A 71,296-nucleotide genomic window follows, 5' to 3' on the forward strand; every position below is an offset into this window, starting at 1 on the left:
ACCCCCAGAACTCTCCTGACTCCTTCGACAAACTTGGTCACTCTGGTCAAAGGTAACAAACCAGGAAGATGTGGCATTTCTGACCACCTGCGTCCCCTGCATCTTCCTCTCTTCTCCCAGAATTCACTGGAAACAGGACAGTGGGCTTTGGGCCTCCTGCCTATCTTCCTTCTCCCCAGGCATAAAGTAGAACTCAGATCTAGTGGCAAAGCCTGCCTCTCAACATGTTATACAGGGACACTAAAGAATTTGGAAAACCATTTTCTCTCCGGCCATGCTTCTTGACATCCCTGCCACTGTTTTGCTAAAGAGAAAAGAAGAGAAGTCAGCTTTGAGACTCTGAGCTCATCAGTGGCTTCCTTGCTCTCTAAACTTGTGCTGTCCCAATATAGTAGCCACAAGACACATGTGGTTATTGAGCACTTGAAATATGGCTAGTGCCACTGAATTTTACATTTATTTAATCTTAACTAATTAAAATTTGAAAATGGATACTCAATTCAGTAATTGGGAAATTTTTAAACATGTTTGGAACAACTAGTGTATGTGAATCTACTTTTTCAGGTGGAAATTTTATAAAACCTAATACAGATCAAGTATTTTTGGTGAAAATTTAATGACCAAAGTGAAATGTACTGAAATGTAAACACATAGATTTCATCCTTAGTACAAACATAGGATATAAAACACCTCATGAATAATTTCTTTATATTGTTTATATATTGACATAGTAATATTTTATATATACCAGGTTGTTAATTTCACTTATTTTTTTCTGCTATTTTAAAGTGGCTAAACATTTTTATTGAGGTACATACCTTAGAATACCCAAATCTTGTTGTACAGCTTGATGAATTTTGACATGTGTATACAGCTATGTAACCATCATTAAGATCAAGATATCAAACCTTCTCACTAATTTTTTCCCCCTTCACCTATTTCCCCCATCCCTCCGCCCCACTCTCCTGTGGCAACCACAGCCTGTTCTCTGTGTTTATGAATCTATTTCTGTTTTGTTTTTGCTTGTTCTGTTGGTGTCTAGACCTAGAGGTATTGTGACTACCAAGTTTCAAATTGCACTTTAGGTTCACATTGTATTTCTACTGGAGAACTAGTTCTAGAGAATGCTTATCTGCTGTTTCCCTGGGGCCATGTGCCTCCTGGCCCAGACCCCAGGGGCAGGAGGCTGCAAGAAAACATGTTTTAAGTGTGGGCTTTAATCTATCAGTTTAATATTTGCAAAATATTATACCTATTACAGATATATTGTCCCTATGCTCCCTTGAAGAATAAGGACCTGTTCCTTTCTGTCTTGTGGCTTTTGTAAGGGGAAACTGATGAAAAGAAAGATGTTTTCGAGTGTCTTGAATAAATCAAATCAATTTATTCACCAAGATAGAAATATAAGTAAAGGGGATGGGTTTTCTTTAAAGCAGGGCCTAGGGTTAGGTTTTGTGACAGCCTGTAAGACAATGTGACTCCCCCCCCAGATGATTGGTCATGAGATGGTCAGCTGACCTACAGTGGGCCAATGAGCTGCTCTCCTGGGAGACTGGTGTAGAGACTAAAGGGTCTAGTTGGCCCTGGCTGCTTACTTCAACAGGGGAGTTCCAAACCCCAGTGATGGGAGTGCTGGCCATCTTTTGTCATGTGTCTGGGTAGCAGGGAAGACCAGTCTGTGAAGAGCTGGCCCCTCAGAGACTTCCCGGGTAACTGGAAGCCTTTCAGGCTCTGGATTTTTCTCTTACTGAGCTCTCACTGCAGTTCTGACCTGAGGTTGCAGGGGAACCTCCATGTTTTCTGTGTACATTCGAAGGAAGCTTAACTAATACACGGTAGTGGCTGGGGTGGAGTGGGTTTTTTGGTGGATTAATGGGAGAGATTTGAGTTAGAAGCTCAAAGGGAGAGAACCAAAAGATAAATTTCTTTTCTATAGAAAAAGCCGACCAGTGGACTCCATGTGCTGGGGTAGCTGACACAGTTTTTTCAGCACCACCCTACAGCTGCATTTTTGGGTTCAAAGGCTTCTGTGGCTTGCCTCGGGAAGCAGATCACCATTTATAACATTGTTTCTAAGGGAGACACATTCCTAGATCCAAACAATGAGTTTAGTAAAGAATGTTTGGCTTCCAGGAGGGATGAGCTGATTCGGCTCTACCCTGGGGGTTGGCTACCCATTAAGCTTTAGGCCCTTTTCCCTTTTGGCTTGGGGACCGACTCTGCAGGGTTGGGGTATGTACGTGGGGGGCGAATTTTCACAAAAGGGAGGGTACAGATGAGGGGAGCTGCGTTCCTGTGCTCTAGGCTTCCTGTGCGCTGAGAACCCCCGGAGGTCCAGCGATGGATAAGAGGAGGAGAGGTGAGAGGTGGACAAAGAAACTTGGCCTCCTTCACATGGCGGTCACGTCTGCCCACCCGAGAAGTCCTAAGGGGCCTGGTTCAGCCCCTGCTCAGCTCAAACCCTTTTTGGAATAAGCTAGGGTGTTAGGAAGAAAACCCCACAACCTCTGCCTGGGAAATTCAGGGCGCTCTCAGTGGGCTCCATGGGGCAGCGTGACTGTTCCCTGGGAGTGGTTGTCACAGCGCGGGGCGAGCCGGGGGATTTGGGCCAAGACTCCATCCAGCTGGTAGAGGGCAGGGGCAAAGGGGGTGAGGGAACCGGCCTTTCCTCCTCACCCCGCACTCCTCCCTCTTCCAGCCCGGAAGAGGCGCTGGCAGCCGGAGCCCCGACTCGCAGGCCGGGAAAGGGGGGACGCGCAGCCACAGCTTTGTCTGGGAGGGAGGGGAGGAGCTCCGTCCCCCGCGGGAGGGGAGGAGGGGAGACAGCGAGAAGCGAGGGACGGCGGCAGAGGGGAGGAAGAAAGGCGAGGGGAGCGGGGTGGGGGGAGAGGGAGAGCTAGAGAAAGGCGGGAGCGGGGACCCTCAAACCCGGTAGGGACGGAGAAAGGCGGAGGGGCGGGAGACCGGGCAGGAGGGGCGGCGGGGGAGCGAGGAGGGCGGGGCGCCCGAACCCCAATCGCGCGGCCGCCGCCAGCGCGGCGGTGTTGGATTTGAGCTGGGCCCGCCGAGCGCGGACCCAGGCGCGGGGTGGAGCCGCGCCCCCGGCAGGGGCACCCCCACTTTCCAACTCCACCGTCCCCGCGGCGCACGCGAGTTGCCGCCGGCCCCGGACGCAGGCAAGGCTCGGGACGCGGGGCTGCGGGCGCGGGATGCTGGGCGCAAGGTGGCGGGCACCGCGCGGTGCTCTCTCCCCTGCCTCCCGCCTCGCCGAAAGTTTTCCCGCGGTGTCCCCTGCAGCGTCCAGGTCAGCCCCACGGCGCTCGCCTGCCCCTGGTCTCCGCCCCCCTCCTCCGGCCGCCAGCGTGTGGAACCCGCCAATCCACCTTCCCGCCGGAGAAAGTTGTCGCTCCAGGCTGGTCTTTGCCCTCCTACCCATGGGGATCCTTCCTTCTCTCCCCGCCGAGGGCTGCGGCAGGAAGGCGCCCCCGTCCCATCCCCGGGGTTCCCCGGACTCCCTGGCGGGGAGGGCCGGGCGGCAGGTGCAGGGATGGCAGGCTCCGACGGCCCAGGGAAGTGCCCGACCCCAGTCCGGTCCCGTTCTTCCCTGCCCTTCTGACGGTTCCCCAGAGGCGAGTTCTAGCACCAGCGTGGGTCGGCGGCGCGCCCGAGGCTCCCTCTGCCTACAGAAGGGCGCGGGGCGTGCAGGGGCCCTGGGTCTCGTAGCACTTCCCCTTTGCGGTCAGCCCGTCCGCCTGCGGAAATGGTGTCTGAGGCCTTTGGGGACCTTGGCTTTGCATTCTCTCCCGCCGGAGAGAGGCAGGTGCAGTGGGCGGACCCAAGCCACTTCTGCATTTTGAGCGCCGGCTTTGCCCTCAGTTCTTAGCCCAAGAGCCCTGGGGACAGCACAGGGCCGTGGTGGCCTGGCAGGGAGGCGGAGGGCTCCATCTTACCCTGGGGCTCTCTGTGGGTTCTGGGTCCATAGCACCTCTGCGCCTCAGCGACAGGAGGTGCCGAGTGCCAGGCTTATCAATGCTGCCATGCACTTTATTTCCAGGTGACCGGAATCCCTAGGACGGGTTCTTCCAGAGGACGGAGGCTGTGCCTAGAGCCGGCTGGAATTACAGTAAGTTTCTTGCATGTGGTGAATGAATGTTTGAACCAATGAGCAGACAAATAATAATTTGGCCTGGAGCAGGACTAAGTTCCTGCCACAGTTGATCTTGGTACAATGGCAGGAAAGAATTAGAAACAATGATTTTTTTAAACAGCTGTGAGACGGAGCCAGGGGCCTTCTTTCCAGAGCATCTGGATGAAGAATCTGGGATTGGATTTATTTTACTCATCAATCTGCATTTACTTACTGGGAAGTTTTTCTGCTGCTTGTCTGAAGAATTAAATAAACTTCTCAGGGCTAAGATACATTGGGTTGTTTGAGAAGAGTCCCCCCACCATTTTTTTTTTAAGCTTGTGCCCAAATGCAGTGTCCCACGAACTAGATGTGGAGTCAGCCTTGGAGGTACCTCTTTGGACTTTGAGACCTTGATGTGGGACCATGAGTGTGGGCACCAGCTGTACTGTCCCTCTGGATGGGTCCTCCTGATACTGGGAGCTGTGGCAAGGCAGTCCAGTGGGCCCTGGGGGCCTCAGATGATGGCTGAGCTCAGGGAGGTTGGGTAGTTATGGAAAGAAGATAGTTTTGCTCTGGACAAAGGAGATGGAGGCCCAGCACACAGCCTGCTCGGGTATCTGGGAGTGAGGGGGGGGAAAGTTAGGGATTCCCTGTGCAAGGAGGCTGGAGGTGGGTCTGCTTCTCCTTCAGAAGATAGGGAAGCAGAGGTGGACTTTTGGGGAAACAGGATAACCTTTGGGGTGTAGCCTTGACCTATCCATGTTCCTTTGCACTCATTTTTATGTGGTGAAATCTGGTTGGAATAATTGAGGGGCCTGTTTGGGGAGCCTGGCTGAGTGGAGGCCAGGAGATCTGAGGCCCCAGTTATGCCCTCCTCCAAGGAATGGTTGGGGGTATGCCCACTGCATGTGGCTTGGGGACCAGGGTGGGTGCTGTCCCTGCACCTCAGTCCCTGCAGCCTGTAGCCTCCCCACCTTCCTAAGGTGGTCGTACTTCTTCCGTGGGGCTCCAGAGTCTACCTCTGTATTTCTGTATGTTTCTGTTTGAAGGTTCAGGCCCTCTCTCCAGTTTGTATTGTAAGAGTTGGTCCGAGGTGGTAGATGACCCTACACCTTATTGTCGGTCCCTCTTAGACCTCTGGCGTGCCTGAGACCTCTCAGTCACCCACCGGTTTTGCTTTGATTTCTTGGTCTATTTCCCGGTGCCCTGGAGATACATTTCATGTCTGCCTTCTGTGCGTGAGCTGCTTAGCAATGGCTGAGTGAGTTGGCTGGAGAGGTGCCCAGGACCGCACATCCTGGCCCCTCTGCTGGAGTGCCAAGAGCTTGACTGCCGGACTTGCCAGAAAGGGGTCCTGTCACCAAAGCACAGAAGAACCTTGGCCTGATTATTGCCTTCAGCCCTCCCTAGGATACTTTGACAGGAAGTGTCCTCTCTGGGAAGGGGGTGTGGAGGTGGAACCAGATTGCCAGAGAATCCCAAGGAGTGGCTGAGAGACATACAAAATGATCCAAGAGCTGTCCCTGGACTTGCCTGTGCCTCCCCTCCTCTCCTCCTCTCCCCCAGAGAGAGAAACTGGGCAGATCTCAGCAGTGTACTTGGAATGGAGCAAGGCATCCAGTCTCTGTCTTCAAGGCATAGTTGCTGGGAGCGGCCGCAGCTGGGTTTGTAAAACTAAGGCAGCGGTCCCCATCTGCCCCCTGCCCACCCTTCCCACCACTCTGCACAGCATGGTCCAGTGATTTATTCCAGTGACACACTGTCCTATTTAAACACCTCCCTGTCTGTCCAGAGGAGTTTTAAATATGTTCTGAAGGTGGGGGAAGCCCCCACAGGCCTGCAGTAGCTGTGTCATGTGTTTGGCCTGCTGTGGATTCCCATGGAGGATGTGTCTGTGTTGAGGGGGTGCTGGGGACAGAGTAGGAGGCACAGTAAACAGGGGCAACCTCCAGGCTCGAGTCATTTTTGATCATCCCTGGGATGGCCAACTCTGGAGCCTGTAACACAGGCTGACACGGCCGCTTGGGGTGGCAGCCTGGGGCTGCAGAACTCCTGCCCAAGGCAGCTGTGGCTGACGCAGAGAGGGAAACCTCTCACAGCCGAGGGGATCAGAGAGGGCATCTGGCTGATTCCCTAGGGCTGGGCAAAAGGACTTAAAAGGGCTTTGCCTATTCCTTCTATTGATAAAAACTGGCAAAGAGATACCTCATGTTTTCCTTGGACATGTCAACCCAAAGTGATTTGGCAAAGTAGGTTTAGTTTACCAGCATGGTGCTTTACCCATAGTTGGCACTCAGTTACGTGTTTGAATTCCGCTAATTTCCAAAAGAGTAATGAAGAAAGTATTCAGTTTGGAGTTTGAGTGGCATTCTGCTATTTTCTAGCTCAGTGGAATAGATGCCATCAGCATCCTTCCCATGTTCTACTGGCCTCAACCAGTGACTGATGGGAAGAGGTGGAGAAATACTCCAGCTCCCTCCCTTCTCTGTTGGGGTAACCGAGGGGCAGAGGTGCTGAGCAGGATCAAACCTTGCTTCCTTTCTTTCCCACCCCCTCCCACTTGCACTTGAATCCTTGTTTTAGGGTCAACTTCTGGGGAAACCAATCTAAGATGCTTTTTCTGTAGTTAAAAAGTCATTTACAGACTCTGAGTCTGCTTCCCCAACTGAGGATGGAAATGATAACTACCTGACAGTATGTTGTGAGATGTGCTCAGGCGAGGGTCTGACACTCAGCAAGCTTTCGGGCAAACATTTGCTGCTCACTGATTGCTACGGAAGAGGCAGGGTTATTGCCGGACCACAGAGTATTCAGTGCTTTGGAGAGAGAGGCTATCTTTAGACTAGGTAAGAAAACCCAGTTCCCCTGCTCACGGCTTTCACATCTAGGTTGTGACCAGTGATGGGATGATAAATATTTAACAACTGGCTCTCTAGGGGGTAAGAAAAGCCCCGCTTTGTGGTGGGTGTTCATTTCTCTAGTGTAAATACTCCCACTGTGGCTGGTTTCAAGCTACCAACATGGCATCACTACACCTAAGCTGGGAAGAGATGTGCACAGTCAGCCTTGAGAGGTGGCAGGAGCCGCTCCAGCGCACACCTGGCTGTCCAGTACTGACCTGGGAGGGGACCTCAGGGGCCTTAATTTCCAATTTTGTGTACAGGGTGAGGAGGATAAGAACTGTACTAGGTGTCCAAAATCTGGAGTATGTTTAAGCTCCACCCTTGAACCACCAGCTAAATCACTGTGTGAGACACATCTGGGGTTCATTTAAAGATTATTGAAATGTTTATCTATGAGTCTTTCTTGGCCTCAGTTTCCCCATCTCCCAGGCAAGGGATTTAGGAGAGCCCATTGCATTCTCCTGTCCACACAAGAATAAAACCTTTAACAAAAGAAAACCTTGGATGTGTCCACATTTGTGTTGCCCACCATGGGGTACCCAGCACTGGGCCCTCCTGGAGTTTTGTTACAGTCTTTCCCACTGGCACCAGAGAATTCAGTAGACATTAACCCAGGAAAATTCCACCTTCTTTGGGTACCAGTTTCACTTCATGACATAGGCACGTATGTCCTCACCTGTGGGGTGAGGAGGGAGGAGCTGGTTTCTTATGGGAAGGACATCTCCACTTTCCTGAACTCCTAGGCAATGTCACAGATACCCAAGTGGAATCCAAGAAAAGTCCACATGGAGAAAGAGACTTTCCTGTGGCAGAATTCAACGTCCTTGGTGTGTTTTACTCATTGTGCTCTGTTGACGGTCCCCCTGAGGGAGTCTGGATCAGCAATTCCACCTGTAGGAATTCTTATCCTAAGGATATAATTGGACAAGTGCAGAAAAAAATATACATGGGGATGTCCCTTGCCGCATTATTTGTAATAATAACAACAAAATGGAGACAAATACCCAACTTGATAATTACGATGTATCTATACATAGACATACCATGTGGCTACAACTATAGGATAATTGTTGTACCTCTATTAACATGGGAAAAGGTGCTGAAGAAGCAGGTTACCAGTGTGCTGTTTTTGTAAACTCTTATCATCCATGTATATTTGCCTCTGGAAGGATTGATGGCAAAATGTTAATAGTGATCATCTCTGAGCGGTGGAATTTGGGTAGATAGTGATCTTAATCTTTTTTTGATACTAAAACATTTTTAGATGTTTAATTATGGTGAAATAGACATAAAATTTACCCTTTCAATCATTTTTAAGTGTGTAATTCAGGGGCTGTCTAGTCTGTTCAGGCTGCTAGGACAAAATATCACAGACTGAGTGACTTACAAACAACAGAGATTTATTTCTTGCAGTCTGGTGGCTGGAAGCCCAAGGTCAGGGTGTCAGCAGGGTCAGGCGAGGGCCCTCTTCCGGAGGGCAGACTTCTTATGTCCTTATGTGGCAAAGGGGTGAGGGAACTCTCTGGGGAACTCTGCAGGGTTTCCTTTATGGAGGCACCCATCCCGTTCATGGAGCTCCACCCTAAAGGCTCTACTTCTTAATGCCATCGCACTGGGGTTAGGATTTCAACATGAATTTTTCCGGGACACAAACATTCAGACCAAAGCAGCAGCATTAAGTGCATTCACAGCATTGTACGACCATCACCATTATCTATTTCCAGAACTTTTCCTTCATCCCAAACAGAGGCTCTGTATCCATTATACATGAACTCCCCGTTCCCCCCTACCCACTCCCACACCCTCCCAATAAGCCCCTGGTAACCTCTACTCTTACTATCTTGTGAATTTGCTTATTTTAGGTACCTTGTGTAAGTGGAATCATTCAGTCATTGCCCTATTGTGGATTGTAACCTTTTTGCTTATCTGCACTTTTTAAATAAAACAAATAAAAATATTAAGTTTTGCTTGTGGAATAACAAGGTACTCCAGGGAGATGGGTGGTAGGCACAGAGAATTGTGTCCTCTTCCTGAGGCTCCTTGTGGGATCTCACAGTTGGTCACATGGACATTTGGGGCAAGAATTGCTCCCTTGTGTATGTGATGAGATAACTGGGGACAGGGTGCAGTCGGGCAGGGGCCAGGAGATGCAGTGTGAGAAGTCTGAGCTTCAGGTGAAGTCTGAGGTGACAGGAGGTCGGGAAGCTTCAGGAACCAGATCCGGGAAGTGAGGTTGTGTGGCTCTGTCCAAGGGTCACGGGAGTGGGTTAAGTGGCTTTTTTTCTGGGATTCCCTGTTCTGTGGAAACTGCTTTAAGTTCCTTGTTGAGTGAGTTCCCAGAAGGGCTTGTCTGGCTCTGCAGCGAGTTTGTGAGAGGATGTAGGTCATGGAGGTGGGTCCAAATGTGGCCCCTGGGCTCTCTGGAAGTTTCTTTACCCAGCTCTGCCTGTTTTCTGTCTGTCATCCCAGACGGTTGGAAAAGTGCAGGTTTTACAGAGACTGCCTCTGAAGGCCATTCTGAGGAGAAGTTCTGTTTTTCCTGGTGCTGATTTCTCTGTAGGGTTAGTTAGCCGGTTGCCGGGCAGAAACGGGAGGGTGTGAATGTGGTTTTGTGGAACACTTCCCCTCAGCCACCTGGAAATGTTCTGGAAACCCCCAGACGAGCACCAGGAAGTGCCGGTGCTCTGTTGTGTGAGGGTGAGTTTCCCCGCACACATTGTAGGGTGTCGAAGAGGTTGGAGGTGGATGTAGGATGCCCCTCAGTGGCTGCCCTAGGGGAGGGCTCAGCACACGCCAGACCCTCACTTCGCTCTCCTTTCCTGCTTCGCAAGTGCAAGGAACCTGCCACCTCAGGGTGGAGGACAGCAGCGATGCTCATTTTGGGGTTTTCCGTCTTGGCTCCAGGCAGCAAGGAGAGGAAAAAACCCCAAGATATCTGCACACAAAGCTCAGAGTCTCAGCCCACCAAAAAAGGAAGAACTGCTGGGGTTCCCTTTGGAAGAGGATGTGAGGTCAGAGATGAGTCTCAGAGCAACCGCTCAGTAAACAGGAAGTGTGGCCAGAAAGAAACCTGTGCTGGTAGGAAATGGTGAACTGCAGGCAGCCCCTGGTCACCTGCCCGGATAAGTCAGTGTGTCCCTGCGGAGATGAGATACTCCCCAACAGCGAGTGGATGCTTGGCCCCCAGGGCTTGATACAGAGCTTGGCTGGGCCCTCTCCAGGGGATGGGGGCTCCGTTTATAGCCCGTAATTATTGGGCTGGATGAAAGCTTAATTTACCCTTCCTGAGGTAGGACATTGAACTACACTCTAAAATAGCCCCTTTGTTTTGAGAAATGCAGGTCAAGGAAAGCTTAGTCTCATGTGCCTTATTAGGGCCATGTTGCCTCCACAAGTTCCCACCTTGCCTTGTTTGGGCAGGGCAGTCCCACGGAATGTCGCACTTTGTTGCATTTTGGCCCACAAGCGCATGCGTCTTGGCAGGGCCCCTCTGGTGGAAGGAGATGAAAGTGCTGCTCCAGGGAGGCCTGAGTGCCCAGGCCCTGCCCTGGGGGGTCTGCAGATATTAGAGGGTTAGCTTTCTAGGTCTGTGGTTTCTCTGAGCCAGAGTCTAAACTATACAGATGCACACATACACCCTCTCCTGCACACACCTGTACCTACACATTTACTCACACACACCCACACTTCCACGCCCCCACACACGCACACACAGCTTTTTCTGTCTGGAGTTTTTACTTCTTTTTTGCCACCTTTTATCCTGCTCCAACACTGGTTTTCTGATATGAGGCTGAGGGCCTTTGGGTTTCCTTCTAAATATCCATCCAGAAGGTCAAAAGCTTATGGGCTGATGGGACTTCCCTTTAAACAAGTAGTTGCTCATCCGGGCCTGTGAGACGATTGCTTGGGTGGGTCCCAGTGTGACCTTCCAGGTCACTCACCTGGCCACCCGCCTGCTGGTGTGAAGTGGGAGGCAGGCCCTCTGGCAGGAATCCCAGGACCATTTCCTCAGATCTTCCCCAGCTTCCATGGGGATTCGGCTGCATGTGCCAATGCCTGAGCAGGAAGGGCTGGGGTCCCAGCTGGTGGTGGGAAGAGCAGGGGCTCTGCAGACCAAGCTGCTGGGGGTACCCCAGCTTGGCCACCTGCCGAATCTCAGTTCCTCACCTGGCAGGTAGGCCAGGCGGGGGCTGCCTGCTGGAATGGGAATGCAGTTTCTGGTCAGCTGGGGCCTTGTACCTATCAGTCAGGCCCCAGGCCCTTTCCTGGGTGGGGGAGTAGATTGTGGGGCCCCTGAGAGGGAGGAGGAGCTCATTTTTTAGAAGAGGGTGGGATGTGTATGAGGGTCTGTGGCTCTGTGACATTGCCAGTGCCCAGGTCGCTGGCCAGGGTCTCCATCCCCGGCCCTTAACATTCTGCTTTCCCTACAGCTTGTCTATCCAGCCCTCACTCACTTGCTTCCCTTTGCCCGGACTCCCGGGCCTGCTGCAGCTGGAGGCCAGGGCCAACCTGTCCCTGCCTGTCCTGCTCCCAGTCCCTCATATCCAGCACTTAGCCAGGGCCACAGAAGGAGCACAGAGCTTCGTGCCAGCTCTGTGACCTGGGACATGTTGCCTAACCTCTACAGCCTTCTATTTCCTCATCTGTAAAATGGTGAACATAAAGCCTTCCCCTGGGCTCCTGTAGGGAATAAGATAAAGCTTCTAGAACCTTGTTACCAGGAGTGCCAGCATCTCTCGGGAGCTTGTTAGGAATGTACATTCTCAAACCCCATCCAGAAGTACTGAATCAAAAACGGGGGAGAGGGGAAGAAGAGATCTGGATTTAACGAGCCTTCCAGGGGATTCTGATACACACTCAAGTATAAGAACCACTCCTATAGAGTATGGCCGGGTCAGTTGATTTTCAGCTGAAAACTCTTTCTTCCCCTTCACCTCAAGAGGAGGCTGTAGTAAATGGAATCTGCTTTGCAGTCAGACAGCCCTGGGTTGGAACTCCAGCCCCCACCCTTCCTAGCTGTGGTCTTCAAATAGGTTACTTTGCTTCTTTGTGCCTCCATTGCTTCATCTATGAAATGGGATGTTGATGTTTCTTTCTGCATGGGGTTGTGGGAATTGAGTCCAAGGTAAGCTCTCATTCGTGATAGCTGTGGGTTATTCATGTTTGTTTTATTATTAGCGCACTAATAATACTGTAACTGTTCTGTTCCTGATTGTGGGGGAAACTGGTGTCAGGGTGTGACTAGTCATCTGCTGGTTCTCTAGCTAAGCCCTTTTCTACCTGCCAACCTCTTCCCAAATACTTTCCCCTCCCCTTCCCTGATGCTTAACATTCTTTTGGGGGCAAAGCCTTTTATTCACAAATGTAAAGCTGAGTAAGTACAGTTCATACACCCAGGACACTTGACCTTAACCTTCCCTTTTTTTGATGCCAGACCCTTTCCTGAGCAGAGTGATTGCGAAAGCCATGTGGGTGGGTCACTGGGGACCTGAACCCTGGAGTGGGAAGGGGGATGGAGGAGGCATGCCCAGGGAAGGGAGGACCTGTGGGGAGCACAGGTACCAGAGAGGACAGAGGACTGGCCAGTAAGTGGGCCATTTATCAAATAAAACATGGGGGTGAAAGGCAAAGTGTGTCCTGTTTCCTTCTGAGGCAGCCTGAATTTTGCCCACGTCCAGGGCAGGCTCAGGTTCAGGAAGCATGCTGTGGAATCTCTTAGAATCTCTAGACGTTGGCAGGGCCCCAGGCTGAAGCTCAAGCCTCCTTCTTCCTGTGGTGCAATAGGGCTGGGGTTTCCTGTTTGCCATCAGCACTTCTTCCTGCCCCCGAACCAAGGGTCTGAAGGTCAGAAGGGTCAGCACTATCTCCTTTGTTGCTGCTTGGTTAAAGCAGAGTCCCTCAGGAGTTCTAATGAGGCAGTGTTTAACACTATAGTATGAAGCACTGCATTAGATTACTTTCTTCTCCAACCCAGGAGCTCCATATTATTCCCAATCTGGTGAACAGGACAGGGTTCAGAGAAGAGGGCAGGGTGCAGAGAAAAGGGGAAGCCTCAGGCCTCTAACCAACATTTCCTTTGCATCTGGGGCCCGGGGCTGGCTTCCTGGCTTCTGTAATATGGTGTCCTGGTTTGCATGATAGGGCACTTTGCATCAGCTGTGTGCCTGCCTGCACTGACCATCTGGAATGCCCTACACCATCCCTGTTCTCTGTTGAAATATTAGTAATGGGGAGGGGGGTGCTAAGGACCCAACTCCATTTGCTTTTAGAAAATGCTATGCTTTGCATTCCTGAAAAGCTGCTTTGAGATGCATTTGGTGGTATGGTCAGTCTACACAGCTTTATATCCCTACCAGATTTCAGGTGGTAGTCTGAGCCCTGACTTTACATTAGCATGACCTGGGAAGGCTTTAAAATGCTTATGCCTGGGCCCCTCCCAGTGGGTCTGATGTAGTTAGTCCGAGTTGCAGCCTGGATGTCAGGAACTTTAAATCAACCACTTTCCCCGACCCCTACTTTTTGTCCTTATACCAGGAGGGTCTAGTGACCATCTGGAATTAGAACCTCGGAGGCTCCATGGTCTCAAGGCCACCTGCTCCTCCCTCCTGCCTTAGTTTCAGCTGAGGCCTTGCCAAGCACGTGTCCCTCTCATTGGTTGGGGGGTGCTTTTGTGGGCTTGCTCCCCTGGGAATTTCTTGGAGAGCCCTCCCCTCCCCGAGCCTGTCTCTTTCTCTTAGCTATACAGCCCCCTAGACTGGGCCTGCCTGGGTCCTGGAAATTGGCTGTGACTCCCCACCCCCATCTTACCCCAGTTGCTGAGGTGAAAGTGGGGTGGGGCCTGACTCCCACCCCTCAACCAGGAAGACAGTTTAGGAAATAAAAAAACACCAAAGAGGGGTTCTCCATCTCACTCTGGACTTTCCTGCCAGGGTTCATCCACCTTTCTGTTCTGCATCTGCCCCTTTCCCTCCAGGGACTTTCCAATTGATCAAGTAGGTGAGAGACACTCTTGGTCTCTAGGCTGGAAAAGCAACTGTGCAGGGACTAGCCAGGGCCCCGGGGGTGCTCCAGGACCAAATTAACTGCGGTGTGTTCTCTGGGCTCCCTGACAGAAAGGGAGTGAGGGCACTGGAGTTTGGAGGAACCAAGAGCTGAGAATAGATTATTCTACTCTCTTTGAAGAGAGCTGTGGGGGCCTGTCCTCGCCTCCTCCAGCTTCTTGAGGACTTGATATTTGCTCTTTTCATGGGGAGCTGAGCTGGTGAAATTTCAAGCTAAGCTGGTGAGGGCCTTGGATGGCCCCTCATTTATTCTTGGGGGGCTGGAAGCACCTGTGAGGGGAGAGTGTCTATGTATAGGAAGAGGAAAGGTTCCTTTGTGCAACAGCTCCAGGGGTTTGACTGGTCAGAGCCGGGCAGATCTGTCCCATTCCTGCTCCTTAGCCTCGCGTAGCACCGGCGCTCCTGTGTGGGCAGCTGTTTCCTCCCAGCCTGAGGGTGGGTGGGAGAAGGTGACAGAGCCAGGAGCTGCTTCAGCCCAAACCTGGGCCAGGTATAGCGGACCCTGTTGCCACCCACCCAGATCCCCTTATCTGTCCTGCGTTATGGCTGTCGACTGCTGAAGGGTCTTAGCTGCTTGCAGGTCCTGAGAATTGCTCTTGCTGGGAAATTCCTGGGACCTCAGCCCTCCACCCGGGGGTGGCTGTCAATCTGACTGGCACAGGGTTCCAAGGGCCTGGCCTGTGTGTCTTAAGGGAGGAAAATGCTGGAATTATTCACACCCTGGAGCTCCCATGGGGTCAGGCTGGGGCTGGGCTCCAGCGGAGCTCCTGTCACCCACTCCTCAGCTCCGCGCCCTTGGCTCCTGCTTCCCTGGTTGGTTACATTTCCTCCATAACTCACATGCACACGAATACTTGTGTGGGGCTCTGCCTCTAAGAACCCCCTGATCGAAGACTGCAGGCCAGCTTCCCTCGGGTGGGCTGTTGAATCCACTCCTTCCTTGAAGAAATAATAATGATAATGAAATGTCTGCAGGCAAGAGGCACAGAGAGCAGGGGTGGCAGGCCCAGGAGGGGAAAGAAATACCCAGATGGATAGTTCCTGCATAGTGGTGAGTGCTGTGAACGCCTGACCCCCAACACTGCCCAACAGCAGTGGGGACACTTTGTAGGGGGAGTTATGTTTTTGATCAGGGTCTAGGGAACACGTGAGTTTGCTTGGGTCTGAGGAGAAGCATGGGCACACTCACTGAGCGTGAAAAGCAGGCCCAGAAATTTCTCTGTGGCTGGGATGTCATCATCTGCAGTGGCTTAAGAACCTTCCCTTCGTCAAGACATTCTCTTGGATCTCAGTGAAGGTCGTACTTGCAGGTTGTCCTTGGAGCCAGAAGGAAGTAATGGATGTGTCTGCACATGGGACGCAGGAGGGTCCACTGTCAAGCTGCATGGCATGGCCCAGGCATTCGTGGAGCTGAGGAGAACCTGGAACATTCTGCCAGGGTGTGAAGTCAGAGCCAGAAGAGAGGACTGACTGGTTGGTGGCCCCAGTGGGTCTCTGGTGTATCTAGAGCCTGGGAGATTCATGTCCCGGTTAGGCAAGCCCAGTGATGCTCATATCTCCAGTCATTTTAGCATACATGCTTTGTTAGTAGACAGTCAATATACATTTTGTCTTTTGAAGTTTTTTGCACAGAAATTGTACTGATTTAGAGTCCTTGAGGGGTAAATGAACATGTTCAGAGAGGGGGTTGAGCAGGTTAGACTTCCAAAGAGTGGCTCCATGTTAAAAATTATTTGTATCAGATTTGCCCTTTGTTTGTGTCTCCTTTTCTCTCCTCCTTTCTCTGAGTGGGAAGCTGTGAGCTGTTTCAGTTCTGTGCCTGAAATGCTAGCTGCTCGGGAAGCTTTACCTTCCTCCCTATCCTGCTCTCTCTTCTTCAAAGAGATGGCGATAAGTCACTTCTGTATTCTCACGGCTCTGTGGAAGCGATGCTTATAAAAGATTCTTAACAAGGCATTTTGGAATCCAGGAGAGCTCTGTAAATTCTTGGTAATAACAGAGAAGGAAGGAGACTTGGAGCCAGCCAGCCGAGTAGATCCCTCTCTCCGAGGCTGCAGATATTGGCAGTCACCTTGGGCGGAAGTGTCCCATTGAATCCACATCCAGCCCCAGCAGCCATCTTCCTCTGACCCTTCCTTGGGTGAGGAACTATCCTCTGTTTAAGGAGTATCAGGCTGACCTCCAAGTTTCCGGGCCTTTGTTAGCTCTGCTGCTGTGTTTGCCTTGAAGTGTATACAAATTTAGCTGGCTTTTTTTTTTTTTTTCCCTCATAAGGTGGCTGGAGGTAGCTTGTGATTTGTGGGTGATGGTTAGAGAGTTTGTTGGGGGATGCAGTTGTCCTTGAGAGAGACAAAGGAGGTGTTGGGTCCTAGAATCAGTTACCTGTAATTTTGATTCAACAGTGTGGTAAGCTGTGTAAGTATTTTCCTAACACTACTAATCCAAGAACTGTAAAGGTATGAAAGGGGATGGGAAGAAGTCGGGCTGGAGACAAAGACTGGGCAACATGAGCCTATAGGGCAGATTTACAGCACTGGCCTTGGTAAGATCACCCAGCAGGTAGAGAGTGACAAAACCTAGGAGAATTCCCATATTTGGGACCTCATACTACTTGATTATATCAACCTGGTAAGTAAAAAAATTGTGATGATGGGGGTTGGGCATCTTTTCATAGGTTTATTAACTATTTGTGTTTATTTTTCTATCAATTATTTGTTCATGTCCTTTACTCAGTTTTCTTTGGGTGTAGAATCTTTTTCTTATTGATTTTTTAAAGCCCTTTATATGTAAGGACACTAGCCTTTGTCTTATGTATTGTACGTATTTTCCCCATATTTGTTATTTGCCGTTTGACTTTGGATAGGGTAAATTTTTTTCCTAAACAGAAGCTTAACATTTTACACTTTGTTTTCTTATTATGCTTTCTGGATTTTAGGTCTGGCATAGGAAAAATTTTCCCACTTCAAGTTTATATATATATAGCCTACATTTCCTTCCAGGTTTTATTTTTTAATGATCAGAATTTATATTTATCTATGATTTCTTTTTGTGGAAGGAGTTAGGTGGGGATTTAGTTTCTCCATCTTCCCCTTTCCAAAGGCCAGTCAGTTCTCCAACATTTTAAAAATTGATCTGTTTTTTACCCACTATTTAGAAATACAACCCACATTCTGTGTTCCCAAATACATTTGGGTCTATTTCTGTATGCTATATTGTTTCAGTGACCTACCCATTTTTTGTCAGGTACCAAGTCATTTTAATAACTGTAGACTTAAATTCTCTAATTGGTATTCTTAGTAGATGTAGGAGGACATGCCATCAAAAGGAAATTGTTTTAAGAGCAGGACAGATTGCTTTCAGATACAAAACAAAATTACCAAATTATAGCTTATGCTGGAGGCAGTGAGCAAAAGAGTGAGTTCTTCTGAAAATCCAGTCACTGAGTTAGAAGATGAGCTGGAGAATTCTAAGGAAAATAAGGAAATGGAGATTATGAGTGAAAATGCTATGAGACTTGAAGGATGGCTGCAGGGGTAGATGGATAGATGGATGGATGGATGGATGGCTGATGGGTAGATGAATGATGGGTGGACAGCTGGATGCCTAGATGGATAGTGCTACAGAGAGGGGAGAGAAGTGCAGAAGAACCATGAATGGAAGGGAGAGAAGCAGTAATCAAAGAAAGAATAGAATACCACTTCTTTGGTTGAAGAAAGACTTGAGTGTTCAGATGAGGTCTGTTGATGGCCAGGCACCACTAACCTGATTTCTACTCTAACCAGGCTGTGGAATTGGCTCTGGCTGAAGTCCTGCGTGACTTCATATGGCAAATCAAAGGCTGCTCTGATTCTCTTCTTTGGGTTCCCACCAAGAGCTTCTGGCTCTGCTCACCACAGCCTCCTTTTCTACCCTGTTCTCCTGGCTTCCTTGTCTCCCATTTCCCCTCCTCTTCAAGGGACTCCTCTCCCTCCGTCCATCCCTGACCTACTGGGCGCATTGGAGCCCCACCCTTGGCCCTGTCCTCCCAGCCCTCTATGCTTTCCTGACCTCCCTCCATTCAGCGAGTCAGGGAGCTCCAGGCTGTCACTGTCCTGTTGCTTGTCATCTGCACCACACAGTTCCATGGGTGTGCCTCACACTCAGCCTGTGCCTCAAGTCAGTGCATGTGAATGTGGCACCACCCCTGTGTCACTGTCCTTGTCAACAGCCCGCCATCATCCTGGACTGCGCATTTAACCCCGCATTGGAAATCGTGCCCTCTTCCAACCCTTTTTATTGATGTAGTGCCACTTTTTCCTCTACCCCTTTAAACTCTTTAGACTTGGTTGCTCTGTCCCCACTGTCCCCTTCCCTGGCCTCTCAGCCAGCCCCCCTGCCTCTGCTCTGTTCCCCAGTCCTTTCTCAAGGTAGGAAGGAGGGAGGGGTAATCTTTCCAAAGTTCAAGTCAGATCACACCCTCTGCACATAACTCCCCTCCTTTTCCTATTGGTGCTATAAAAAATGGTCAAAAACTTGGTGGATTAAAACAACACAAATTTTCTCTCTAACATTCAGGAGGCCAGAAGTCTGAAACCGGTTCACTGCCTCACAACCAAGGTGTCCGCAGGGCTGTGCTCCTCCAGAGGCCCTGGGGGGAAATCCATTGCTTGTCTGCTCTGACTTGTAATGGGGGGTTCCTTGGCACACGGTCCCTTTCTCAATCTTCATCCATACCACAGCGTGTTCAAATTTCGCTTTCTCTGCTGAGATTTCTATAGCAGAAATCTCCCTCTGCCTCTCATAGAAGGACACTTGTGGTTAGATTTAGGGCCCACTCAGATAATCTAGGATAATCTGCCAAGGTAACATCACATCCCCGTTACCATCCAAGGTAACTTTCACAGGTTCCATGGATCCTTTTTCTGCATGTAATTTTATCTTTCATTCTATTGCTATGATATATCACATTTACTGATTTGCAAATTTTGAACCATCCTTGTATCCCAGGGATTAAATCCCATTTAATCATGTTGTATGATCCTTTTAATGTGCAGTTAAATTTGCTTTGCTAGTATTTTGAGAATTTTTGCATCTATATTCATCAGGGAGATTGGTTTATAGTTTTCTTTTACTGACCTTATCTGGCTTTGGTACCAGGGCAACGCTGGACTTCTAAAATGAGTTTGGGAGTGTTCCCTCCTCCCAACTTTTCTGAAAGAGTTTGAGAATGATCGGTACTACTTTTTCTTTAAATGTTTGGTATGATTCAAGGTGAAATCACCTTGTCCTGGGGTTTTTCTTTGTTGGGAGGTTTGTGATTACTGATTCAATCTTACTCATTATTAGTACATTCAGATTGTCTATTTCTTCATGATTCAGTCTTGGTAGGTTGTATGTTTCTAGGGATTTATCTATTTTTTCCAGGCTATCCAATTTGTTAGTAAATAATTGATCATAGTAATCTTTTATGAACCTCTGGGTTTCTCTGGTATCAGTTGTAATATCTCCTCTTTCATTTCCAGTTTTATTTATTTTCATCTTTTCCTTTCTTAGTTTGGCTCAAGGTTTGAAAATTTTGCTTATCTTTTTTTAAAAAAAGCTCTTAGTTTCATTGATCTTTTCTAATTTTTTTTGTCTCTTTCATTTATTTCTGCTCTGATTTTTGTTATTTCCTTCCTTCTGTTAATTTTGGGCTTAGTTTGTTCTTTTTCTAGTTCCTTGAGGTGTAAAATTAGATTATTTATTTGGGATCTTTTTTCTTAGTGTAGGTGGGTATTGCTATAAACTTCCCTCTTAGAACTGCTCTTGCTGTATCCTGTAACTTTTGGTATGTTGTGGTTCCATTTTGTTTGTTTTGAGATATTTTTCATTTCTCCTTTGATACTTGGTGTGATTTCAATCTTCTTGAATTGCTAAGACTTGTTTTGTATATAACTTACTTTGAAGTGCACCAAAAATAAAGTAGATTGTTGAATGGATAAAAGATATATAGATGGAAAGCTATGTGATAAAGTAAAGATAGTAAATGTTAATGTTAGAGTAGCCATGGCTACATGGCTATTCATTGTCTTATTTCTTCAACGTTATGTTTAAAAATTCTCCTAATAAAATGTTTTTTAAAAATTCCAGTAATGCTATTATGCAGAGAGCCAAATTTTCATTCATTTACATGCATATATACATATGCCAGGTGTTCTCAACTGGGGACAGTTTAGCTCCCAGGGGACACTTAATGTTGGGAGACATTTTTGGTTATTATAACTGGAGTGGTGCTGCTGGCTTCTAGTGGGTAGAGGCCAGGCATACTGCTAAACGTTCTCCAGTGAACGGGACAGTCCCCACAACAAAGAATGATCTAGCCCCAAATCTCACTAGTGCTGAGATTGGAAAACTCCAGCACACATATGCATCTGAATATCTGAATACATATATTTATGTACAATGGATATATATTCATTCATATTAATTTATATGCATATTTTACACTTACCTATATTTTAAACAAAATTGGACTCATAGTTTTGTAACTTGCATTTTAATAATGTACTGTCATTTTCCCAGGTAATTAAATTGACTTTCACATGATCACACTTTAATGGCAATTGCAGGTGTATGTGCTGTGATTTGTGGTGTCCAGCTCTGTTTGGGCATTTTTCTGTGGTTGACTGATCTTTAGTAATATCTCAGTAGAACCTGAGCCTTTCCAGTCAAATGAGTCTCTATTTTATGTCATGAAGATATCTTCTGGGAAGACTTCGTCGGTCATCCTTGAAACCAACTTGGGTGTCAGCATTCTCTGTGGCTGGGGCAGTTGTTTTGGGACTATCCACGGACTGTCATCTTTCCTCTAGGTGTTTTTGTCACAAAGGCTTTGGCAAACAGACGCAGCAGCCAGCAGTGTGGCATCTCACTAGCCCGGGTCAGCGCTAGGCTGCCCACGCCGTGGATCTGTGGTGGGAACAGAAAGCCGTGTGCCCCCTGACTCCCCTCCGCCGCCCGGTCCCCTGGCCTGAGTGCTGCTGAGTTCCTAAAGATACAACCTGACATTAGCCTCTGTCTCCTTTCAAACAGGCCTCCCCTTCTCATGAAAAGCAAGAGGAAGAATGGACTACAGTCACCAAACATCCCTAGTCCCATGTGGACAAGATAAATTCATTTCCAAGTAAGAGTTTTTCTATAGTGTGTGTCCCCAGTGGTCAGTCTCATGTGGATGGAAGCCACTGGCAGACGAGCTTCCTGTGTGCATGGAGAGGGGTTGTAGTGTGTGAGGAAGGGCTGGGCACTAGAGTGTGGCCCAGGGAGGGCATCAGCAAGCTTGCTCATATAGAGAAAAACATGTCCCCAGAGCCTGGCCATAGAGAGGGAAGTAAAGGGGACCTTCAAGATAGAGCACCTTTGGGGGTTCGAAGGAGGTGGTGTCCTGGAGGAGGAGTTATCTGTGGCCATTCACCCTCCTGCCTGCAGTGTCCCCCTGGGGAGTCCCAGCTGGTTTGTGTCCCTGTGCTGCTAGAGTTCTGGCTAAAATGGGCCCAGGTGCCTCTTGAACAGAAGGAGACACTTCCATTGCTTTATATGCACTAAAATCTCTTGAACTCAGATTGTATGTCATTGTGACAGGGGCTGGGCCCAGATGGCCTTTTATGAATTATAAGTTTGAGTAAATATTTTTATATCCAGCACCGGGATTTGTTCATACTGGATGCTCTCCATTGTGACTAAATGTTTAATTTGTCTGAGACCAGATTGTTTTAATTTCCTCAGACACGCTTGGCCATACATAGACACAGAGTTGTACAAAATCTTTCTTATCTCTTCATTAAAGGATTTCCCCAGGGACTTCTACTGACCAGTACTTCTGAATCCTAGTTTCAGATCTGTGTGTTTAAAAGCACCAGGTAGCCTTTGTTTTCAGTTATTTGGAGCCACACTTTTTACTAATTCATTCTGGCTTGCATAGAATTACTCCAGTTTATCTAGGTTTAACTTGTCAGGAGCTTCTTAGAAATTCCAGCCAGCTTTGACTTCTGGCATGACCCCAGATCTCTCCATTGAATTTAGAGGGACTGAACTCAGGCCTCCTGCCTGAGAATAGGCAAAAGCATACAGCGGCCCCTCCAAACTTTCCCCCTCCTAGCCCTCACACACTGCCACGCACTTTTAGATAAAACTTGAGCAGACCGCTCTCAGGTTTGGTGAGGGGTCACCCTGAAGTCCTCTCTCTTCCATGTTCATTCAGTAGCGCTGTGCTCCTGGGGCACCATCTGGAAACCAGCATTTAGCAGCTAAGGAGGCCTGATACTAGGCTCCAGAGGGGTGGGATAAGAAATGTTAAGTGAAAAAAAATTTTTTGTTTAATAAACTAAAAGCACTTGGGATGGAATAAAAAGATAAAAGCCCCTAGAGTAGAATGTAACCAAGGCCTAGAAGCCCCTTCATGCCCACTTCCAGTCATGACTCCCCAGAGTGAACCCCTATCCTGAATCCTAACACCCATTCTGAACTTTACATAAGTGGAGTCATACAATGTGTGCTCTTTTGCATCTGGTTTCTCTTACTCAACATAATACCTGTGAGATTCACCCGTGGTGTGGGTAGCTCATTCATATTCTCATTGCTGTGTAAGAGTCCATTGCATGGCTACAGCCCCCTTCATTCATCCATTCCCATCAATGGGAGTTTTTAAACACATGATAAGGTCATATTTATGAAGCATAAGTGAGTGGGGCCCAGACCTGTCCCTTTTAACCTCTCTCTGAAGAGCCCAGAAGTTCCTGAGTCTCATGAAGGCCTGTCACGACCGTCCTGTCCTAACTCACAGCACACATGGGGGAGGAAAGGCTGCGAGAGGCCAGAAGAAGCCTTTCTGTGGGCTTTGGAGTAGGTTTGCCTCTGTCAGTTTCTGACTATGAGGACTGTTTATTCAGCGTGGGTCTGGGGAGTGCTGTGAGAGCCGCGGCCCTCTCAGCAGACAAGGCCTGCCCTGGTGTTCCAGCCTTGCTCCTTATATTCAGTCTGTTCCAGGTGGTGTTGACCCTTGGGGGTGGGACAGAACTCTGCGTGTGTGTCCAAACTCCCAGGCGGGGGTGATGGAATGCCAGGTTAAAGGCGAGAAAAAGGCAATAGCTGCATTCTAAGCAGTTGCAGCTGAAAATGTTACACCTCTTATGTTTTTGCCCTAAGGAATGAACTTCTCCTGCATCTGAAGACCTACAACTTGTACTATGAAGGCCAGAATTTGCAGCTCCGACACCGTGAGGTAAGGAGTCCCCAGGGAAGGCCATGAGACTCCTTCTCTCTGGTGGGCTAGCCCAGCCCAGTCTTTGCCTCCAGGTCTCCAGGTTCTGCAGGTCCCTGCTCCTGTGCCACAGTGAGTGGCCTCTCATTTGGGGTGTTAGGGGAAGTCCTGGAGTTTTTTGGAAGGCAATCCCAGGCTTAGTTTTGTTTTAAAAAGGATGAGCTTTTCTGTTCCAGAATGTTCCCATGGATGTGTGGCCGGGCTAGCTCCAGCCTTAGGGTGGGGTTCCTCCAAGGGAGGCTTCATGAAATGAACCCTTTCAGATGGCTCCCCAGCAGGCTTCTGCTTCTCGGGCAATTCAGGAACCTTACCCAGCCCTTCATGTTCACACATCTGGACCCATGCCCTTGCTGTAGCAACCCAGGCAAGGCACCTAAGTTCCGTGTGGTCACCCTGGCCCTTGCCCACAGCTGCAGCAGTCTCCCCAGGGTGCCTTCCTGGAATGCCCTTTGTCATCTGCCTGTCACTCCCCTGCCCCCATCCTGAATCTAAGCTTACTCATCCTGTATCCATTTCTGTAAAGCCTGTTATCAGTAGATGATGAGTTATATAGGAGCCTGGTAGAGTAATTTATACTCAAGTGTCCTTGACTGATAAGGCATGTGTAGTACTCTTCTAAACACATTTTCAGGTTAAGGCACAGCGAGTTAGTTCATAGAAACAGATATCAGATGGTAGAATTTCAGCTACGTGGGCAGACTGGTTGGGGATAGTATGGATGCAGTGACCTTCTCTGTGTCCCTCAAACCCATCACTTGGCAAAATCCTACTTTGGGTTAAATTCTATTCTACAATCATTTGGTGTAAAGTAATGATGCCAGCCTTGACCAGCTAGAAGGCCATATATGTAGCCTGTGCTTAAATATAAGACTCCAAATGCCCTAAAGTTGTTCCCCCTTCCCTCGCTAAGGATGATCCAGGGGCCCAGGTGAGCTGCTCACTGGACAGGTATCTTCTTCATCCATAGGGCTTTTCCTGAAGATGTGGCCATGGCCCTGGTCCCATGCCTGTGGGCCCTGCCCATAAAACATAGGTTCAGAGGGTTTTTCTGAGACTCAGGAAAGAAGGCCTGACCCTTTGAGGTATTGTCCTCCAATCTACTAATCAGTAGCTGGGCCATTAGCAAGATTTTGGTCCTTAAACATCTTTTCTGGGGTATGTCCTATAGAATAAATTCTCAAAATTCTTGATGATTAAAGGGTTTCATGGTCATAAAGGAGATCCATTTCTTTGGTATAAAACATACAAATGGCCTTAGAAAGGTTCCTCATTTGACTTCTTATCAGTCAGCAACCATTGAGTATAAATTGGAATCCTTGCAGGACTTACTTACCCCTTGGAGAGTTGTAATATAGTACATTGGCTAATTATAGGCTCTGGGAAGTTCTGCTGTTAAGAAATCTGATAGATCGTCTCCCACCTCATGATCACTCAACACCCTTTTTAAGGTAACAGTTGATCTGAGGAGCTAGCACGCAGAAGAATGAACTTGGGGAAATATTACTTTAAATCTCCTTCAGCCAGAGGGTCAGATTGCTAAACATATATTATTGCTAAACACACACCACTTTGCATCTTAGGGGAGAGGAAAGTGACTAATTCAACAACTTGGCTCTTGCTTCTTTTAGTGAGGCTAGTCTTATTTATTATTTTAATATATGTGTTCTCCTTTCTTTAAAGTCATTAGTATAAAACGTTTTTACAGTTTGCACATGTATACTTGCATTTTGAGGTAACTTTTGTGCTGACCTGTGTTAAGAAGGATGCTGAGGTCAGCTTCAGAGCCTCAGGAGTCAGTTACAGTGGGATGTGTCTTGGAGCTGGCATGTGAATACAATGTGGGTGCACCCAGCTGGCACACATCCAGGATGCTGTCAGTTGTCCCCCAGCATGGTACTGGCTTTGTCAGGGCTTTCCGGGCTCACTGTGCTGGCTGCTTTGTGGACAGGAAGAAGATGAGTTCATCGTGGAGGGGCTGCTGAACATCTCCTGGGGGCTGCGCCGGCCCATTCGTCTGCAGATGCAGGATGACAATGAACGCATCCGCCCCCCTCCCTCCTCCTCCTCCTGGCACTCCGGCTGTAACTTGGGGGCTCAGGGGTGAGTGTGGAGAGATGGCATGTGGGGTGGGGATGGCCAGCTGGGTGTGTCTGGGGGGTGCTGTGTGTTCGTGAGCAGGCAAATGCCACATTCTTCCAGCAAGCCTTGGCCTCAGCTCCTGTGCGCTCCCCTCTCCCTCCCACTGCTTGGGCTTGGGATGCAGAGAAGGGGGCAGATGCTGGTGGGATCAGGCCTCTGTGCCTGTCACCACAGTCACTGAGCGAGGGTCAGAGTGGGAGGGTGGCTGCTGAGTCAGAGGGGGAAAGCACCAGGCCCTGGGTAGCAGCGTGTCACCCTCCTGGGGAATCCCGGAGCCTCTCAGGGGCATCGCCAAGGGCCAGCCAGGCCTCGCCTGCAGGCTCCGACAGGACTTCTGATGCCCCAGTGTCCTGCCCACCAGGACCACTTCTCACAGAGTGACCCCACTCTGGAGACATTAGGGCTTGAATCTTCTGTCCAAAGCTCCGTGTCGTTTGGGAACCTGAAAAGGGAAAGGGGTATCAGGCTGTGTCTGAGCCCAGTGAGGTCAGCCAGGCCTCTACTCCCTTCAGGGCTTGCCTGGAGCTGGCGGTGGCATGACCGTTGGTCTGGGAGGCCCCCCGCTCTGGAAGTCCCCACTGGAAGGTCCGTGGAAACCAAGCCTATTCTTCCCCTCCCTCTGCTGCCAAATGGCTGGACCAAGGCATCTAGCGAGGCGCACCTTCTTTACTGTCTTCCTGAAATGTCAGTTTGTGGGGTCAGGTGACTGGCCCTCCTCCATCCTGAAGCCTGCTGACGGTGGCTGCCTCGGGGCCAGGACGGGCTGGAGAGGGCTGACCTCTCAGCCAAAACCGCAGCGATTTTTCTGTTTTAAATGAGAACCAAGCCCTGTCTTTTGGCCACATTGGACATTTTAAACTCCACAGCCAAATCTAAAATCGAGAGAAATCTACAATGTGGCCAAAGCCTGGAGCTGATCTGGTTTCTTTGCAAGCGAATTTGAGGAGGAAAGTCTGTGTCCTTCCCGTCGCATGCTGGGATGCCAGGGCGAGGGTCTTCGGCTTCATCCAACCGCTGGTTTCACTCTGTTTTGCTTTCAATGCTCTCAGGATATTTGGTTTCCAGGACAGCCCCACCCTGACCCCGAGACTAGGTTACATTCCATCCCTACGTGAGATGATTTCTGAAATTCCACTGACAGTGTGGCCTTTGGCTGGGCCTGCTGAGGGCCCTTCACTCTGCACTCTTGTTTCTCTTTCTCTTCCCCGTGGAATGAAGCTGGTCTTGGTTGCAAAATCTTTGAGAGAATTTTCAAGAACGGTAAATAAGGTATCCCAGGTGCCTGCTTTAATAAAGTGAGTGCCTGAACTGCTATGTAAGAAGGATGCTGAGATCTTACTACACTGATGAACAGTGCCTGCAATGGGGTGTGTGAGGGGGGACTTGATAATATGGGTGAATGTTGAAACCACAATGTTGCTCATATGAAACCTTCATAAGATTGTTTATCAATGATACCTTAATTAAAAAAAAAAAAGGATGCTGAAAACAGTTTCTGCTTTGACAAGAAAGAGGTCTCTGGACAAAGGGGTGGGCAAGGGGCTGCTGTGGGTTCCAAATGTTCACCATTCGTAAGAGGCTCTGACCATTTCCTTTCTGAGGCTTGGAAGTCCACGAGTTATACTGTGATAGGGGTTTTTTCTTTTCTGATTTTCAGTTTTAATTGTCTGCCTTTAATATTTATCATTCCTGGGCCATGAGTCCCATTTCCACTGGGACCCAAGGAGCCCACACTCTGCTCACCATGGGAAGGTCCTGACTGGTTACATGATTCTGCTTTCTGGCCAGATCCTCTGTTGGTTTTGGATATGTTTCTCCAAACTATTTTCATTGTGTTTTCTGGTTTTGAGGAGTTATTTGCCAGTTATCACAGCAACACCAGTTCCCCACTCAGGCTGCTTGCCTGTGGCCCTTTTCTCCAGCACACTGTCATCAGTGCCCCTCCAAAGCTGCCCAGAATTGACCTGCCATTCCTTTCAGATGCCAGAGCAATTTCTGAGTTACTCCTCCAAAAGAATTGGATCTGAACTGGAATCCTGTCCTGAGAAATAAATTACTAGGGTTGTCCAAACAAGCTATAGAACCCATATGTGCTTAGAAACTCAGTGCAGGCAACACACAGAGTTTTGTTCTTTTTGTTCTTCGTCCTGAGCTTGATGAGTTGAGTGCTTCTCTTGCTGCGGATGCCAGAAATGAGCATCTTCTCCCTCCAGACCTCCCCCTCCTCACCCAGTGCTCAGCGCAGGAGCTGGGCCAGCCTCACAGGGCACTCAGCACAGCCCACCTGCCTCCTTCGTCACCTGATGTGAGCTGGTCCGCAGCCCGGGACAGGCAAAGCACACCCCTTGCAGGAGTGGGGGCATCTCCCCACAGGGGCTGAGCTAGTCTCCCTGTTGTTCATCTCCCCCAGCACCATCCTGAAGCCCCTCACCATGCCCGACATTCAGATCTCAGAGGTGGATGCCCCGGCCGAGAGTGACCAGATGGCGAGCCCCACAGGTACGTGCGTGGTGGGAGGCAACATGTCTGAGCCAACTGTGTGAAGACTGATGTAACAGATACTGTAAACTGTTGTTTCTTTGAATAAATAAAGCCCACATAGTTCCAAAGGTACTAAAGGTACTCGAAAGAATTTAGGTTACTAAGATTCTAAAGGTACTAAAAAGAAAGAATTAAAAGTTCCCATCTCAGCTATTCACCATGACGATTCCGGTTGCTTCTAGAAGGCATTCTTCCTGAAATATTTTACGCAAATCCAAGAATGATACCAATGTACCCTTATGGTTGATGTCCTTTCTTTCCTTCCCTCTTTATATAAGTGGTAGCATTTTGCGCATCCCTTTTCCTATAGTTTGTCTTGAGGATTGTTCATGCAAATCCATAATGAACTTGTGCCTTTTTGCAGCTGTGCAATAGTCCATTATATAGCAAAATGATCATTTAATCGCTACCTCTTGATAGACATTTAAGTCATTTCCAGTCTTTTGCTATAATAGACAAGTCAGTGGCCTTGTACACATGTCCTTTCACACATTTGTCAGTATCTATAGGATTCTTTCAAGTGGAATTTCTGGATCTGAAGCTATGGGCAGTGGTAATTTATAAATAATGTCAGTTTGCAATATATTGCCGGTCCTTATAGCCTGCCTGTCCTGTGTCAGGTACTGTTTTATGTGCTTTACATGCATAAACTCATTTAAACCCTCACAACAATCCCATGATGTGGGTGCTCTTATTTATAGATGAGGAAAATGAGGCACAGAGAGGCTAGGGATATATGGCAGTGATGGAGCTGGGATTTGAACCTGGGATCCTGGTTCTGAAGTCTGTGCTCTGAACCTTTCATTGTATTGCTACTCTGTAAATTATGCATTATGCTTTCCCCCAGCAGGAAGTACTGTTTTTAATAAAATATATTTTGGGGGATTTAGAGGGTACTATAGCATGAGCCACAAAGGGGTACCGTGTGCAAATGGCCACATCCCAGTTCCAGGCAGACAGTTCATGCCTCCTTTCCCACTTAGACTCCAGGGGCCTGAAGCCCTTGCAGGAAGACACCCCGCAGCTGATGCGCACACGTAGTGATGTGGGGGTGCGTCGCCGTGGCAATGTGAGGACACCCAGCGACCAGCGGCGAATCAGACGCCACCGCTTTTCCATCAATGGCCATTTCTACAACCACAAGGTAGAGGGGACAGAGTGTCAGGGGGCAGGGAGCAGCCCCACAGGGGCAAAGCGCCTTCTTGGGCAGCTGCCACCTCAGGGCCACACACACCTGAGAAGCCAAGTGTTAGCTGTTCTGTCTTTGTCGTGGGTGGACCGCTGGCTCTGTGAGAGAGGAGGGACCCCAGATCAGGAGCCCCCTAGGGTGGTCGATGAGATGGCCCAGCAAACACCCCTCCTCAGACCCCCGCCCCTGGCAAATCCACATTGCCCTCTTGCTGCCTCCCAGCTCTGTGCAGTTGACTTTCTGTGAGCCAAGTGCTACCCCTGAGGCAGAGCTGCGACTCAGCTCAGTGGCTGTCAGCGTCCCACCTGCCCCACGCAATGCTAGCTGACCGGCCTTTCCTCCTGCTGCCTGGTTCGAATCCAGCCCCAGAGCAAGTGCGCCCATAGCAGAGCACTCAGAGGCCTTGTGTTGAAGTTGCAGTGTTTTATTTGGCAAGCAGGCTTCTTACCTGGTCCTAGTCCTCCCAGCCCTGCTGCTGGGTGAGTCCTGCCTGCTTCTCAGGGCAGAGGGTGGCATAGCTCCTGAGGCAGGCAAAGCCCAGGGCTGCACTGACATCAAAGCCTGACGCCAGGTGTCAGGTGTCCTGAGGGCATACAGGTTGAGTGCCACTGTCCCTGAGCCCTCTACCCCAGGTAACGGGCTGACACAGGGGTTTAGTGCCCATCCTTGTCTCCACACCAACCCTGAGCTGGGCCCTCTGTTGACAGACGTCTGTGTTCACACCGGCTTACGGCTCAGTCACCAACGTCCGGATCAACAGCACCATGACCACCCCGCAGGTCCTGAAGCTGCTGCTCAACAAGTTTAAGGCAAGTTCCCTCTGCTGCTGGTTGGCCCAAGATGGGTGGCACCTGGGCCTCGGGGGCTGTGGAGTGTGTGTGGGGAAGGGGCACTGGGCGGAGGGCTTGGGCTCTTTAGACCCCATGACATCAGCATCATCTGGGAGCTCTTAGCAAAGCAGGTTGTCAGGCTCCATCCCTGAATCAGATCTGGTGAGTCAGAATCTCAGAGGTGAGGCTTATAGGGGGTTCTGGTGCCAATGAATGCTGAGAAGTGCTAGCTCTCAGGTGCTTTATGGACTGCTAGAAGGCCCCCAGACCTGAGGACTGGCTTGGGGCACCATGTATAGACTGACGTCTGGAAGACAGATGGAGAACCTACTTTGAAAAATGAGCCTTTAATAGATGCATAAATGTGTAATGCATGAATGTTTTAAAAGTCCTGTTACTCTGTTTTCCATAAGCCCCTTATAAGAAAATCCCCTGCTTTTGGAGATCAGGTATTCTGGTTTTTAATGGAAGCCAGTGGGGTCTAGTGGTCAAGGGCACAGACTCGGGTTCAAATCCTCACCCGTCACCTGCAGCTTGAATGCACGGGGCAAGTTACTTAAGCTCCCAGTGCATCTGCTTCCTTGTCTATAAAATGTGGGTAATGGGACCCTGTTGCAGGGCTGTTGTAGTAGATGAGTTGAAATGTGAAGTGTGTAGAGCCATGCTTGGCCTGGTGCAATAAACGTTAGCTCTTACTGTCTGTTATTGACAAACTCACTCGCCTGCCCCATCTCATCACTTCTGAGAGTTGTAGATAAATAGCCCCCTCCCCAAATAGCCTAAAATCTATTTAGCTTTGCAGTGTTGAAGAAGGAATGGGCTCAGAGTTAGGATGTGTAAATACATGCTTTCAGCAAGTATCTTTTGCTTCTGATTCAGATTGAGAATTCAGCGGACGAGTTTGCTTTGTATGTGGTCCATACTAGTGGTGGTAAGTCTGAAGAACACAGTGTACTTTAAGTTATTAACTTAATTCAAAATAGCAAGTTAAAAAAAAAAAACCTCTGCCTCATTCACTTGTTGTTTGGGCTTTGGAACCCTCCAGATGTTGTTTGCCTCCAAGGCTGGTGGGCCTACGGATGAGTCCACTGGGGAAGGCCACTTATGGTCAGTAACCAAACACTAAAACTTAACTGCGTATTAAAAAAGGAGCTGGATTTTCTCAAGAGACAGATAAAACCACTCCCTTCAATGTAGCATCTTCCAGTGGGTATGAGGCACGGTAGTATTGTTAGGAAGAGGGGAGAGGGAGCAGTTGCTTTGAATAAGAATTCTTCACTTATAAATCAGTCTCCTGACTTGTATGGCCGCATCTCCTAAGGTGCCTGGTCCATTTGGGCCCCAGGGTTGACTACTATGTATGGGTGAGGAAGGCCTTGGGCCAAACTCAGGGCCGCTCTTGGCTGTGTGTGGTTCCAGAGAAACAGAAGCTGAAGAACACGGATTACCCGCTGATTGCCCGAATCCTCCAGGGCCCATGTGAGCAGGTCTCCAAAGTGTTCCTTATGGAGAAGGACCAGGTGGAGGAAGTCACTTATGATGTGAGTCCCCTTTTGGTCAGATGGTGTACCCTGGGTGGGTGGAGGTGGGGAGCGGGGGAGTGGATTTGATTAGGTTACCTGCAACTGGGATACAGCTTGACTTTTTGGCCAAGGACCATGCCCTGTTATGTTGCCATTCCCCAGTATTAGGTTTTCTTGAAGCAGTAATGGCTAAGAGGCTGGGAGAATGAACCCAGAGGCTAGGTTGAAAGTATATGCCCTATGGGAGTTACTGGAGGAATGCTCAGGCACAAAGTGATTTCCATAGGAGGAATTTAGGCCTTGAGCCTTTCTGGGGTACTGTAAGAAGGGTGAGAAGTTTCTGCAAACCCTCTCTTAGCAACTTCAAGAAGTCAGCAATGACTTTTTCTTATCTTATATATTAGTCAGCTTTTGCTATAGTAACAAACATTGTAAGTCTAAGTTGCTTACAATAGCAAACAGTTACTTTCTTGCTCAGGATCCTACAGGCTGTTAGCTACAGCTCTGTTCTAGGCTATGGGTTGAGTTCAGGTATACATTGCATATCTCATTCAGAGACCCAGGCTCAAGGGACAGTGAGGGGGCTACTTGACATATGCTTCTTATGGCAGGTGGCTGGAGTGCAAGAAACCAGGCCAAACCATGTAAGCTCATTAGAAGCCTCCACTCATATGTTATGTATTTCATGTCCACACACATTCCGTTGACCAAAAGCAAGTCACAGCCAAGTCCAACATTAATATGGTGGAGAAAGACACTTCTCCCATGGAGGAGAGTTGTCAGAGGAGGAGGGTGTGGATTCTAGTACGGGAGGGGAAGTGGTTGTTTAATTTCGGCTCACCTGGGATCTCCCCACCCCAGTCCTACCCTCTCAGGAACAAGTTCACATTTGGATGCCTCTTTGAGACTTGAGACCCAAATCATCATTCTGAGCCAGGGTTCTTTAAATTCTCTTAAGGGAGGACAGAGAGGTGCATTGAATATCACGGGTCCAAGTCTTCCACTGAATCAAGAGAAAGTGCTTTTCACATTTGCCATCCCCTCATCATGAACTGTTCACATGAGATGACAAATGAGAAATTATGACATATGTGTCATGTGTATGAAGCAGTCTTCATTGCAGACTCTATACCAGCCTAAAGGAGAATGAGGCTTGGCTCCTGCCTTTAAGGAAACCCTGGATTGGTACAGAAAGAAAGTTTTTCCCATCCATGACAAGGACACCAGAGGGGACAGGAATGATGCCAGGAGGGGGCAGGCAGGCACGCATCTCAGGCTTCCCTCTTCCTCCCCAGGTGGCCCAGTATATAAAGTTCGAGATGCCTGTCCTTAAAAGCTTCATTCAGAAGCTCCAAGAAGAAGAAGACCGGGAAGTGAAGAAGTTGATGCGCAAGTAAGCATGGCTCCTGGGGGTGCAGACGGGGCTCGCTGGGCCTCAGTGACAGCGCTCCCCATTCAGGTGCCTTGCAGGGGCCGTGCTGAGCCTCTACATGGGCCTAGGCCTTCCGGGCCTTCAGGGGGCTTCCCATTCATGACTCTGGATCTCAGATGGGAATGCAAAACTGAAGTGTGTTTCTGTCTTTGCTTCTCATGTCAGCTTCTCGTTTTGATGTGGGACATAAAACTGTTCTGGAGATTTCAGGAAGGTTGTTTTAATAGAAGTCAGAGCAACCTACCTCTAAACGCCTTTCCTTGTATGCTTCCACCCTTTTTAACATTTCTCTCCTAAAAATTGGTTTGGGTTGAAAAGTCCAGCAGTTTTTCTCTGGGGATGATTTTACAATTTTCTGGCCATGTTTAGTCATAAAGGAGATGACGTTTCACGGATATAGCAGAACAATTGATTGATATTTGCCACAGGAGAATACAACCAATGTCATAGTTGCTATATCAATGATAGTAGATTGTGCAATAGCGGTTAACAGTTACTGAATGACTCACCCTGTGCCAGACTTTAAAAATAGCTCTTGCTGTGCATTGCAAAGCCCTGAACATGAGGAATGTTCCCTTTAGCCACCAGCAGACCCACTGGAGTATCTGCTCTGCCATAGTTCAGGGAGGGGATGGGGATATTGTACTCACCAACAAGCCATGGACCTCCACTCCTGGTCATTGCTAAGGCCTCTTCTGCAAAATGCAGGTACTGATATCAAGTTGAACCATGTGACATGGCCGTTTTTGTACCCTCTCCCACCCTCTGCCAAATGGTCAAATAATGGCAGTTTCATATGGTCCGGCCTCAGTGAGGATTACAGGCCTCTATAATTACTGTGCATGTGCAGTACCACCACGGTGCTTGGGCAGAGCAAGCACTCACTTCATGGAGCCCTCATTGGTATAGCTATTTCCACCTCTGATCCGTCTTTTGCCAGACTTTCTAACTGTAGTAAAATAATCTTGTTTGACCTTGTCTCTTAGTCCTTCTCATCCTGCTGTGGAAATGAATAGAACGATAAAGTGGCTGAAGAGCAGGCCCATGACAGTAGCAAAGGGACAAGACTGGCAGCGCACACGGAGACCGAGTGGTGGGGCGGGATGGCCAGGAAGCGTGTGTTCCTTGCTGCTCCACCACAGCTGTTTCTGTCCCCAGGTACACCGTGCTCCGGCTGATGATTCGGCAGAGGCTGGAGGAGATAGCTGAGACCCCAGCAACAATCTGAGCCACAAGAAGGGGATCCAGACACCACAGGGGCTGCTGTTGATATAAGATGCACAGGAAGCTGGGTGCATTCCTTCCATGGATATGTTTAAATGCAAATTTCTCCAAGCCACCATTGGCTGCCCCGAGCAGGATGAAGAAGCCAGCAGGCAACTCCCCATCCTCAAGTCCCTGCACTGTTTTCTTTATTCACAAAGACTTCTGATTTTTGTTATACAGAAGACCCAAAATATGAGTGTGTGTGTGTGAGCGTGTGTGTGAGCGTGTGTGCACAGAGCATATAACCACGTGCCTACCTGGTATTTTCACATGCAGTTAAATTCCCAGCAATCAGCACATGTGCCATGAGGCTGGCAGATGTGCTGCTCATGGCCAGGAAAGTCAGGGCAGTCACCGATCTGAGGAGCTTTATGCTTAAGAAAAGATTTATCCCCTCAAGTTCCGAGGAGCAGCCACACATATCTGCCCCTCTTTAGAAGGGTAAGGCTCCCCATCTGGGATATTTATATGGGAGTAGAGATTCTCCCTGTGTGTCTACAAGGATGGGAGAATGTGAGAGATCCTTGGAGAGTAGCAAAATGATAACCATGCTCTTGGGGTAGGCCCAGTGGAAAGAGATCCATCCTGGGGTAGATGCAATAAGCCCACAAGTTTTTACACTGGAAACTCTGATTGTTTTAAATAACAAAGATATATGTGAGGGTCTGTGTAGGGTCTGCCTCCTTCCCCACTTCCATGGCCACCTCAAGGGGACAGAAAGGGAAGCTGATGTTTCAGCCCAGCAAGCTGCAGACCCCACCTCTTTGGTGCCTCCTTGAGTTGAAGGAAGGGTCTCATGAAATATGTCTCACTGGTTTGTACCTGGCACTGACCAGCTAGCATAGCCAGGGCTTGGCCTTGTTCTGAGATGGAGGCTAGGGAGTTTCCCTCTGGGGAAATGTAGAGGCTCCTTGCACAAATGGCAGGGGTCTGTGATACCAGCCCATTTTCACATCCTCAAGGGGGTCTTCCTGCACATAGCTGAGGCTATGTGTTTGGAGTCAAGGCTTTATTTTTTCAGCCACTGGATTGTTGCCCATTGTCTTGGCCTCGTGCATGGTGATGGATTCCAAGAACGAGGTCTTGTTCTGCTACTGACTGAGCATGGGGTTCTGGGAAGCCTTTGGGCTGCCCTGTGAAGGTGCACAGGGAGGATGGAGCTTCTGTCTCAGCCACATGAGCAATCTTTAGAGCAGACCCCAGTGGGGAAAAAGGGCAGGGACAGTTTGTCCCCTGTGGTCCCTGTTGGGAAGACCGTGAGGCAGCTGGGCACCGGAGTGACTGATGCAGTTTGCAGAGGGAGAGACGAATGCTTGGAGCAGGAAGCCTGACTGTGGACATGAACCAAGCCAGGCCAGGAGCTCCAAACAGGAGATGTCTGAGCCTTGTTGGGGTAGGGACACCCCCATCCTGTACCTCCTCCCCAAGGAAGGTTTGGAGCACTGCACACTTGTGGAAAGGACAGCCACTAATGTATGCAGTGCCGTAAGGAAGGCAGACCTCTGCAGAAGAACTGGGCCCACCCTGGGGCCCCTCCTGCCCCCTGCCCACATGGTGGTTTCCACAGCTTCTTTAGATGGCTCACAGCTGTGGTTTCATTGTTGACTTTCAAAAAGATGGCAGGCTGCCAGCTGGCATCATGCCTGGGGTCTCCTAGCAAGCCGGCCTCTGCGGGGACAGCGCTGCCAGCCCTGCAGGGCATGGACTGAAAATCCAGAGGGCCTTTTTTTCAACCATGTACCTTGGCAGGCTTCTGCAAAATGCACAGAGAAAACTGGGGGTTGGGGGAGACGTTATCTTTGTTATGGATGGGAAAGAGCAGTTCTTTGAATGCAAACTTGCTTCCTGAGTTTTGCATTTGAGAAAATGACTTGGGAAACTTCTCTTCCAATTATATTTATTTTGAATGTTCAAAGCCTTTGTTGGCTCTGATAATTCTCCTTGGGGGTCCACAAAGCAAGTTACTAACCACTATTATTGGACAGCTTTTTCTGTTTTTTCAAATTTCTCTTTAATTTGCACTAGCACTCTGATAGTGTTAAATATGGAAATGTTGCAAAAGATCAGGTTTGCCAGATCACTTCCTAAGAAAGTGATGCTAAGGTAGACTTGACTTTTTAGAGATGAGGTGTTGGTGTGGAAGTGAGGGGAAAATCCCATCTTACAAATACATTCTACTTAATGCAGGCCACACTTTTCCACTTTGGCTCACCCCAGTTAGAGATCATTTCTCACATCCTAATAACACAATCATGAATTTTGGAAAGGTTCTTTGAGACGGCAATGGCTGAAACAGAGACACTGCCAAGGTGTGGAGCCGGATTTTCTCACTGGTATCACATGGCCTTGCAGCTTTGAACCCCTCCACCGATTTGTGTGGGTTTATGTAACTGTGTGCAATGAACCTGAAATCGTGTGAGGAACAAAAGGCCAATTTATAGGTTTTTCCTGACTTGTGAAAAGCAATAGAGCCACATCTGGCTTTCTTGTTCCAGGGGCTTATGTTACAAGGGGATCAAATGAAGGAAAAGCTGGAGTCCATGTGGCTGGGAGGGACGCCTGTTCTCCCAGGTGATGGTGGAACGAAGCACAAGGGCACATGCTCGATCACCTGAGTAGGAGGGTGATAGTTAAGTAGGGGAGGGGTCCCTTGGGGTGGGGCTGAAAAGCACAAGCAACCGGCAGACCTGTGCGGGCTCACCTGTGTCTGCTGGTGAGGAGTGTGCACACTGGTCTCTGGGCTGCGTGGATTTTGGAGGTTGAAGGGAGAGGATCTCGGATTAGCCACCCACCCACATGAAAAATGCTGAGGCCTGAAGTTGAGGTTTTGGCCTGAGATTTCAAGGAGAAATATTTTCACCCTTCCCTCCTCTCTACCAAAAAGAAAACAATAGTTTCTCTTTGAGATCTCCAGATAAAGACATTTTATCATCAGTATAGATAGGACTTTGGCATATAATGACAAAAAGAAAAAAAAATCTGTTCTCAGATGCAAAAATGGCTTGGCAAGCAAGAATCCTTTTGTGGAGCTGAGTGGTTATTTCAGAGAGGAGAGTTAGAAAGAAAAGGGCAAGAAGCCTTTAAGAGAATTTCTCCTTAAAGAAAAAAAAATGATTTGAAATCTCCATAGCATGGAGAACATGGTGCCATATCTCCAAGAGAGAAATTTCTATATAACAAGTGAATTGCAGTGTCTCCGTGACCAAACCATGATGTGGGGGCTCCTGGGATCTCCCCAGGCTTCCTTAATGCAGGAGCACACATTTTGGAGTCTTGCTTGAGTAAGATGAGATGAGAAATGATTTTCTAGAGAGGCAGAAATAGAAACAAATGTGGCACCCCTTCTTTAGGTAGAATTAAAAGTGTTTTTACCCTGTCATGGGGGGTTACAGTGTCCTTGTGTTTTCACCAAGCACAAGACACAAACAAACTGAAGGGAAAGCATCAGTTTACCCTTGGAGCCTTCCCGGCAGATTGCAGGCCTGGTTCCCAGGTGGATGGTTTCTGGTGTGTTACCGCTAGTGTTTCTTAAGGGTTTCCCCACTTGTTTTAGCTTTGTGAAGTATTCTTTTCCTAATCATGACTTGCCTTTCCGCAATGGTACATGACCTGGTTCAATGTTTGGTTCTAAAGTTAGAAACGGATGCATCGAGATATCTTAACCTAATTTGACAAGGCCTCAGTAGGGAGCCATACATTTCTGTAACATTTTGATGTTTTAATGCACCTGACTTAGATCTTGTTGAAATAAAGCACTTTTCAAAGAGAAGGCCCCCGTGCTTGGATCTGTGTGTGTCTGCTGGATGGCGAGCTCGTGTTGTGGGACGGATGGGGATAGGAATGTGAGGGTACATCAAGGAGATAAGGTGATGTTCTTCCATCAGAGTTTATGGTTTGAATAAGATGAGACTTGCTGTAATCTTCTACATAGGAAGTGAAATGAGGTTTCCCCTATGAGTCTTGAGTTCAGGCCCTGGTGCAGCCAGGAGCTGTGGTGGAAAGAGCTGGGAACTACCATTCAGTGAGGCCGGATCTTTGTCCTGACTCTATGCCTGGCTCTTGTTACGAGCCTGGGACCAATTCGTTGAACCTTTTTTTAGAACTTGGTTTTCTCATCTGTAAAATAGCCAAGCCATCCTGTGGAAGTGTGGGGACCTGGTCTGCCTGAGTTGGAGGCAGCCCCCAGGGATCACCAAATGTAAGACCTCAGACTAGCATCTAAGTTCCACCCTATAGTGCAGTGAAAATTTGATGGTTAATTTTGTGTCAACTTGTGTCAGTTCAGATATTTGGTCAAAGTCTAGTTGTTGTAAAATAGTTTTTAGATTATCATTTACCTCAGTAGACTTTGATTAAAGCAGATTACCTTCCATAGTGGGTGGGCCTTATCCAATCAATTGAAGGCCTTAAGAGAAAAATACTGCCTCTTCTGAGGGAAAGAGAATTCTTTGGACTTGAGCTGAGACACTGGCTCTTCCTGGGTCTCTAGATTGCCAGCCAACCTTGCAGGTTTTGGACTTGTCAGACCCCACAATTGCATAAGCTAATTCCATAAAATAAATCTCTCTATATACACATCCAATTGGTCCTGTTTTTCTGGACCTAACACAGAGGAGTTATTCTACACAGAGGGGTTCTGTGGTTGGTTCATAACGTTTGAATATCTGACTGATGATTGTCTTCCTAGGATCATAAATCGTGACATAGTTTTTTAGAGAGACAAAGGTAACAACCAAGACAAGAGTTTTGACAATGCCCCCAAATGGTACTTATCTTTTTCTTAAAAGATAAAAATTTGGATGAATCACTGTTCCCTTTAAGTGTTGTTTTGACTTTTTGTATTTAGAGTTTTCACTCCAAGCAATTGCCTTTTAGCTGCTGAATTAACTAAGCTGGGTGAAATAGACGGGCAGACAATTAACGCTTCCAAGGCAGTGAGGTTTTTGTAGTGTCCAGCATGTAGGCGACAGAGACAGAAGATAAATGGTCTGTTTAGGGGACTGCTAAGACCCCAAATCAGGCAGTAAGCATTACAGAAGTTAAAGTGCCTAAAATCACTCAACAAATAGTTAATAGCCTTTTGCCAAAGGAGCCGGCAGCTCTTGGCTTGCTTTATGGAAACATATTTTATGAAATAATTTGGTATTGTCTATTTTAGAGAATGAAGGTATTACTAAATGGAGTTGCTGTGAACATAAGACTTTACTGTGAAGTTTTGGATACATTTAAATAGGTTTTGCTGAGATGCTTAGATGCAAACAAGCCTACTGAAAATTGAACTTGGGTAAAGTTGACATTACTCTTTTCATTTTAAAACCATGTGAAATGGAAATGAATATCTATGATTTAAGTATATATGTTATAGAAGCATGTAAGTTAACTTTATCTAAGTAGTAAGTATATACTTTATAAGTACACAGGTTAATTACAGAAGTGTTCACACTCAGGGCGCATTGGTAAGGACTCTATAGGTTTGGGTCTCCTACAAAATCCTCCACTGAGAGAAACCCGGGCTCCCAAGAGGGTGGCTGGTGCCAGAGTTTGCAACAGAAGGAACAGGACAATGGAGGTCTGTCTTGCTAATGGAAAGTAATTATATCTCAGAGATAGCTGGGGTATAATTTTGGGAACAAACTGCTGATGAGAACTCCTACACATAGCCAGTATGGAATGTCGGGGGCTATAAAAACCTTGAACCCAAAACGAATCCCAAGGAAAGATTCTAAAGGTAAGAGAAATATTTTTTTTTTTAAATAATTATTTTTTATTGAAGGGTAGTTGACGCACAGTATTACATTACATTAGTTTCAAGTGTACAACACAGTGGTAGAACATTTATATACATAATTCTAGGTTCCAGCTATCACCCTACCAAGCTGTTACAGTATCTTGACTATATTCCTTATGCTATACATTACATCCCGGTTACTTATTTATTTTACAATTGGAAGTCTGTCCTTTTTTTTTTTTTTTTTGTGAGGGCATCTCTCATATTTATTGATCAAATGGTTGTTAACGACAATAAAATTCTGTATAGGGGAGTCAATGCTCAATGCACAATCATTAATCCACCCCAAGCCTAATTTTCGTCAGTCTCCAATCTTCTGAGGCATAACAAACAAGTTCCTACATGTAGAACAAATTCTTACACAGTGAATAAGTTACATGGTGAACATTAGAAGGGCAGTCATCACAGAAACTTTCTGTTTTGCTCATGCATTATGAACTATAAACAGTCAGTTCAAATATGAATACTCATTTGGTTTTTATACTTGATTTATATGTGGATACCACATTTCTCTCTTTATTATTATCATTTTTAATAAAATGCTGAAGTGGTAGGTAGATACAAGATAAAGGTAGAAATCATAGTTTAGTGTTGTAAGAGAGCAAACGTAGATGATCAGGTGTGTGCCTGTAGACTGTGCTAATCCAAGCTAGACAAGGGCAATAAAACATCCACGTATGCAGAGGATTTCTCTCAGAATAGGGGGGGTGAGGTTCTAAGCCTCACCTCTGTTGATCCCCAATTTCTCACCTGATGGCCCCCCTGCGACTGTGCCTGTCTTAGGTTGTTCCTCCCTTGAGGAATCTTACCCGTCTCTGGCTAACCAGTCATCTTCCGGGGCCATACAGGGAAATGTGAAGTTGGTAAGTGAGAGGGAAGCCTTATTGTTTGAAAAGGTTAGCTTTTTACTTCTTTGCATATTTATGCCCTGTGGCTTCTATGCCCAGCATTTGTCTTGAGGTATCTTTACCACTTGGAGGAGTTATGATACTCGGTAAATTTGATATGAGGCACGAATTCCATTTAAGGGTTGTAATTAGGAAGGAAGAAGAAAAGCTATAGAAGTAGCAGACGGAAGAAAACATGGGAAGATTGATTATTTCTTTGACATATCTTCTTGTAGAGTAACTTCAGCATATATAGGTTTTAAGCTACTACTTAAATTGCGCACACACATTAACATAATAGGAGTATAGTTACATAACCAAAGCATATCTGTAATTACCAGCCATCTCCAGTGAAACCAAGAAAACCATTAAGGCACCCTAGGCATTTGTGAAAACTTATCTATGATATGGTGGATATTGTCCAACTGAACTTGAACAGTCTGAGAGAAATCAGACAAATTAAAACAACCCATTCCTGGGGACTGTTCACATGCCATATGTTCTCTTAACAGTAAATAGTCTGTAGTTGTAAGACCTTGGAGCGCTACAATTTGCACCTCTCCAAATTCTTGGTTGAGTTCCAACAGTATAGATCCAGTCAAATTTGTTGTTCCACTGTATGCACAGGCCAGCTTAGATATCTCCTTCCTCATTCCCATGGCAAGTCCAGGAACTGGTGGGATGAGTGCATCCACAGCTGTAGCAGTGCGTGGATCTTTGTTGGGGTTTTTTGATGATCATCTTCTGGCATGAGTCTTCCAGAGAGTGCAGATGTTGGAAGTTCTTTTTCATATCGTATCTTAGTTCATTTTTGGGGTAGCCCAATTAGGCTTTGATCCTCTGTATAAACACAAACAGACCCTTTGCCTACACTTTTATATGCCCTTTATACCCTTGTGTAGAACTCGTTGGAGGTTACCACACAGGAACTGCCCTTTTTTTTTTTTTTTTTCTTTGTTTTTGGTATCACTAATCTACACTTACATGACGAATATTATGCTTACTAGGCTCTCCCCTATACCAGGTCTCCCCTATAAACCCCTTTACAGTCATTGTCCATCAGCATAGCAAAATGTTGTAGAATCACTACTTGCCTTCTCTGTGTTGTACAGCCCTCCCTTTTCTCCTACCCACCCTTGCATGTTAATCTTAATACCCCCCTACTTCTCCCCCCCTTATCCCTCCCTACCCACCCATCCTCCCCAGTCCCTTTCCCTTTGGTACCTGTTAGTCCATTCTTGAGTTCTGTGATTCTGCTGCTGTTTTGTTCCTTCAGTTTTTCCTTTGTTCTTATATTCCACAGATAAGTGAAATCATTTGGTATTTCTCTTTCTCCGCTTGGCTTGTTTCACTGAGCATAATACCCTCCAGCTCCATCCATGTTGCTGCAAATGATTGGATTTGCCCTTTTCTTATGGCTGAGTAGTATTCCATTGTGTATATGTACCACATCTTCTTTATCCATTCATCTATTGATGGACATTTAGGTTGCTTCCAATTCTTGGCTATTGTAAATAGTGCTGCAATAAACATAGGGGTGCATCTGTCTTTCTCAAACTTGATTGCTGCGTTCTTAGGGTAAATTCCTAGGAGTGCAATTCCTGGGTCAAATGGTAAGTCTGTTTTGAGCATTTTGATGTACCTCCATACTGTTTTCCACAATGGTTGAACTAACTTACATTCCCACCAGCAGTGTAGGAGGGTTCCCCTTTCTCCACAGCCTCGCCAACATTTGTTGTTGTTTGTCTTTTGGATGGCAGCCATCCTTACTGGTGTGAGGTGATACCTCATTGTAGTTTTAATTTGCATTTCTCTGATAATTAGCGATGTGGAGCATCTTTTCATGTGTCTGTTGGCCATCTGTATTTCTTTTTTGGAGAACTGTCTGTTCAGTTCCTCTGCCCATTTTTTAATTGGGTTATTTGTTTTTTGTTTGTTGAGGCGTGTGAGCTCCTTATATATTCTGGACGTCAAGCCTTTATCGGATGTGTCATTTTCAAATATATTCTCCCATACTGTAGGGATCCTTCTTGTTCTATTGATGGTGTCTTTTGCTGTACAGAAGCTTTTCAGCTTAATATAGTCCCACTTACTCATTTTTGCTGTTGTTTTCCTTGCCCGGGGAGATATGTTCAAGAAGAGGTCACTCATGTTTATGTCTAAGAGGTTTTCGCCTATGTTTTCTTCCAAGAGTTTAATGGTTTCATGGCTTACATTCAGGTCTTTGATCCATTTTGAGTTTACTTTTGTATATGGGGTTAGACAATGGTCCAGTTTCATTCTCCTACATGTAGCTGTCCAGTTTTGCCAGCACCACCTGTTGAAGAGACTGTCATTTCGCCATTGTATGTCCATGGCTCCTTTATCAAATATTAATTGACCATATATGTCTGGGTTAATGTCTGGATTCTCTAGTCTGTTCCATTGGTCTGTGGCTCTGCTCTTGTGCCAGTACCAAATTGTCTTGATTACTATGGCTTTATAGTAGAGCTTGAAGTTGGGGAGTGAGATCCCCCCTACTTTATTCTTCTTTCTCAGGATTGCTTTGGCTATTCGGGGTCTTTGGTGTTTCCATATGAATTTTTGAATTATTTGTTCCAGTTCATTGAAGAATGTTGCTGGTAGTTTCATAGGGATTGCATCAAATCTGTATATTGCTTTGGGCAGGATGGCCATTTTAACGATATTAATTCTTCCTAACCACGAGCATGGGATGAGTTTCCATCTGTTAGTGTCCCCTTTAATTTCTCTTAAGAGTGACTTGTAGTTTTCAGAGTATAAGTCTTTCACTTCTTTGGTTAGGTTTATTCCTAGGTATTTTATTTTTTTTGATGCAATTGTGAATGGAGTTGTTTTCCTGATTTCTCTTTCTGTTGGTTCATTGTTAGTATATAGGAAAGCCACAGATTTCTGTGTGTTGATTTTGTATCCTGCAACTTTGCTGTATTCCGATATCAGTTCTAGTAGTTTTGGAGTGGAGTCTTTAGGGTTTTTTATGTACAGTATCATGTCATCTGCAAATAGTGACAGTTTAACTTCTTCTTTACCAATCTGGATTCCTTGTATTTTTTTATTTTGTCTGATTGCCGTGGCTAGGACCTCCAGTACTATGTTAAATAACAGTGGAGAGAGTGGGCATCCCTGTCTAGTTCCCGATCTCAGAGGAAATGCTTTCAGCTTCTCGCTGTTCAATATAATGTTGGCTGTGGGTTTATCATAGATGGCCTTTATTATGTTGAGGTACTTGCCCTCTATTCCCATTTTGCTGAGAGTTTTTAACATGAATGGATGTTGAACTTTGTCAAATGCTTTTTCAGCATCTATGGAGATGATCATGTGGTTTTTGTCTTTCTTTTTGTTGATGTGGTGGATGATGTTGATGGACTTACGAATGTTGTACCATCCTTGCATCCCTGGGATGAATCCCACTTGGTCATGGTGTATGATCCTTTTGATGTATTTTTGAATTCGGTTTGCTAATATTTTGTTGAGTATTTTTGCATCTACGTTCATCAGGGATATTGGTCTGTAGTTTTCTTTTTTGGTGGGGTCTTTGCCTGGTTTTGGTATTAGGGTGATGTTAGCTTCATAGAATGAGTTTGGGAGTATCCCCTCCTCCTCTATTTTTTGGAAAACTTTAAGGAGAATGGGTATTATGTCTTCCCTGTATGTCTGATAAAATTCCGAGGTAAATCCATCTGGCCCGGGGGTTTTGTTCTTTGGTAGTTTTTTGATTACCGCTTCAATTTCGTTGCTGGTAATTGGTCTGTTTAGATTTTCTGTTTCTTCCTGGGTCAATCTTGGAAGGTTATATTTTTCTAGGAAGTTGTCCATTTCTCCTAGGTTTCCCAGCTTGTTAGCATATAGGTTTTCATAGTATTCTCCAATAATTCTTTGCATTTCCGTGGGGTCCGTCGTGATTTTTCCTTTCTCGTTTCTGATACTGTTGATTTGTGTTGACTCTCTTTTCTTCTTAATAATTCTGGCTAGAGGCTTATCTATTTTGTTTATTTTCTCGAAGAACCAGCTCTTGGTTTCATTGATTTTTGCTATTGTTTTATTCTTCTCAATTTTATTTATTTCTTCTCTGATCTTTATTATGTCCCTCCTTCTGCTGACCTTAGGCCTCATCTGTTCTTCTTTTTCCAATTTTGATAATTGTGACATTAGACCATTCATTTGGGATTGCTCTTCCTTTTTTAAATATGCTTGGATTGCTATATACTTTCCTCTTAAGACTGCTTTTGCTGTGTCCCACAGAAGTTGGGGCTTAGTGTTGTTGTTGTCATTTGTTTCCATATATTGCTGGATCTCCATTTTGATTTGGTCATTGATCCATTGATTATTTAGGAGCGTGTTGTTAAGCCTCCATGTGTTTGTGAGCCTCTTTGCTTTCTTTGTACAGTTTATTTCTAGTTTTATGCCTTTGTGGTCTGAAAAGTTGGTTGGTAGGATTTCAATCTTTTGGAATTTTCTGAGGCTCTTTTTGTGACCTAGTATGTGGTCTATTCTGGAGAATGTTCCATGTGCACTTGAGAAGAATGTATATTCTGTTGCTTTTGGATGTAGAGTTCTATAGATGTCTATTAGGTCCATCTGCTCTACTGTGTTGTTCAGTGCTTCCGTGTACTTACTTATTTTCTGCCCGGTGGATCTATCCTTTGGGGTGAGTGGTGTGTTGAAGTCTCCTAGAATGAATGCATTGCAGTCTATATCCCCCTTTAGTTCTGTTAGTATTTGTTTCACATATGCTGGTGCTCCTGTGTTGGGTGCATATATATTTAGAATGGTTATATCCTCTTGTTTGACTGAGCCCTTTATCATTATGTAGTGTCCTTCTTTATCTCTTGTTACTTTCTTTGTTTTGAAGTCTATTTTGTCTGATATTAGTACTGCAACCCCTGCTTTCTTCTCACTGTTGTTTGCTTGAAATATGTTTTTCCATCCCTTGACTTTTAGTCTGTACATGTCTTTGGGTTTGAGGTGAGTTTCTTGTAAGCAGCATATAGATGGGTCTTGCTTTTTTATCCATTCTGTTACTCTGTGTCTTTTGATTGGTGCATTCAACCCATTAACATTTAGGGTGACTATTGAAAGATATGTACTTATTGCCATTGCAGGCTTTAAATTCGTGGTTACCAAAGGTTCAAGGTTAGCCTCTTTAGTATCTTACTGCCTAACTTAGCTCGCTTATTGAGCTGTTATATACACTATCTGGAGATTCTTTTCTTCTCTCCCTTCTTGTTCCTCCTCCTCGATTCTTCATATGTTGGGTGTTTTGTGCTGTGCTCTTTCTAGGAGTGCTCCCATCTAGAGCAGTCCCTGTAAGATGTTCTGTAGAGGTGGTTTGTGTAAAGCAAATTCCCTCAGCTTTTGTTTGTCTGGGAATTGTTTAATCCCACCGTCATATTTGAATGATAGTCGTGCTGGATACAGTATCCTTGGTTCAAGGCCCTTCTGTTTCATTGTATTAAATATATCATGCCATTCTCTTCTGGCCTGTAGGGTTTCTGTTGAGAAATCTGACGTTAGCCTGATGGGTTTCCCTTTATAGGTGACCTTTTTCTCTCTAGCTGCCTTTAACACTCTTTCCTTGTCCTTGATCTTTGCCATTTTAATTATTATGTGTCTTGGTGTTGCCCTTCTTGGATCCTTTCTGTTGGGGGTTCTGTGTATTTCCGTGGTCTGTTCGATTACTTCCTCCCCCAGTGTGGGGAAGTTTTCAGCAATTATTTCTTCTAAGATACTTTCCATCTCTTTTCCTCTCTCTTCTTCTTCTGGGACCCCTATAATACGGATATTGTTCCTTTTGGATTGGTCACACAGTTCTCTTAATATTGTTTCATTCCTGGAGATCCTTTTGTCTCTCTCTATGTCAGCTTCTATGCGTTCCTGTTCTCTGATTTCAATTCCATCAATGGCCTCTTGCATTCTATCCATTCTGCTTATAAACCCTTCCAGAGTTTGTTTCATTTCTGCGATCTCCTTTCTGGCATCTGTGATCTCCTTCCGGACTTCATCCCATTTCTCTTGCGTATTTCTCTGCATCTCTGTCAGCATGTTTATGATTCTTATTTTGAATTCTTTTTCAGGGAGACTAGTTAGGTCTGTCTCCTTCTCTGGTGTTGTCTCTGTGATCTTTGTCTGCCTGTAGCTTTGCCTTTTCATGGTGATAGGAATAGTCTGCAGAACTGGGACGAGTGACGGCTGGAAGGACTTCCTTTCTTGTTGGTTTGTGGCCCTCCTCTCCTGGGAGAACAGCGGCCTCTAGTGGCTTGTGCTGCGCAGCTGCGCGCAGACAGGGTTTCTGCTTCCTGCCCGGCTGCTATGGAGTTAATCTCCGCTGTTGCTGTGGGCGTGGCCTGGCTCGGGCAGCTACTCCAAAATGGTGGAGTCGCGTTGGAGCAGGAGCTGCTGGGAGGCTATTTATCTCCGTAAGGGGCCTCCCTGCTCCCTGCAGCCCAGGGGTTAGGGTGCCCAGAGATCCCGGATTCCCTACCTCTGGATTAAGTGACCCGCCCTGCCCCTTTAAGACTTCCAAAAAGCACCCGCCAAAACAAAACAACGCCCACCAAAAAAAAAAAAAGAAAAAAAAATTTTTTTAATTAAAAAAAAAAAAAAAAGTTTTTAATTAAAAAAAAAAAAGGTGGTCGTTCGTTTTTCTTTATTCTGCGGTGCCAGCCTCAGGCCTCTGCTCACCGGTCTTTCTGCCCTGTTTCCCTAGTATTGGGGTCCCTATCCCTTTAAGACTTCCAAAAAGCGCTCGCCAAAACAAAACAGCAAAAAAGCAAAAAAAAAATGGTTGCGCACTTTTCTTATGCCCTCTGTCGCCCAGCCTCCGGTGCCCGCTCACTGTTCTTGCTGCCCTGTTTTCCCAGTATCGAGCGCCCTGCACTCTGGCCCGGATGGCTGGGGCTGGGTGCTCGGCAGTCCTGGGCTCCGTCTCCCTCCCGCTCTGCCTGCTCTTCTCCCGCCGGGACCTGGGGGGAGGGGCGCTCGGGTCCCGCCGGGCCGGGGCTTGTATCTTACCCCCTTCGCGAGGCGCTGGGTTCTCTCAGGTGCGGATGTGGTCTGGATATTGTCCTGTGTCCTCTGGTCTTTATTCTAGGAAGGGTTGTCTTTGTTATATTTTCATAGATATATGTTGTTTTGGGAGGAGATTTCCACTGCTCTACTCACGCCGCCATCTTCTGCCCCTCCCGGTAAGAGAAATATTTACAGAAATATAATGTATTCTTCAACTTCAATTGTTCAAGTTCTTTAACCAAACTTTGGCTATACCACAAGTTGTCACAAGTCAGTGTAAGTAGTTGGCCAAAAGCTCTTGAGATAACTAAGCAAAAAGAGCAAACTACACCATCCATGACCCATTAAAAGAAACCAACAAGTAAAAGTTGAGTTTAAAATGGTCATAATAATCTAGAAATTGTTTAGAAATACAAAGTGAATTTTGAAAGTTGCTCAAGCAATGTGATTACATACCAGTTTTATTTCTGTGTATCAGCAATAAAAGATTAGAAAATAAAATTTGAAAATGGAAAGGCATCCCTCATTTATGGATTGGAAAGATGGCAATTCTCCCCAAATTCATCTAAGTAATCCCAATAAAAAACCAAATAGGTACACTCCAATTAAAAAAAAATAGCTAAGTAGGACTTTTTCTTCCTTTTTTCCTTCCTTCTATGATACTACAGGTAAAATATCATAAACATCAATATTATGCAGCCATTAGAAGTGGACATAAAGCTTATGTAGAAACATGATTATGTGAAGTGAATAAGATAGTATGTTCAGTGGTAGCAGATCTATATGCAAAAGCTTATAAGAAAAGTTACCTTGGAGTGGTGGGATTATGTTTTCCTTTGATTTCTATTACATTAGCTTTTAGTTTAAAATTTCCTGTTTAGTGTGTCCAAAACTATTGGGGGCCCAAAAGCACATACAGAGGCAAAAACACAAAAATAAAAACTGGCCAGGAGACTAAAGCCAGCCAGACCCTCATGTACCTGCTGTTTTCTCCAAGTACAAGACTTCAAAAGCTCTGTTGCAATGGGAGGCCCATCGTGCAATTGAAATGCAGTCCTTATATGCCCGAACCGTAGGCGTGTGAGTGTGTAACATGTTCACGCACACATGCACGCACCAGAATGGAAGGACACATCCACAGTGTTGAGGCTTTTTGAGAAAATTAGGCGCCCTAATGTCTCAGGGTGCAGGAGCCTGAAGGACGGAGGCTCCAGTGAGACACTGAGGAATTCCCGGTGTTTAGGCTCAGTCACCTCGGACACCAAACTCACTTCCTAAGTGTGTTCTCAATGCTCCTTTCAGGAATTGGAAAGCAAAAGCCTTCAAAAGGAGAAAAAAGAATCCCTATTATAAATTCTGGAAACCTGGGGTTAGCCAGAATATGCTGTCAGGCTGTTGAGCTTTCAGTTTCTTAGCATTCTGAAGTTCTCTTTGTTAAGAATTGGGTACTGGAAGTAATTCTGATGGGCTCACCAAGGCCTTGTTCGGTGGATTCTAGATAAACATGTGCTTTGCCGGTCCCCTCCCCCTGCACACGGACACTTCCTATTTCCCTGTCCTCCCTCGGGAACTGCTCTGACCTATGGCCCCACAGAGCATGGGCTCACTTTTTCCTGGGGTTTTAGAAAAGATGTCCAGGCAGTGAAGATTATTTCTGGACTGACTCAGATAATTATCAAAGAAACCTAATTTAAAAACTACCAGTACCCTACAAAGATACACACACTAAACCAACAATAAACAACCCTAAAGTAACCCAAATGACCCTCAGTATCCTAAAATGCCCTTAGAATCTCCCCACCCTTTAACACCTCAAAGACCCTGAAGACCCTTATAAAGCACATGCCACTGGTTTTGAACTTCAGGGGCACCAGAAACCCCTGGGGGGTTAAAGCAGATTGCTGGGCTCCACCCCAGTGTTCCTGATTCAGCAGGTCTGCTCTTGGACAGGACCTCAGGTGCTGAGGCTGCTGCTGGTCCACGTCGGGACCACTGTTGTGAACTAGTATCAGGTGACAGATTCTCAACGTGACTGTGTGTCACAGTCCCCTGGGAGCTGTAAAAATGCTGATGCCTGTATTCCATACTGAGATTCTGATTTCATTCTTCTAGGATATGGCTGTTAACATTGTGCCTCCCCTTCCCACCACCCCTTTCTGTTCCAGTGTGCCGTGAATTTGAGAACCACAACAAACAGCGCTAAAAGAGTCTAAATGAATCCCCACAGTCCTAAACTGTTAAACAGGACCCCATGTAAAACATTTAAACATGATAGACAAATAGCTCTTAGAGTCCTAAATTCTGTGAATCAACCCTAAATGATCCTAAACGAATTTCAAAAATCCCAGACAATAATAAACGGTTCTACATGTCCATAAAAGATACTAAATGATCCTTAGTGGCTCCTAAAACCCCTAGAGGGCCCTGAAGTTTGAATGAATCAACTCTAAACCTAAAGAGCCCACCTGATATTCAGTGACCCTAAATGACCTTAAACTTTCAAAAGAATACTAAGTCCTTCTCCAGGCTACCTAGACTGAAATGGGCTCTCAGCCCTCTCCTGGGACCCCATTGCCTCCACCTTCCTTAGCAGTCACTGTGTTTCATGCTCTGCCTCGCTGTTCTGCAAACATGCCAGACCCCTTCTGCTTTGGGGCCTTTGCACTCATCACTTTCTCTTTCTAGAAGACTCTGCCCCCAGCTTTTCACATGCTTGGTTGCTTTTTTTTTTTAATTAAAGTATTATTAATACACAATCTCATGTTGGTTTAAAATGTACATCACAGTGGTTCAACAGTCCCTGTGATCAACTTATATTGTGATTTTGAATATTTGTGCCACTTTATCCCCTTCACCCTCCCTAAATACCCACCCTAGCCTCTCACCCTTGGCAACCACTAGTCCCTTCTCAGTATCTATGAGTGTACTGCTGTCTTGTTCCTTCTGATTTGCTTTGTTTTTATATTCCACAAATAAGTGAAATCATATGGTATTTGTCTTCCTCTGCCTGCCTTATTTCACTGAGCGTAATACCCTCTAGATCCATTCATGTTGTTGCAAATGTCAGTATTTCTTTTCTTTTTATGGCTGAATAATATTCCATTGTGTATATGTACCACATCTTCTTCATTCAATCATCTACTGATGGACACTTAGGTTGCTTCCATATCTTGGCTATTGCAAACAGTACGGGGATAAACATATATCTTTTCAAATGAGGGGTTTTGTTTCCTTTGGGTAAATTCCTAGAAGTGGAATTACTGGGTCTAATGGTATTTATATGTTTCATTTTTTGAGGAATTTCCATACTGCTTCCACAGTGGTTGCACCAATTTACATTCCAACCAACAGTTTAGGAGGGTTCTCATTTCTCCACATCCTCACCAGCATTTGTTGTTCCTTGTCTTGAATAGTGGCCATTCTAATTGGTGTGAGGTGATATCTCATTGTCATTTTAATTTGCATTTCTCTGATGATGAGTGACGTGGAGCATCTTCTCATGTACCTATTGGCCATTTGTATTTCCTCTTTGGAGAAGTGTTTGTGCAGGTCCTCCACCCATTGCTTAATCAGGTTGTTTTTTTGGGTGTTAAGGCATGTGAGTTCTTTATATATTTTATATGTTAACTCCTTATCAGATGAGTCATTTATAAATATATTCTCTTATACTGTAGGATGCCTTTTTATTCTGCTGATGGTGTCCTTTGCTGTACAGAAGCTTTGAGTTTGATGTAGTCCCACTTGTTCTTTTTTATTTTCCCTTGCCCGAGGAGATGTGTCCAGGAAAGAACTGCTCATCAGCTTATATTCAAGAGATTTTTGCCTATGTTTTCTTCTAAGAGTTTTATGGTTTCATGACTTATGTTCAGGTCTTTGATCCACTTCAAGTTTACTTTTGTGTATGAAGTTAGACAATAATCCATTTTCATTCTCTTACATGTAGCTGTCCAGTTTTCCCAACACCAGTTGTTGTAGAGGCTGTCATTTCCCCGTTGTAAATCCATGGCTCCTTTATCATATATTAATTGACAATATATGCATGGGTTTATATCTGGGCTCTCTATTCTGTTCCATTGGTCTATGGGTCTGTTCTTGTGCCAGTACCAAATTGTCTTGATTACTGTGGCTTTGTAGTAGAGCTTGAAGTTAGGGAGTGTAATATCCCCAGCTTTATTCTTCTTCCTCAGAATTGCTTTGGCTATTCGGGGTCTTTTGTGGTTCCATATGAATTTTAGAACTATTTGTTCTAGTTAATTGAAGAGTGAGTGCTGTTGGTATTTTGACAGGGATTGCTCTTTATCTGTAAATTGCTTTGAGCAGGATGGCTTTTTGGACAATGTTAATTCTTCCTATCCATGAGCATGGGATAGAATTCCATTCATTGGTGTCTTCTTTAATTTCTCTCATGAGTGCCTTATAGTTTTCAGAGTATAGGTCTTTCACGTCCTTGGTTAGGTTTATTCCTAGGTATTTTATTCTTTTTGATGCACTTGTAAATGGAGTTGTTTCCCTGATTTCTCTTCCTGCTAATTCATTGTTAACATATAGGAATGCAACAGAGTCTCTGTATTAATTTTGTATCCTGCAACTTTGCTGAATTCAGTTATTAGTTATAGTAGTTTTTTGGTGGAGTCTTTAGGGTTTTCTATGTATAATTCATGTCATCTACCAATAGTGACAGTGTTTGGCTGATTTCTGATTCACGTCTCAGCACAGCTGTTGCTTCCTGGTAAGTCTTGCCCCGAGCAAATGCCTTACCTCAGTCAGCTGCCCTCTTGCCAGTTACGTTCTGCTTCCATTTTTCTTCAAAGCATGTTTCACTGTCTGAACATATGTGTTGATTCATCTCCTCCACCAGAATCCACACTCCATGAGGGTATCCCCAACCCCTAGAGTAGTACCTGACCTTTGGTAGGCACCTTGATAATATATGTGGAATGAATAAATGTATATTCAGATTTACCCTAAGCACAAAGGCCTCAAAACGCCAAGAATACAAATGCAAATAACAACTTCAAGGTCTTGACCCAAGTTAATTAATAGTTGTAATCCCCATAGTCCCCTCTAAAATGCTCTTAGATATCCCAAACCATTTAATGAGTTATACTTTACTCCAAATCCTAAACCCTTTGGGGTCTAAGATTTCTAATAATCAGAGATCTTGAAGAGACATAAATTACTCAAAATTATTTTAAGCCCTAAATGATCTCCAATGACTTCAAATGATGCCAAATTGTTGCGGAGCAGCTGCATCTGGGGACGTCTTTCCCTGTGCACTAGGTGAAACCTCAACTCAGACAGGGGAGGATTCTTGACTCTGATCAAGAAAGAATTCTGGACCAGGTTGAATGAGTGTAGGTGAGGAAGGAATTCATTAAAGTGAGAATAACAGTGAATGGCAGCTGCCAAGCAGGCAGCAGAGAGCAAGGAAGAACAGAGGGAGGAAAGGGAAGCTCACTGAACTCCCACTCAGCACAAGGCACATCCATTGCCAACTACAGGGTCACCTGGAGTCCACTGGAATCTGCACAGCATGGGAACTAAGCCCCTACCACCCCAGGATTTGGGAGAGCTGCGGAGCACTGGATGGAGTGAGTTTTATGATCTGAGAACTTCTACTTCCCTACTGGTCTGAAATAAAACAGGGAGAGAGAAAAAGATTGTGTTAAGACTGGAAAGCTGAATGAAATAGCAAAGCGACAAAGACATTTACCACCAGAGGTGGACATTGGAGAGTTCTTGTCTTTATCATGGAAAAGGATTAAGAGACAAGTGCCCTAGGCTTATGCAACAAGAAAAGTTTATTTGATGTAAGACAGTACACACTCAGATGGGAGTGTGGGCAACCTCAGAGAGGAAGTGTACTTAAGGGTTTAGGGTTTGGGGTTCTATAGGGCCTTTTGGATACGGGTCAGCATAAGGCATGATGTATTCAGGTGATTCATAATTCCTTTGAAATTCTGTTTTAAGAATAGCGTTATTCAGGAGACTGTGTTGATCTGGATCTTGGCATTCTCTATCAACATAAGTTCATTCACTTTGGAGGTCTATCTCTTGTCCTGGTTACAAAGTGACTTAATTGATTAAGGGGGTGGAAGAAGAGGAAGACGGCATATAGATTAAGCTAAAGAATACGCTGGGCCTTTTTCCGTAAGCTAAGTAGATTTTACAATGGCATGACCCTTGTCCCATTTCCCTGCTCTATCTCAAAATGATGTAAACCATCCTTAAAAAGCTCTAAGTAACCCCGAAAGAACCCAAGCCTTAGAAGTCTCTAAAAGACCTTCAATAATTTTTAATCCTAACTGATTCTAACTCTATATGTATAAAATACCCTGACTGAAAAAAATTACCCTAATTCTAAGGACTCTAAAGACCCAATCATTTTAATGACCCAATGGCTAATGTGTCTAACAATCCTAAAGCCCTAATGTCTGGAAATGATCCCAAATCATCTTAAACCATCTTAGGACAGAGACTGCTGGGGACAGAGGATCTTGTTAAAATGTTGGGCTGGATCCCCAGATCTGGGGTTAGGCTTGAGACCTTGCTTTATGAACAAACTCCTGGTGGCTCCTGATGCCACTGGTCCACAGACCGGTGTACTTGGAGAAGCAAGGCTAAAAGCTACACACACCTGAATGACCTGAAAGGATCCTAAGAGAACCAAAACTACCCTGCATTCTAAAATGTCCTCAAAGATCTTCAGCAAAACTAAACCCTAAATCCTAAACAATCCTAAGTATCCTAAAATTTCTTAAATGATGTTCAAAACACCATTTGAGCCCAAAGTTATCCAACCCGATCCTGCACTAACTCAACAATTCTAAGTCACCCTAAAGATCATGAGAGACTCTAAAAGGTCTTAAACTTTACACCTCCCCTTCCTACAGTGCCTTAAAAATTCAAATTTACTTTAAATGACTCTAAACCCCAACAGTCCAAAAGACTTTTAAAGACCCAAGAGATCCTAAGTACACCTAAAATCCAAGACTCCCTAAACAATTCTAATTGACCCCAAATTATCTTAAACCCAAATTGACTGTGAATAATTTCAGCAGAGCCTAGATCTAAGGAGCCAGATTTTGCCAGCTCAATGACATTAATGCTAACAATGCCAATGAATTTGACATTAATGACCCAGCAATCCTAAACCCTAATGGAAAGTGGAGCAGACATACCTTGCTGATGGCCTGTCCTGACCCTGATTGCCCCATACTCCAATGATTCAACATTTATGCTCCAAATATCAGGGTTCTGTTGTAGACTTTGACTTTAACCCTGATGCAGGGACCAATTCATGCTGAACCATAAGACTCCGAGTTACAAATACCAGTGCATTGATGTATGGTTGACCCTGACTCCCCTAATACTGATAACCCTAAAACCTAATTACCATAAACTAATGACCCTGACCTCTAAACTCTGGAAAGGATACTGGCACAAACCCAGATATACTCAGACCAAGACCTGAACCCTATACCCCTCCCCTTAATGATGGAGAGCCTTCACCCTCCTAATCTTAAGGACATGAGAACAGTGACAGAGATTAATTACCCTGAGGTTTACTTGGACCTAAACATGACTTTGATTTCCAGAGCACTAAACCCTAATGTCCTGGACCTTAAATGCTAAACACTGAGCAACATAAAAGCAGTGTTAAGGTAGCCCAAGCATGGTGTCGACTCCAGTTCACCTGATCTGTAACATCATACAACCTCACCTCAACACTCCTTACCCCAAGCCCTGGCACGCCCATCACCTGAGGATCTAATTACAAAATAAGTAGAAGTAATACTTTTTAGTTTATTCCACTTTTGAGTTGGGGCCCCCAAATCCATCTGAGGCTCATGCACCCTGTTTTCCTCCATGTAATCACCGAAATTTACCCAGAATTAAGATGAAAATAATGCAGATGTTAGACTTTATAAGACCAAGTTTAAGGTGCCCTTATAGTCATGCAGTTGCTTTTCAGGCCAGTATGACATTCAGCATGGTGAGGGGAAAACAAAATAATTCCAGGAGCCTCTACTTAAAGGACAAGCCAGCCTCCAGAACCCAGACAGGATATTGTACATGAATCATGCTCAGTGATCATGACCTAAAATGCTTTACCCCCTGGAAAATTCAAGATCCATAATACTGTCTTTCTTGGGGGACATATGAGAGATAATAATTTCATTTCAATGAACTACATAAAGGAGCTTAAAGCCCTGGCAATAAAGATTTGTCTCACAGTGTATAATAACTTCTTTATTAAGAATTTGTAAAGAAAGAATGGTAAAGTCTTCAGACCAAGCACAAAATCAATTTGATTAACCAAAAGTAGATGCCAAGACATAATATTGAGTGAAAATAGCTAGTCAGTAAAAGCAGGATAGTACTATTTATATATCATACACATACACACACACACACACACTCTCACAAATACTCCATATATGTATAGAAAAAGATCAAAAGGAGATACATTTATTAAAGGTTACTGTGCGACTAGGATGGAGGGGCATAGGCGGGAGTGGGTGGGGGAAGCTTTACCTGGGATGGATTAACTTTTTTTGAAATGTGGTTTTTCTTTTCTTCAACAATATACATGCACATAGTTTAAAGGGTCAGTCAAAACAGCTCTCCCCTCATTCCTCATCCTCATTCATCCCCATAAGTCTTGACTGTCCGCTGATTCTCTGGTATTTTCCACTTTATCTATAATTAACACATTGAGGTCATTTGCTTTTTCTGACTTGCTCCTCTGAGGTCTTATCTTTCTCCACCTCCTTCCCCACCTTCTGGAGCCAGTCATGATCTTTGGTTGGACCTGTGTCCAGCCTTTACTTTATAGGACTAGATAAAGATCCTTTGTAAAGCTGAGCTGTGTACTGTACTATAATTATTTTTCCTTTTTTAGCACAACTGTTTCCCTTAAAATGAAAATTTTTTTTGTTTGCTTAGTGTCTATCACTGTTAGATGAGATTCAGCAGTGTCTTGGTTTGGGCTCCTGCAGAAGCTGACTTGGAGACCTGGAGCTGAGGGCTGGTAGTTTCTCTGGGAGGTGATTCCAAATCCTGGAAGTGGAGCGGGGAAGCGTGATAGGGAAGGGAAAGAAGTCCATAGAGAGCATGTTATCAGTTAAGTCACCACTAGGGGCAACTGGAGCTCACTCCCACTGGGACCCTCCGGGGGCCAGGGTGGAGCACACCTGAGTTCTCCCACCCAAGGGTGAGGGAGCTGGGGTATTTACACACCAACTTCCATCAGGCTTTGGTAGGGGGCCGCTCCTAGCAGCTGGGGTAACCATTAATTCCCCAGCACATCCATCTTGTGCTGTACACAGGCAGAGCAGGCTCTGGTGGCCAAGGGACACAGGCACTGGCCGTTAGTGGTCAGGCTTATGTGCACAGAATGGCAGTGATATGGGCAATGCCTGCCCTATAAGCTCATTGTATCTGTATGTGTTAAAAACAGTGGCTTGCTAGATATAAATACTCAAACTATTCTACACTTTTGTAAACTTTTTTCTGCATTTCTTCATCTTGCAATTTCCTGGGTGGCCTAAAAAGAAAGCCTTCCCCCCTCTCCCCAGAGGACACTCTAGGAATTCATGTAGGGCCTACCTAAATAATCCATGATAATTTCCCTTTCGCTTAATCACATTTGCAAAAACCCCTTTTCCACATAAGAAAACATTTACAGATTCTAGGGATTAGGACCTGATACTTTGAGGGGACTTCTTCCAGCCCACCACACTAGGGAAAACTTGAACTAGTTTGAAAAAAGTGAAGCTGGACCAAAAGGAGTGCGGGCGGTCAGCTGGATGGCCCTGTTTAGTGGACAAGAGAATGTGTAGCATTGGAAGGCTGGAACATTGCCCAGGCATGAAGAACAAAGGCAAGGGAAACAAGGCCAAGGCCGGGCTCACCCCAGGCCCCCAGCCCCTAGCGCCCCTACTTCTCAGCGATCACGCCCGTCTAAGCCATCTCAAGGGCACCAGATATTTTTGGGTCGTGCCCAAAGCAGTTAGTGGTCTGGGGAAGCTTTGGTTCTTTCCCCCTGACATTCATTTAACACTGGAAACAATGAAGATCTCAGACACAGAGAGACAAGACAGAAGGCGTTTTCATCTCTGGAAAGACAGTGTGTCCCGGGCAGGAACCAGCCGGTAGTTCGGGAGGCCAAGCCCTCCTGGGTGTGAGACTTAATGGCACCCTGAAATTGCCCCTCTGTTTCCTTGCTCTCTGCCCTGGTGATTCTTTACACCTCGGCTCACCATGGGTGAGCTGCCTCCATTCTTGCGGGGTGGCAGGCGGCCCCGACTCAAATACTCGTCTTAGCTTTTCCTTCTCTAAGGAGTCTAGGACATTGTGTGTTTGGGGATTACTTTGAGTGGTTTCCTTAATTTTCTTCAGAGCACACAGCTGTCAACCCAGAGGTAAGGTATCTCCCAGACAGAAATAATGAGTGAACTCATTCTGGGGACACACTGCTGAGTTTCCAGTCACCTGCCCACATTACAGAAACCCTTTGCCCTGCAGACTCAGGCTTAATTCATTCGCCGTGTGCTCCAACCTGGCATGTGCTCCTGGGAGCAGTGGGCTTCCTCAGACTGTCCACAGGGTGGCCTACGGACTCCTGGGTGGCGGGCATTTATGGAGCTCAGGCCAGTGGTTAGGCAGTACCCTTCCTGCTGATGGCACTTGCCTTTGTCATTTTTCTTCTGACTCACCATTTTGCTGTGTTCCTGGGGCTCTTTTTTGGGGGCAAACATTGGTGCCCACTTGCTGATCACACCTCCAAGCGAGCCTGGCTCATCCTGACTCTTCTGGGTCCTGCCCATTCCCTGCTGCCTTTTCCACCTGTGGCCACGATGCCCTCACTGGACAACCTGGACTCCAGTTGCCCACCTGCTGCCCGGGCCACTCCTGCCCCCAGTCCTCAGGGAGCTGCTCAGCTTGGCAGCTGCCTCCTCCCTCTTCCTTAGGCTCTGCCTGGAGGCAGCTCTTGGGCCGATCAGGTTGGGGAACTCTATTTTTCCTCCATTTGGTTCCACAGTGGCTCCCAACTGCATTCCTAATGAACTCCTACACAGTCTTCAAGGCCTGCATCCCCAGCCCCTGGTTACCTCCACCACCTCATCTCACACACCTCCCATCATCCTGCTCATACTTGCCTCCTTACTGCCTCAATACATTCTTAGTGTGGGCCTTTCAGATGCACAAGTTTCTCTTCTTGCAGCATCTTGGCAGGAAAAGACACCAGATATTGGAATGGCTAACTCATTCTAGCTCATTCTTAAGGTTCAAGTCTGCTCAAATGTCCCCTCTGCAAAGAGCCGTCCTGATCCCCACAGTCAGTATCTTCCTTCCCCTATCATTCTTTTCATTATTTGCAGTTTTTTTTTTAGATAAAACCTACATACCATGAGATGAACCTATCTTAACTGTTCAGTTTGGAGAGTCTGACAAATGTATACATTTATGTAGCAATAACCCAGTCGCGGTACAACCTGTCCCCAGGGGCTTGTCCTCACATTGTTTCATTGACTTCACTCAGCCCTGTAGGACGTTGCCTTGTGTATTTATCTGTCCCTCCCTCCTCACCTGCCTTGTTCACTGCTGTATTCCGCATGTTCAAGAGAGCCTTCTGCTTGCACTGAGGGAATAAATGGTCTTTGTAGTTTTTATGAGCACTTGCCATTTTTAAGCTACAAACTCACCCACGGTACTCTGTGGGGTTAGGCATTGCCCTCCCCTTGGTGGAACGGAATACAAGATTCACCTTGTAGCTCCTGGGGCTCTGCGGAATGAACTTGTCAGAGCGCTCTCCTCCACCTGGGTCTCTGCTTCACCATCTCCACATCCCGCAACCACCCCGTCTGAGCAAGCCATCTTGGAGAGTCATGGTCAGGGGGATCAGATGCAGTCCCAAACCCAAACGTGTTCACGTTAACCTCGGACCATCTGGGTGACGCATGAGTGTGTGAGCTAGAATTCTGCACAGGAGGGGCACCTTTCAAAATCGATTTCGGTTTAGGCAGAATGCCCTGACAGATGCTTCCCCATGAAGCCATCAAAAAAGTCTTGGAAAAATCTATTTGTAGGACACAGTAGATGGGAGGAGGAGGGTGAAGGCGAGGCCCCCGGTGGGACCTTCTGGCTCTGACTCCATGAGGATTCCACGGCCATTGCCCCACCCTGGCTTAGATGGATGTCGGAGCCTGGATCCTGTCCCAGGCCCAGCCCTGAGAAGGATTTGCAGCTAAGAAAGGTAGGCCCATCTTTCAAACTGGGTGAGGCTGAGGGTAACGAGAATGCAAAGAGGGAACTCTAGGAACCCTGGGCCTTCAGATTTGAGTGCAGCTGGCAGGTGGGCCAGTGCTTTAGGGTGCCCCCTGGTGGTCAGCAGGCTGCACTACTCCCATTCCCCTGCTGCTGAGCAGTGGCTGCCAAAGTTGGGCAGAGAAACACAACCACCTCTGTTTGAAATGATTGAATTTTTTTTTAAATCTTAAAAATAACATTTATTTTTACCTTGGTGCCCTTACTTGGTTTGTGTGTAAGCACCAGATCACATTGCATAAGACAAAGGGAAGGGCAACTCTGAGAACACAGGAGAACCCCACACCTTGGAGAGGCTGCTGATCATGCCTTCCCTGGGTTCAATGTCTGGGAGATAAAGCTTTTGACACCCCCCTGGGGTGTTTTGTTGCTTTCTGAGCCAGACCACTCAGACTGAGTCCTTGTTCCACTACTATGAGCCCTTGATTGCTCTCTGCTCTCCTCCATTTCTTCAACTATTTAGTGTTGATAATCCTGGGGCCCATCTTGTGGGGCTGCTGCAAGGGTTAAATACCTTAGAAGCATTTTAAAAAGTGCCTTGGTGGGGACTATGTAAGTGGAAAGAACTATTATTTTTCAGTTTTACTTAGACTAAATTCCTTACAAAAATCTTAACAGGCTTAAAAATCACTGCAGAAAGAACATAGATCAAAGATACAAGCAATGCAAATGCAAGAGGTTGAAAGGATGGATCACTAGAAATGAATATTTTAAAGTACATGTATATAACTTATGCAAATGAGTATTATTAATACATATTAAGAATGCTCACTGACTGGTATCCAATCCAGAAAGCTTGGGGACCAAGTTTGGATGGGGACCAGGGTTCCCCAGTTGAGGTGTGAGTTTAATCTTGCGTGGCTCCCTTGATTTGCTCAGCAGCCTTGTCCAGAGTTACCCAGTACGGTCCCTGGCTGAGCCAGGTCTCTTCACTGCAAAGCCTGCTGGTTTTCACAAGCTCCTAGGTGTTTTCTCTCACAGTTTAACTTCTTGTCTGCTCCATTCTCCTTGGAGCTGCAAGGGAAGGACCATCAGCCTTTGCAACTTGCCTCTGGTTACCTTCTGCCCCCATCCCCACTTATTGCCTTCTCTAAAGGATAAGCAGGTTTGGAACCAGGGAAATTTGGGGCTGGGTCCTGCTCTGAATTTTATGGGTTCTGTCATGCCCAGGGTAGAGAACACCTTGCATGATCTTTGTCTTGGATGGGACAACTTTCATGGGCTTTTTCTGCCATTCTGGACCATGGGATGGCTGTGTAATTCCCAGGCCATATCCAGAGCAGTGCTAACAAGTAGGTATGAAGTTATATATAATTATTAAAAGCCTCCATTGTTAAACAAAGGTTTGTCTGGGTGCAAGGCAATCCCCAACAAAAGCCATTTCTGAAAAGCCACCTGCCACGATATTTTATAGGATAATTTGCTTGGACTTCAACATGGACTTTTGGTTCAGGAGTTCATTCAAATGCATAACAAATTCTGGTTACACAGCTGTCACGTGACAGACAATGTGCTGGGGGTTACTAGGTGAAGATACATGAGACAGACAAGTTCCTGACAGCTTCCATTCTAGTGGAGAAGGGAGGAGCAAAAATGTTAATCGCGAATCACAAATTGTGGCAGTTGAATGACTTCCTTGAATTTTTTTCCCTCCTTGTATCAACACAGCAGTCTTTATAATGGGTGGAGGACACTTTCCCAGTCTTTTATTTTAGGCTTAATCATAGGACTTTCTTTGGCCAATGGAACATGGCTAGAAGTGATAGTGTGTCAGTTTTGAGCCTAGGTCTTAAGAGATCACACAAATTTCTGCTTGCTCTAGTGTTCCTCTGCCACCACCATGAGAAAACCACGCCTCGTCTGGTTCCAGTGGGAGGATGAGAGACGTGGAGCAGAGCTGTCCCCAACTGACCCTTGGTCCTTGCATGAGGAGCATAGCTATCCATCTGAATTCATCCTAGATCAGCTGAACCCCAACCAAACTGTGTGACTGTGGTTTTAAACCATGGAGTTTTGAGGTGGTTTGTTACAGAGCAATAGCTGACCAATACGGGTGCTTTGAAGGGAACAAGGAGCTAAGATAGATAAAGATGCAACAGAAGGAACCTACCTTAGGCAGGATGGTCTAGAGAGGCCTGGTAGGGAGCTGATATTTAGGCTGAGAAGAGGCTTTCCACATGATGAAGGGAGAAGGGTAAAAATGTTCAAGTTCCTGAGGCTGGAAAGAGCTTGTTGTGTTTCAAGAATTGATAGAAGACAGGGGTGGCTGAGGCAGAGTTAGTTAGAGAAAAGGGGACAAGATGAAGGTAGAGAGCGGTACAGAGCCTTTGAGGCCGGTGGAAGGAGTTTGGATTTTATTCTTGGTATATGGGGAGCTTTTAAAAGATCTTGAGAGAGAGAAAGGGAGGCAAGAGAAAGAGAGAAGAGGGAGAGAGAATTGGTCTTATGTTTTCAGCAGACCGTCTTTGTTCCTGTGTGAATAGATGCAGGAACGCCTGTTAGGAGGCTGTCACAGATGTCTAGGCGTGCTGATGGCAGTCTGGACCAGGTGGTGGTAGTGGCACTTCTAAGAACTGAGGGGATTAGTAATGCACTGTAGCGTAGACACTGTCGGACCAAGACTTCTGGTTTGCTGTACGATGGAAAACTACCATCAGCTACCAATTTGCCTCTCCAGAAAAACCGGTCCTGGAGATCCAGAGGACAGAAGGGAAGGAAGATGATGGGCATGCATGTGACATTTGAATGAGAGTGCAGAACTAAGGGCAGCGAGAGAGCAGACAGCCGGTTGTCATGGGGAAGGGCTGGGGGATGGGGAAACAGGTGGAGGAGGAAAAGTTAGAATGTTTGGTATCTTGCTGTGGGTGATGGTGACATGAGTGTATACACAATTCATCAAGCTGCACACTGAGATTTGTACATTATATTGTGTGTATCTCACTATAAAATCTTTTTAAAATAAAATATAAACCACCTCCCTATGTTGACAGTAATTGCTCTAGTGGGGGTGGGGATTTAATAATATAGGTAACTGTTGAACCACTGTGTTGTATACTTGAAACCAGTATGAGTGTATATCAACTATACTTCAAGAACAAAACAAAACAACAACAAAACACAAAATGAACAGAAAAGAAGTAATAGCAGCAGTGCAGTAACTAATACCTGTTGATTCTTCCTATGTTGTAGGCACTGCCCCCAGCCCTCCACATTCTCACACCAACTCCAGGAGGCTGGTCATTATTCCCACCTTACAGATGAGAAGATGGAGACACCATGAGGATCAGTGACTTGCTCAAGGGCACATGCAGCTGGTAAAGGGGCAGAGGGACCTGGGGTTCTGCCAAGTCTCTGTGTTGGCCATGCCCCAGAGGAGGACCCCAGGACTTTGCAAGGCCTCATTCAGACCTGAGCAATGCCTCAGTGGCACCATGGCATGGATACCTGGACACTCAAAGCCCCTGAGCACCTGTGTCTTGTGGCATAAAAGTTTCAGGATCCTCGTCTACCTGTTCCCGACCCCAAGCAGTAAACTCAGTTTTGCTCTGATCTCTGGATGGTGGCTAATTCACCTGGGAAACCCCTTTCTTGTCTGACAGTGTTAATACCCATGTTTCCCCAGAGTTAACACTTGCTTTGTAACAAGAGTGGTGTTTTAAATGCATATGGAGAAAGATGAGCTTTTTGAACCCAATTTTACATCCCTCTTGAGATCCAGGAAGTCCAGTTCTGGGGTTGGAGCCTGGCGTGGTGGTGACACATGGGGGCTCTTCTGCAGCTTTAAGGCATTTTCCCAGCAGTGGTTTGTTCTCAGATGGGCCCCCTACCCTGGTACAATGAGCCCGGGCCAGCTGTGCCTTGTCCCCAAGGACCCTCTGATTTTCCTCTGGCCCTTTGTTCTGTCCCTTTCCTGCCAGCTCCCATTCTTACCATCAGCAGGGGGAGATGCCACAACCTGGAGCCGAAGCTTCCTTCTGCCCGCTCACGCCGTGCCGTGGCCGCCTGAGACTCGCAGGACGCTGGTGCTCGGTGGGCGCAGGAGAGTGTCCTCTGGACCTCCGTCTTCCCCACCGGCTGTTCTCTCATCCTCGCGGGGCGGGGCGTGCTGGAGGCTGTGCCTTAGCGGCTGGGGACATTCTCGTTTGTCCTGGTGGGCCTGACCGTCCCTTCCCTTAGGTCCACACTAGGCCGGGCCCTGACGGCCGCGGCGCTGACTGGTGACTGACGGGCTGCAGGTTCGCAGGCCCGACGAGCCATGCCGACGTGGGCGGGGAGAACCGGTGCTGGGTGTATCTCGGGGCGAGCCGCGACTCCTGGGGCCCCGGCAACGAGGCCCCATCTGCTCGCTTGGGGTCCGAGGAAGATGCCCCACGGCGGCAGGGGCCTCGCTCAGAGCCGCAGGGAGCCCTGAGCTCACGCCAACGGGAAACGCCTACATGGGAAAGGGGGTGCCTGGGCAGTCTCAGCTGCCAGGGGATGCGGTGAATAGAAACCGAGGGGAAAACAGGGCACCAAGCAGGGTCTGGCTTATGACCCGTGAGCTGAATGCACAGCTGCAGACCCCTGGCCCTCCTAACCTCTGGCAGGGCACCTGGGGCCAGGAACACCCACCTACATGATCCTGCGCTGGGTGGGGAGTGTGACGATGCAGAGCCAGCGGACAGACCTGCTTCCCACTGCTGCTGTTCGAAGGCCATGACCTTCAGCTGAAGATCCAGCACACACAAGATGATCTTCTCACCATACTGATGACAATTATAAAAAATTTTTAATTTATTAAAAATAAGCAACAAGGCCGTGGATGTTGAAGTGTGGTCTCTGAAATCTGCCCGACTGCCTGGGTCCCCTGCTTACTATGAATGCTTAGGCCCTCAGCCTCAGTCTCCCCTTCTGTAAAATGGGGAGAATTACAGTGGCTGCCTGGTAGGATTATGAAGATAAACAAGCTGCAGGTGACTCCTGGGAACAGGGCCTGACACACACTAAACTTTCAATAAATGCTACCTGGTATTATTGAAACTTTGAAAATAATCAGCATCTCTCATTGTTAAATGAATATATTTGTATGGGTCTTCATTTTTCATTTTAGCCTTTTTATTAAAATTGTCACTGATCAGTAAAAGCAAGGAAGTGTCTGAGAGGACGGATGGATACAAGAGAGGTTGTGCAGTTTAATTAAGACCTAAGACAAAAAAAGCAGTCTTCTATCTATTTGCTCCTTAAGCTCTGAGTTTTCTTAAAAATTCACTTGTATTAATTTGTATTTAATGACACAAGTTTTACATGAAGAGATTTTCATTGTTTCTTCACCAGTCCTTTAAGGTGATGGGAAAAAACAGTATTTTATTTTAATGTAATATGCATTTCTGTGATTGTTGCTGAGATTAAACATTTTTTCTTATGTTTCTCGGTCACTTGCATTTCTTTGATGTATTGCCTTTTCACACCCTTGTCTATTTTTCTATTGGGTTATTGTGCCCTCATTGATTATGGAAGTTAAACATTCCTCATAGTAATCTCTTATCCTTTATATATTGCAAATACTTTCTCTTCTGCTGCTTGTATTTTTATAAAAGTCCTTATTGTTTCAAATAGTTTTAGACTGACAAAAAAATTGAGAAGATAGAAAACAGATTGTTCCCATGTCCCCCACACCCAGTGCCTCTATTATTAACATCTTACCTTACTGTGGCATTTTGTTACATTTATGAATCAATATTGATACATTATTTAGTTCTCATGCCTCCTCAGGCTCCTCTTGGCAGAGAGTTTCTCAGACTTTTCTTGTTTCTGATGGCCTTGACAGTTTTGAAGAATACTGGGAAGACATTTTGTAGAATATGTCTTAATTGGATTTGTCTGATGTTTTTCTCATGATCAGACGAGGGGCTGGGTGGAAGACCACAGAGGGGGAGCACCATTGACCTCAGATCGTATTAGTAGTACATTTTATCAACACAATTAATCATTGTTGGTACTGACCTTGATCATCTGGCTGAGCTAGTGTGTGTCAGGTTTCTCCACTGTAAGGTCACACTTTCCCCCACTTTTCATACTGGGGGGACGTCACTATACAAGGCCCCTCATAAGGGGTGGGGAGGAGGGGTGTTAGCTCCAGCCCCTTGAAGGTGGACTCTTTCAATAAATTATTTGGAATTCTTCTACCGAGGAGATTTGTCTCTTCTCCACTTATATTATTGATTCACTCATTTATTTATATCAGTGTGGGCTCATGGATATTTATTTTATTTTATTTGGGTTATAATCCAATGCTGCTTTATTTTGTTGTTCATAGTGTCCCAGTTCGGCCATTGGGAGCTCTTTCAGGACCCCCGTGTCCCTGTGATTTAGCCCCCTAATGTGGGTTGGTTTGTTGGTTGGTTACTTTCCAGCACTTCCTTATTTTCTGGCACTACAAGATTCTCCAGGTCCTTCTTGTCTAATTCTGCGCCAGCCCTAGAATCAGCCAATTCTCCAAGGAGCCCTGGTTCTCTTACTGGGGAATATTATTAGATCCCAAGATCCAGGCTCTTGGTAGCTTGTTGCTACTGGGGTTTTGTTTCTCTTAGGCCTTCACAGCAGACAGAGAAAGGAAATATATGTGTGTATGCTAACCCCTGCACACACATAGATCTATAAATGTTTCTGTATGTAAACATCCGTGTCTATGTTAAGCTGAACTTGAGTTCATACCGATGTTTCCAACTCTAATCCATCCCCACATGGATCATTCCAGCTTCCCCACCCTGCTTCACTGTGAATTCCCACTGTGGCAGAGAGGACTTGGTACCTATTATCCACCATACATTTAATTAACTGTTCAATTCCAGTATACATGGATCAGCATTGCTAACCCATACCTCTGTGGGAAATGACTTAACCAGCAAAGCTAGGTGCACAATGCATGCGATGAAGAGGGCCTTAGTGACTAAGTAAGGATGGGGTTAGCTGGCATTTGTTACTGGAGGTTCTGTGCTGAATACCAGGGGTGTCTGGAAGTCTCGTAAAGACCGTTGACCAAGATGTGGATTAATTATTCTTGCTGGTGATTTACAAAGTGCTTTTTAAAGTCAGAAACTCCCCTGAGGCATCCTGTACTAGCATGTCTACATTAGTCCTTTAAAATGTAGAGGCTGACAGTTTGCCTTTGGTTTACATGTTTATCCAGCCCTAGTTTAGTTGGCTATGTGCCTGGTCAGCATAAAACGCCCCTCTGTAAGCTCGTGCTTGGCTCCTCAGACTGAGGCATTGCACATGTATTGGGAAGAAAGTGCTCATGTATGTTTTTGAGATGAAAGATGAGAAAGGAACATTTCTTCGTGGTCCTGACAGCGCAATCAAGAGCACCTATATGCTTGCACGATCTTAGAAACACATTCAGTAGCCAGAATAACTCCAGGTCATGATGTCAGGGCCAAAATAACATGATTTTAAATGCTGTAGATTCGAGAACAGGATTTCTTAAGAAACCTGTAGTGCAAGTGATTAAATGCGGAGGATCTGACTCTTTCCAACATTAGAAATTCTTTTCATTAACCAGATAAAGAAATCTACAGTACATTTTAAAAGCATATTTAAAAGATACGCCCAAACCCTCTACAGAAATCCTAGAACTCAAGGCATCAGAGAGGATTAGAATCTCACTTGTTTTCTGGGGCTGGGGAAGTAAGGAGTGGTTGGTAAAAGGGCACATACTTTCAGCTAGAAAATGAATACGGTCTGAGGAACTAATATAAAACATAGGGGCTGTAACCAACAACATTATCGTATAACTGAAATTTGTTGAGAGTAGAACTTAAATGTTCTCACCAAAAAAAACAAAAGAATAAGAAAGATATGTGAGATGGTGGATGTGTTAATTAACTAGAAGGGGTGTACATATATCAAATGTATACATATGTTGAGTCACAATATACAAATATTGTATATATGTATATACACAAAATAATGTGTATGTGTATACACAATATGGATACATATATTAAATCACCACAATGTGTACTTTAAATATCTTAAAATTTCATATGTCAATTATACCTCAGTAAAGCCGAAAAAAGTAACCCACTCATCTTCATCTCCCAGCTTAAAGTATTCAGCGTTCCTACTTGTGTGACAGGCAAAAAAAAGATGATGCCGACTCAGGTCCAATAACATGGAAAGCAAGCTCCACAATTTCTGGCCTACATTTGATTCAAATATCCAGAACTGACTGGCAGAGCTTGCTGCCTTTCCAAACAATTCAGGAGGTGAATAAGCATTTTCTAGTTTGATAGAAATACAGAGTAAGAGAAGAATCCTGCTGATCACAGGTTCTGAGGAACGGCTCAAGGCACCTTCATAGTCAGAGGGAGTGGTGATCAGATGGCCCTCGGAAGAAAGGGCCTCCTTTGTGTTTCTGTACTGCCCCCTGCTGGCTGATGCTGGAACACTGATTCGTCCTCAGTTCCAGGAAGACCCATGAGGATGCCATATTATGGCTCTTGGGAGGCAGGAGGCTCCTCAGAAGAACCGTTGAGCTAGATTCGGCTGAGATCTATCCCTCAGGGAAGACCAGGCCTGGGAAGTGAGTTTGAACAGCAGTGGAGGAGTAACTTCTCTAGGGCATGTCAGAGTAAGCCCTGGTGCTTCCAAGACAAAGGGATAGGATCTTAGAGGACGGAAAGGGATTTGGGAAGGGATTCTGGAGCACTGGGATTTGGCAGTGAGGCAGACAGGGAGGCACTGAGCACCTCATCCCGAGAGTTCTGCAGACAGTATGGCAAGACTGGGGCAGCAGCTGTGTAGAGGGATGCAAGGTGACCCAGACACATTGTTAGGTTTGGAGGCACCTGCGATCCACTGTGGGAGATACATGTAAATGATGAATTAATTAAGTGAATTAATGACTAATTAATTAATTGAATGATTAAGTCACAATGTGACAAGGGACCTAGCTCTCTTCCCTAGAACCTGAGAACGGGCCTGTTGGAGGTCATGTCTGGGCTCTTCCTGAGATGTGAGTAAGAATCCTGTAGGGGTGGGGAAAGGTTTGGCAATATAGAGGGACTGTAAGGCATCTTATGGGGTTATGGAGAATGAGGCGGGACCCAGTTCTGAAGGACCTCATGCACTTTGATGAGATGCTGTGGCCTTCCTCTGTACAGGGTGGAAACACCCTTAAAGGATTTGAGTAGATTCGGAGGACCACAGAAATGAAGAACAGCAGATCCAAAATAGATGATAGAGCCTCCTGCAGGATCAGGATCAGGCCGAACCCATATCCTTGCTTGGCACTAAAATTTCATCCTCAGGCTCTGCTTTTAGGGAACCTGATCTGGGACAAAGCTAATGTTGGTAAAGTTTATGAGTCAGCCACCTTGCTGCGCACTTTTGGTGGATTCTCTTACTGAACATTCGTAACAGCCCTGTGAGGCAGAAACAATGATTCCTATTTCACAGATGAAAAAACGGAGGATCTGAGTGGTTAATTCATTCCCCCAAGGTCACACAGCTGCTGTGGAAAGGCTAGATTGTAAATCCAGACTATCTGACTCTGGCTTGTTTCTTGCTCTCAAGTGCTGTCTTTTCTCAGGTAAGATTAACTTCAAGGGTAGCCTCACTGGGGCAGATAGCAGAAAATGTCACGAAAATTCCAATGAACCCTACGATCACTCAGTGAAAATGTGGGGAAGGGTGAAGGCCAGATCTTGTTGACAAGGAGGGTGCTAGAGAGTAACAGGAACAATAAATCCTCAGTTAGCCAGCTCACTGCCCTCAGCATGGTGAGGCGGGGCCGTGAAGCTTAGAAAACTCTATTGCTGCAGCTTTGAGATAGCAGAAGTAGGACCCTGGGCCCTGAGAAGGGGCACATGTTAAAAATAATAAAAGCACCTAGTCTCCCCTATGATTATGGATTTGCATATTATTTCTGGTAGCTTTTGCATTATATTAAAATTTATGCTATTAGGTATTTATAGATTTATGATTTTATAAACTCCTATGGACTTGACCCTTTTATTCCTTTGATATGTGCACCTTTATATCATACTTTATATCATAATTCTACTTAAGATCTACTTCGCCCAATATTAATATAGCCATGTAAACTTTATTTTCATTAATATTTAAAGAATAATTAAATAAAGGCACTTATTAGATGCCATCTGTATGCCAAGCCCTGGGTTAGGTGCAGCTGGGCCAGAGGAGCTCATTTCAGAGTGAGTCTCAAATTGTTTCAGCCTGCTGTTTCTGGACTGCCATACCTCGTCTATCTGCTTGCACGGGGCCCTGTGGACCCCCGTTCTGCCCATGGGTTCTGGGGTTCCTCCCCTGGCCTTGCATCTCTGCTCGGCACTCTTGGACTGTCTCCTCGCACTCGCCCCAGGCCGCCTGCATGGCAGGTCAGCTGAAGGCATTGCCAGCTGCTTCTCTTGCTGCCCTGGTGGGGCAAGCAGGTCCTCCACCCTTCTTTTTGGTGCAGCCCTGGTCACATCCCACATCACAGGGGTTCTAACACCTTTGTAGCAAAGCCAGAGGTTCTGTTCTGCCATTTGGTGCCCAATCAGAGCCAACAAAGAGCCTGGGCCTTCCCAGGAGCCCTAACCCAGGGACTTGCCCATCTTCCAACCTCTGGCCCGGTCAGTAGCCATGAGACACCCAGGGCTGCAGAGGCCTCCTTGGCTCTGGCTGCTGTCTGCCGGCTGGGGGCCCCAGGTGTCAAATGTGTGACCAGCAGAGAGCTCCCCGTCCACAGGGTCAGTGGTCTTAGTGGATGGAAGGTCATCCTGTTTGCATGTGCCTGGAATTCTGGATGTTAAGGGCAGCCTTGGTGGCAACAAGCTGGAGATGACAGCTGAAGAAGAGAGTGAGGGTTCAGAGTGGGTTAGTCCACCCGCTTTGAGGGTGGGACTGTTGGGATTTTAGGAGCTTTTAAAAAATCTGATGTTTAATTTACATATGGTAACATGTATAAATCTTAAGTGTAAAATGTGAAAAA

The 71,296-nt window shown here is 46.2% G+C and overlaps 1 protein-coding gene across 2 annotated transcripts; it reads left to right on the forward strand.

Moving 5' to 3' along the window:
- The first annotated feature begins 3,170 nt into the window (after window positions 1–3,170).
- On the forward strand, window positions 3,171–38,051 carry RASSF2 (Ras association domain family member 2). 2 transcript variants are annotated; one of them, XM_036885092.2, is made up of 12 exons: window positions 3,171–3,304; window positions 4,055–4,123; window positions 21,144–21,234; window positions 23,253–23,328; window positions 25,316–25,467; window positions 27,917–28,005; window positions 29,031–29,191; window positions 29,944–30,045; window positions 30,946–30,997; window positions 31,486–31,607; window positions 32,885–32,982; window positions 34,180–38,051. In XM_036885092.2, exons 3-12 carry the CDS (start codon window positions 21,176–21,178, stop codon window positions 34,247–34,249), a joined length of 981 nt encoding a protein of 326 aa, XP_036740987.1. In that variant the 5' UTR covers window positions 3,171–3,304; window positions 4,055–4,123; window positions 21,144–21,175; the 3' UTR covers window positions 34,250–38,051. The 2 variants fall into 2 exon arrangements, with proteins under 2 accessions (XP_036740987.1, XP_057358742.1); XM_057502759.1 differs by lacking the exons at window positions 3,171–3,304; window positions 4,055–4,123 and adding an exon at window positions 15,437–15,566.
- Window positions 38,052–71,296: the final 33,245 nt, after the last annotated feature.

Source organism: Manis pentadactyla, chromosome 5 (assembly GCF_030020395.1).
Source record: "Manis pentadactyla isolate mManPen7 chromosome 5, mManPen7.hap1, whole genome shotgun sequence".
Lineage (NCBI taxonomy): Eukaryota > Metazoa > Chordata > Mammalia > Pholidota > Manidae > Manis > Manis pentadactyla.

Bases quoted from the DNA above. Each gene is read 5' to 3' on its own strand.
- RASSF2 (XM_036885092.2), top strand. From the start codon at position 21,176: ATGGACTACAGTCACCAAACATCCCTAGTCCCATGTGGACAAGATAAA. The intron at 21,235-23,252 runs GTAAGAGTTTTT...TTTTGCCCTAAG, and splicing joins CAAGATAAATTCATTTCCAA to GAATGAACTTCTCCTGCATC. The intron at 29,192-29,943 runs GTAGAGGGGACA...CTCTGTTGACAG, and splicing joins GCCATTTCTACAACCACAAG to ACGTCTGTGTTCACACCGGC.